This window comes from Salvia splendens, chromosome 14 (assembly GCF_004379255.2).
Source record: "Salvia splendens isolate huo1 chromosome 14, SspV2, whole genome shotgun sequence".
NCBI lineage: Eukaryota > Viridiplantae > Streptophyta > Magnoliopsida > Lamiales > Lamiaceae > Salvia > Salvia splendens.
Genome location: NC_056045.1, coordinates 8,938,589 through 9,010,321, shown reverse-complemented (window position 1 = coordinate 9,010,321; position 71,733 = coordinate 8,938,589). Strand labels below are relative to the sequence as shown.

Below are 71,733 nucleotides of genomic sequence, written 5' to 3'. Positions count from 1 at the left end.
GTAATATTTATTGTGGTTTTTAATGAATTTTAATATTATGGAAATGATTTTGTTTAATTGAATTTTAAATTGAATCGTGCTCGTCCTTGCGGAAGAGCACAATTGTGGGTGTTGTGCTCTTGCCAGAGAGCAGGCAGGAATACTGGCGTCGGGCCCACAACCGTGCTCGCTGGCAAGAGCACGGTTGTGGATGCTCTAAAGGGTGTCGAACCCACAGGGAGGAGATTAATTGTTAAAACTAGTAAATCTAACTAAAAAGCAGTAAAATAGTTTAATTTTGGATTTTTTTGATCAAGAGGCGAGTGAAGGATGGAACGAGAAAGTGAAATGCAAGGAAATCACGATAAAGAGGGAAGAATACTCCTAGCTTGTTTCGGGTCACTTGTTCACATGAATCCTAATGTCTAATTAATTTCCATTATTTATCGGGATCGTGTTGATTTTACGCTCTCACGCAGCTGATCACTGATCGTGGAATTTTACACCTAGGATAAGCTAATCACGTCTCCTAGGCTCTACTCACCAACCTCTTTCTCCTACAGTCGCATAGTAAGCTCGGGATTGGCTTCTAAGAATGTTCAACACGCAAGATCCACCCCGGACTATCCCCTGATCAGTTTTAGCCTAGAGTTCCTTATCTATGTTAGCTACCTCCTCCAAGTTAAGGAGACATTGAAGTTAAGGCCATTACCGGATTAAGTTTGCTAGCAAAACCCAATACGGATTGAAATAAACACATAGACAAGAACCAAAATACAGGAATCAATCAACACACAATCATTGATTCATATTTACAAGCTTCCCTAACTAACTAGGAGTAATCCCTAAAATCTAGCCATTCATAGTGGGCAACATACAAGAAAACAAGTAAATGCTACCATATGGGCAAGATTAGGGAAGAATTAGCCTCAAGCTTCTTCTTCTTCCTCCCAAAAATGAACTTCAAGCCTCTTTCTCTCTCTAAAAATCGCCTCCAGCCGCCAAAAGATGCATAGGAAGTCATGCCCTAGCTATTTAAATAGTTTGAGATGAAAAAACAGTCCCAGTCAATTTTGCCCGGTCGGGCGTTTTTTTGCTCATAAATCGCCCGCCCGGGCATTTTTTCTGTATCGCGACATACGCGTCGGACAATTTTCGCCCGGCCCGCGCGTTTTTTCTCTGCAATGCGTTAGTCTCCGATTGAGGCGTGCGAGGTATCCACACGAAGCTATTTCGAAGGTGAACGCCATGATAGCCTTGTAGAAGCATTTTAAATTAATCTTGAATGGCTGATTACTGAACAGATTCGAACCTTTTTCCTTTCTCCTCTCTCTTAGAGCTTGGTCTTTTATCTTACCATATATCAAAATGAGTCTATTTTTTACTTTAAAAAGTATATTAAGATAATGCAATAAAGGATTGTAATTTGATTCATTAATATAATGCAATAAAGCACTGTAATTTGATTCACATGTGAATCACCTGTTGAACTGGCTGATTAGCATTCATAATCATATTTTTTCTGTGGGTACAAATCGTAATCGTGGATGTAGTCTTTTTTACTTACACCAATTCTCTCTTCAAATGGCCAAGCACGTATAGTCGTATACTATAATTTAAAATCGTAGACAACGTAAGAATATAATAGTATCTGCCTCTTAATTCCACAATTAATTAGTACTACACTTCTACCCTTTTCACTTGCATACATTTTCTGTCTAATCTATTATATTAATTAAAATCTATTTTCATCTCTCGTATCTTTAAAACAAGAGTGAACTGCATAAATAGTACCTGATCTTTTACTTTCGCACATATATGGTACCTGATTTTTATTTTATATCATTTTCAGTACCTATAAATCACATTTTTGGTACCTGATGCAATTTTCACTCCAAAATGCCCTCTAAACAAATATATTTTCCCATTTGTGTCATTGAGGTTATTTTAAACATACACAAAATTAGTACAAAAAATGATATTATAATATCTTCACTCTTTATATTATTATTATTAAATCAAGTAATATTATTATTGTGATGTTATAAATTATTAGTAATTTATTTATTTATTAATATCATTCAAATATTCTTCATTAAAATTATAGTCATAATTATATTTAATTATTATTATATTAATATTATTATTATTACAATACTAACACCTAATATTAATTAATAAATAATTATAGTATAATTATTTAAATTATGAATAATATAATATTATATAATAATAACTATTATTGGTATTATTATTATTATTATTTTATATTAAATTAATAACTAATCAATATAGTCTTAATAAAAATTTAAAATTGTAAATTATATTCATAATGATATAAATAATTAAATATTTTTAGTTAGGTGTTTCAACCCTAAAATGAGTATAAAATAATTTAATTAAATATATTCATTGATTAAATTAGTTTAAATAGTTAATTTAATTAGGTGTTTTGTTCTTGATTTATATTGTGAATACAATTAGATGTATGTATAAAATACTAAAAAGAAAGAAGAAAAAGAAGAGGAAAGAAAAAAGAGGAAACATAAACTAAGGAGAATAAAGAAAGAAGAAAGGAAGCTAAAATACTAAAAAGAAAGAAGAAAATGAAGAAAAAAGAAAGAAGAAGAACTAGTGACGAAAAAAAGAAATCACATGTTTGGTATAATAGAAATTTCCAAAAATATCATTTATAACAAAAAAAATCACATGTTTGGTACTTAGGGTTATTTTTGTCACAGGGTACCAAAAACAATATAAAATAAAGATCATATATCATTTATATGTGAAAGTAAAAGATCAGGTATAATTTAGGTAGTTCACTCTTAAAACAAGTATATAGTACTACTTACCAAATAAAAAATATTTAAATTTTTTCTTATTGAGATTATATATTGCTTTTTATAACAAATATACCCGTACGGCATGGGGATTCCATTTCCGGGTCTTACATTCCTCGCTGCCAATTTGGGTTTTACCCTTTTACTTTTCCATTTTCACCTTATCTTACTCTGTTTCACAATTTTGTCTTGCTTCACTCAAATTTTAAATTTTTAGATTTTTATTTATTCTGAAAGAGGGCAGAGGGGAAACTTTTTAACCGGGTGAAAAACTTTGGGAAATTTTATGTGAATTAACATTTTCCTATACTTGTATAGCTAGATTCCAGTGAAGATCTAACTTGCTTTTTCTCTTTTCCTTAATAAAAGAAATAGTTCAAATTTGATTCCGATCTCTATTTTCTTTCTTTATTGGGTTACTTGTCATATTAATTTTTCCAACATTTCAGATGCTGCAATAATATCACTGTCTTTCAGTTTACCGAAAACTGAAATTTTCAAATTTCAATTTTCAATCATTAGAAAATTACAAAGTAATGATAAATCATGTAATAATTGACAAATAATCATTAAGAGCATCTCCAATGGTTCTGGACAAGTTATAGGCTAGCAACAACTCCTCCTACCACATCATCAGCACTTAAAAACTCCTCCTGCCACATCATAAGGACAAGCAACTGGACAAGCAATAGGCTAGCCACAATAAACAAAATTATAAAAAATAAATAATTACCAATCACACAAAATACAGAATTAAATTTACGACACAGATACGGGAAAATTCAATAATAACATTTAAATTTAAAAAAAGTACATTAATTAAAAAAAATTACATTAATTTTTAAAAAAACCCCTCCATTTCGCGTTGTTGCTCTTATACAGAAATTAAGATAGAGAGAAAACTCGTTAAAACAAGTGGTGCGAATGAAAATGACGTGCAAATCGCGTATATATAGTGTTTCGAAAATTAAATAAAAATAAAAATAAAAAATCGGCTGGCCGATCGCTCGCCGATCGGGAGCCTGCAATGGCGGCCAGCCGATCGGCGAGCGCATCGGCCAAAGCCCAAAAATCGGCGTGCGCTCGCCGATTTGCCGCTCGCCGGCTGCAATGGTTCGGCGAGCGGACCGGCCAACGCCGGGAATCGGCTAGCCGGTCCGCTCGCCGCCATTGTGGATGCTCTAATCTTTTTTTTTAATCTCCACTGAATGTATCTTGTAATTTTATTTCGACTCAATCGCAATGCATAGGAAAACAGTAATACGATTAACTAATTTCTAGAGTGATTATATCTTTCACTACTTACCTCATTTTTAATTCAAACTAATTATGCATACAAATAGTTTCATATTGTGTAGGTATATGTTCTGTATATTTTGGTTAGCGCAAAGATCTAAATTTATTACTATAATTAAAATTGAGATGAAGAATGAGAGAATATGAAGAAAAGGCATAGTATTATATAGAAAGATAAATTTAGCCATATTTACCTCATCTTTCGGATGGTGATTTAATTTTACCTAGAGTTAATTTTGTAAATAAAGTTTGTCTTACACGTTCTGATTTGAGATGTGGTGGATTATTATTTTGTAATCGACAGGATCTTCTGATTCGAATGTTCCTTTTATAACCTTCTCAAATAAGAACTCCAAACAACACCTTTAATTTTACTATAACAGGTTCTACTCAAATCTGGAAATGATAATACTATTAATTTGTGAATTGAGATAGTGAAAGTTTACATGTAGAACATAGAAGTCACATTTTGAGTGAATAACACGATGAATATTAAGTACACTTGACAACACGATGAGGTCACATTTTAAGTCACATTCTAAGAGCAGCCACAACCGTGCTCTTGCCAGCGAGCACGGTTGTGGATCCGACCCCACTTTTTCTGCCTGCTCTCTGGCAAGAGCACAACACCCACAGCTGTGCTCTTCCGCAAGGACGAGCACAATTCAATTTAAAATTCAATTAAACAAAAATATTTCCATAAAATTAAAATTCATTAAAAAACCTCAATAAATATTATAAATTACAAATAAAATAAAAAAAGACATAATTAAAATCCTAAAAATTAAAAATTACATAATTAAAATACTAAAAATACCTAAAAATAAAAATTACATAATTAAACTCCAAAAAATTAAAAATTACATAATTAAAAGCTAAAACTACCCCCGTGGATGACTACTCATCCGGCGACACTACCTCCAATTGTCTTTGGAGGCCCAATATCATGGTCTCGTGCGATCGAAGTTGCGAGGGGGTCATAATGGACCTATCGGCCATATTGAGTTGGACCAAAAGCTGCCACAACGAGTTGGTGGGGGGTGGAGGTGGCGCATATGGAACGGGAGCGGGAACTGGAGCATCGGCGGTTGCAGCCACGGCTCGACGGCGGTTGGCCGCCGCCTTCTTCCTTCCTTGCGGTCGGCGTTGGGAACCGCTCGGGCCGGCGTCGGTGCTACCCAAGTTAGCTCCGGTGAGTTAGCTAGCCACTTCTTCGGAGCCAGCGTCTGATAGGGATACTGACCTTGACCGTTTGGAGGAGCCGCTAGAGGAGGATGTTACGCCTCCCATATACTTCGGGTGCGTCCGCGTCTCCGGCCAAACTTTGAGGTACTAGAACGACTTGTAGTTCATGGATTGGTAGGTTCTCAACGCGGCAGTGATGATGTCGACCTCGCTCCGGCCGGGGGGTCATCGCCTTAGCCGGACATTGTTATGTTGTAGGAGTGGAAGAAAGATTGAGAATGGATATGAGAGAATGAAGATGAGAATGAGAATGAAAATGAGAATGGAAATTAGAGAGTGTAGATGACAATTGTGTAGTGTGAGGTGAATTTTTGGGTGTGAAAGTGGAGTATTTATAGATGAAAATGTATATTTTTGGGGAAAAAAATAAATTTTTTTTAAAATGATGGTAATGGTAAAAAACGGATATATTTTTTTTGGGAAGTGGAATTTTTTTATTATTTTTAATCAGTTTTTTAAAAAATCGATTTTTAATTAAAAACAATAATAATTCAAAGGCAACGGCTATGTCGTTGCCCAATCGCGTGCCGCCACGTCAGCTGCTCACTGGCACGGACGTGCTCGATGCATCGAGCAGCGCCGTGCCAGCGGCGGTGGAGCTCGTCCTTGCCAGCGGCACGGACGGACGGACGTCGTCCGTCCACCGTTGCAGATGCTCTAAGTCACATTTTAAGTCACCCAGCCGTTGCGGTGAGCTCTTGTACCGCACTCCCAACACGATGCCAACATCTTCCTTCGTCTCTTCAACACAAACCGTTATACCGAGAATTGCTATAGAGACCCATCCCTCCAACCCATCGACCATCATGCACTTCACTTGGCCTAGGATGAGCCAAGTGGCGGTGCGCTCCTCAGGGCTAGAGGCTTATCTCTAGCGTACTTTACATATATAAGTTTGGTCAAATTTAGTTGATTCTATAAAAATCAGTTGAATTTTTTTAAAAAAAAACTTAGCTGATTTTTAAAGATGACTAAACCACACAATTTTGTAGCAACTTGACCAAATATTAATTCGTAGTACTACAAATAAATTTAATGCGCTATAATTACTAATCACTTAGGGGCGTTTTGGTAGCTATGTTACGGCTAGATAATAGGACTTATCCGGGTTTAACTGTGTATTTGATAGCTATATTACAAATCTGCATGACTCGGGTTCTGTATCGGGCCCGGACAAAGTCCACCTAAAAGCCTAGGTTTCAAGCAACAATGTAACTACCCATTTGCCTAAGTTACATATCTAGTCTATCTAGTTAATTTTAGGAAAATATAATTTTACCCATCAATTTTATATATAACCATATATAGGGGTGCGTTATAACTTTTCTTAAATTGCTAACTTGCTAACTCATCAACATAGTGTATTAAAAATGTCAACATTATCACATTAAGATATAAAAAATATAATTATCGAGCTCCTAAATTTTATTATAGGAGGTCCTAAATTTTATTTTACACATATTAAAATAAGGTCTTGTTAGGTTGAGATTTTTGGGCTTAATTGAGAACTAAGATGCATTTTCAGCCACTCATTAACAATTTTCGCGCGTTGTCAACTACTGAGACATTGTGTCAACTAGGGGGCATAATTGTCATTTCCGTGCGATATCAACTACGGAGACATTATGTCAACTACGATGTCAACAACAAATGTTATTTATGTCAACTACGATGTTAACAACAAACGTTATTTATGCCAACTATTATGTCACTAGCAACATTTTACAAATAATTAATGTCAACAACAAATATTTTCATGTCATAGACCTATATTATTTATGTCAACAACAAAGTTTTACATATAATTCATGTCAACAACAATGTTTTACATATAATTTATGTCAACAACATTTTTCATAAAATTTATGTTAACGACCTATATAATTCATGTCAACAACAAACGTTATTATGTCAAGAATAAACACTTTCATGTCAACGACCTATATAATTAATGTCAATAACGTTTTACATATAATTAATGTCAACATCAACATTTTACGTATAAATTATGTCAATAACAACATTTTACATATAATTGACATTGTATATATTTAGTTGACATGAATTATATATGTAATTGACATAGATTGTACATATAGTTGACATTACATGTGTGTAGTTGATATAAATTTTATATGTAGTTGACATGGATTATATATATAGTTGACATTGTTTTCGTACTCAACAACAAACATTTTCATGTCAACAACTTATATAATTTATGTCAACGATAATATTTTAGGCAATATCACAAATACCTTATCTACACAACTCACAAATTCCAGCAACACAATCGAATTAAAAACTGCATCCATATATTTCACAAATCAATCGTGATTGTTGGACGTCAAATAAATCGCCTTCTCAAATTCATCTACATATTTCACAAATTAACAACCACTCATTTAATAAAAATGAGTGGTTGATAATGCATCTCAATTCTCAATTAGACTAAAAAATCTCAATTGATCATAACCCTATTGAAATATTGAATGATATATTATAATAATATTTTTTTATTACAAAACAAATTAAATGGGTCATGAGAATTCTAAAAACATCATAAAATATGTAAAAATGATAGTAATGAAAAAAGGAACACAATTAAACATTGAACTGGAATATTGGTTATTTACTATAAAATTACTTTATTTCGTATGCTCCTTATTAGTATAACAAAAATATTTAATTAGTAAAAATTTCAAGCAAACTTCAAGCTAAAAATACAAAATCAATGAAATCATATTTTAAATTAACACGCCAAACTTTTTTTTTAAAATCAAAACGCCCTTGTGGGAGGGGGGTTAGGCAGACCTCCAACCTGTTGGGATTTGGGGCATATTTGCACAACTAACATACTTGAGGGACTGAAATGAAAATTTTAAATTTCTGATATTTTGAATTTCCCACCATAATTTAGAATGATTAAGGGGAGAGAGGGAAATTAGTTGAAAAGTAAGTTTTTCCCAGATCTGTAATCAAGTTAGTTGAGAGAGAAAGGTTTTTCATCTAACAGCTTGCATTTCTTCCACACACTTGAATGAATAAGAATTCCATTGGTCTTCTCATAAGAGCTTTCATTGTTTTCGATATTATTCAAATTTCAATCGGTTGTGTATTCGTTCTTCTTGTTTCGTTCCCGTTTTGATCTTGATCGAGTTCAAGATTAACTGAGGTGAATTACAAATTGGCGTCGTCTGTGGGAAGAAGAAGAAGAAGAAGACGACACAATTGAAGATGTCAACGGCGAAGTTTGATGTTGAGAGATTCAGCGGTGACAATGACTTCGGTCTTTGGAGGTTGAAGATGAGAGCTGTGTTGATGCAGCTAGGAGTCTGGATTATGTGAAATCCAAGACTGATCAGAAGGAAGCTCAGGAGAAAGATCCAGTGAAGCTGCAAGAAATGGAATACAAGGCCTATAGCTCTAGTCTATTATGTTTGAGCGATAGAGTCTTAAGGAAAGTTCAAAAGGAGGAAACTGCCGCAGAAGTTTGGGGGAAATTGGAAAAGATCTACATGGAGAAGTCTATTTCCAATCGGCTCCACCTCAAACAAAGATTATTCAACTTCAAGATTTCTGATTCCAGAATCCTGGCAGACCAGTTGGAGGAATTCAGGAAGTGCATCGATGATCTTTAAAGCGTGGACGACGCCATCAAGGATGAGGACAAGGCTTTGATGCTCTTGAATGCATTACCCCAAAGTTTTGAGCAATTCAAAGATTCTATACTTTTGGGTAGGGATTCGAAGGTGACATTGGAGGAAGTGTATTCAGCTTTAAAGCTGAAGATTTCCCAAAAGTCCTCGGTTAAAGTTGTTGATCAAGCGGCAGAAAGTTTCAACATAAAAGCTGCTGGAAAGAAACACCAAAATTTCAAGAAACCTGGTTATGATAAGTGGAAATCTAAGCCTCAAAACGACTCAGTTCAGAAAGAGACAAGAAGTTGTTTCTGGTGCAAGAAGCCAGGCCATATCAAGAGAAATTGTTTTGCCTGGAAGAGAAAACAAACAGAAGAGGATAAAGAGGAGGTTGCAGCGGCTGTAATAGAGGAAATTGAGGTAGCAAGGGCACTGAACGTTGTAAGAAATGGCCCTATATCAAAGCTGTGGATCATGGACTCAGGTTGCAGCTTCCATATGTCTTCTTGTCTTGAATGGTTTTCTGATTTAAAGGAGTCGAATGGATCAGTCTTGTTGGGGGATGATCATGTATGTGAGGTGAAGGGCATATGGAATATATGCCTCAAATGGATGATGGATGCTTGAGGATGCTTACTGAAGTAAGATACATTCCATCCATCAAAAGAAACCTTGTTTCACTAGGTCTACTTGAAAAGAGAGGTTACAAACTAACTTTGTTTGATGGTGAAATGGTGGTGACCAAGGATGGGGAAGTGATGATGAAGGCGATTAGAAAAAATGTCCTATACTATCTCCAAGCAGAGGCCATCAATGGATCAGTTAACTCCACTTAGCAGTCCATCAATTGGCATGCTAGGCTGGGCCATGTGGGTGAAGCTGGCATCAAGCAGCTTGCCAAGAGAGGTGTTATTGAAGTCTCTGATGATGAGATGAACAAGAATGTTAGATCCTGTGAAGAATGCATCTTGGGAAAGAACAGAAAAGTGCCATATGGAGTAGCGAAACACACATCAACAGAGCCCCTCCAATATGTGCATAGTGACATATGGGGTCCTTCACCTGTCAACAGCATTGGAGGAGGCAGGTATTTTCTATCCTTTGTTGATGATTTCTCGAGGAAATTGTGGATAGTTGTGATGAAAGAAAAGTCAGAAACGTTTAGGAGATTTACAAAATGGTGTGCAGAGGTAGAACTTGAATCTGGAAAGTCTTTAAAATGTCTAAGAACAGACAAAGGGTTGGAGTTTTTATCCTCTGAATTTGATGATTTCTGTAAACTTAAAGGGATCAAAAGGCATAGGACAGTTCCTCACAACCCTCAGCAAAATAGGGTTGCTGAGAGAGCCAATAGAACAGTCCTAGAAAGAGTAAGATGTATGTTGATTTCCTGTGGAATGTCCAAGCCCTTTTGGGCTGAGGCTGCCTCCCCAGCTGCTGTTCTCATCAACAAATGTCCTTCTTCTACCATTAATCATGATACACCTGATAAAAGATGGTATGGGTCTGATGGAGACTACTCTAAACTTAGGCATTTTGGATGTAGAGCCTATGCTCACATAAGGCAAGGAAAGTTAGAGCCAAGTGCTCTAAGATGTGTAATGCTTGGCTATCAAAAGGGGTTAAGGGATACAGGTTGTGGTGTTGTGAAGAAGAAAATAAGAAAGTAATTATAAGCAGGGATGTGGTTTTCAAGGAATCAGAAATGCCCTTTGCAAATAAGGAAGGCTAGAAAGTTCACTTTCAGGTGGAGGCTCAAAGAGAAGCTATGCATGAGAGTCAGAGTGGCTCAGAAGGGAGAACTGATCAAGAACCTACTAATGATCCCAACAACACAAACTCATCCCAGAGAGTGATAGCAAGAGACAAATCCAGAAGGATTATCAAACTCCCATACAGATTCAATGATTTTGATATGATGCATTATGCACTGGCAGTGGCTGAAGAAATGGAGTTCCATGAGCCATCAACCTACAAAGAAGCTCTAAGAAGTCCAGAAAAGGACAGGTGGTTGCTAGCTATGCAAGAAGAAATAGATAGTTTGTATAAGAATCAAACATGGATTCTGGTGTTGAGGCCTAATGATCAGAAAACAGTGGGTTGCAAATGGATTTTCAAGAAGAAAAGTGAGGCTTTCAACAATGATAAGATCAGGTTTAAGGCCAGACTGGTTGCAAAGGGTTATAATCAGAAGAAGGGAGTGAATTACAATGAGATATTCTCCCCCGTTGTCAAGCACAGTTCAATTATGCTTCAACTTGCTATTGTTGCACACAGAGGTTGGGAGTTGCAGCAATTGGATGTGAAAACAGCTTTTCTTCATGGAGAGTTGGAAGAAAAGATTTATATGGAACAACCACCTGGTTTTGTGAAGCCAGGAGATGATGGGAATGTGTGTTTACTCAAGAGAAGCCTCTACGGTCTGAAGCAGAGTTCAAGACAGTGGTATTTGAGATTCAATGAGTTCATTCAGAAGATAGGGTTTGAGAAATCGCTCTATGATCACTGTGTTTTCATCAAAAGGAAGAATGGAATTGTTGTGGTCTATCTACTGTTATATGTAGATGACATGCTAATCTCTGCTGAGCACATGGAACAGGTGGAGAGTGTGAAGGCTGATCTGAGAAATGAGTTTGACATGAAGGATCTAGGAGATGCAAAGAAGATCCTTGGTATGGAGATTATAAGAGATACAGAAAAGAGCATAATATGGCTGACACAGAGAGATTACATGAAGAGTGTCCTTGGGAAGTTTCAAATGAGCTCAAGTAAACCAGTATCTGTTCCATTGAGCCAACAGTTCAAACTCAGTGTAAGCCAGAGTCCTCAAGATGATGATCAAAGGAGAGAAATGGACAAGATTTCTTATGCAAACATGGTGGGAAGCATCATGTACACCATTGTGTGTACAAGACCTGATATTAGTCATGCTGTGAGTGTTGCAAGTAGGTACATGGCAGACCCGGGCTTGGAACATTGGCATGCTTTAAAGTGGATAATGAGATATTTGAATGGTACTCAAAACTATGGGATTGTGTTTGGTGGAGATCAAATGGAGGTGGAGCAGCGCCTGATGGGATTTTGTGACTCTGATTTTGCCACCAATCTTGACACAAGGAAGTCACAGTTTGGATATGTATTTTGTTTGTATGGTTCTACAGTGAGCTGGAAGTCAAGCCTTCAATCAGTAGTGGCACTCTCCACAACCGAAGCTGAGTACATAGCCTTAGCAGAAGCTGTGAAGGAGAGCCTATGGTTGAAGGGAATATGTTCTCACTTTGGGATCAACCAAAATACAGTGACTGTATTGTGTGATTCAAACAGTGCAATTTGCCTGTCAAAACATCAAACTTTCCATGAGAGGAGTAAGCATGTAGATGTCAAGCTACACTTCATAAGAGATGAGGTGGATAAGAGATCTGTGAGGATTGTGAAAGTTGCAACAGAAGAGAATGTTTCTGATATGCTTACCAAGGTATTGCCTACATCAAAGGTGAAACATTGTATGGAGTTGATAAATATGGTTCAGCTCGACTGATGAGAAGAGAATGGAGTGATTCGGCTATTTGGCAAGATATGTCCCAAAGGTGGAGATTTGTTGGGATTTAGGGCATATTTGCACAACTAACATACTTGAGGGACTGAAATGAAAATTGTAAATTTTTGATATTTTGAATTTCCCACCAGAATTTAGAATGATAAAAGGGAGAGAGGGAAATTAGTTGAAAAGTAAGTTTTTCCCAAATCTGTAATCGAGTTAGTTGAGAGAGAAAGGTTTTTCATCTAACAGCTTGATTTTCTTCCACACACTTGAATGAATAAGAATTCCATTGGTCTTCTCATAAGAGCTTTCATTGTTTTCGATATTATTCAAATTTCAATCGGTTGTGTATTCGTTCTTCTTGTTTCGTTCCCGTTTTGATCTTGATCGAGTTCAAGATTAACTGAGGTGAATTACACAACCCGTAAATAAGATTAAAATATAATGTTCCAAAACATGATCATTAGCCCAAAAGTGACTAAGATTCAAAGCAAGAACATGAGAGAACAGACCGGGGGGGTCCTACAAGCCGGGATCCTCAATGATATCAAGAGAAAAATAGGGCCAAATAAACAAAAGGAAGCAGTATAACTGAGATAAATCTAACTATCATGAGAACAAGATTAACCCACATCTCTACGTCGAAAACAGAAGTTAGGATATCCCAACTGGTCCATCCTAACTAGCGCCTTGAGATACCGAGGCGCAGAGATTGGGTCATAATAAGTAAGGGCAGGGGTCTGAGCCCCCCTGCCTGCTAGAAAGTCGGCAGCCCGGTTCCCTTCTCTATAGATATGTGAGAACCGAACATGCCGCTGAGCAGTCATACTCCGGATCAAAGCCATGTGATGTCTAATATCCGCAGAGCCAAGTCGTCCAGATGACAACAAGGTAACCAGAGCTGCCGAGTCAAGCTCAATCCAAATGTGGGTCAAAAGCTCCATCGCCATCCCCAAACCCCGAATTAGAGCCAACAGCTCCGCCTCAAAGCTCGATGATGCGGTAATCGGAGAGCAGAAGGCCCGTAGAAGGCATCCATCTGGGCCTCGAACCAATCCTCCCTCCCCCGCCTCCAGCGTCGATGCAGAGAAGACACCATCGGTGTTCAGCTTCACCCACGGGGCATCAGGGGGATGCCATAAGACCATGAGTGACCGCAGAACCCTCTGTTTGGGGGAGTCAGGCATGAAATCAACCGATGGCGAGCATCCCCTCCAATGTGTCGGGGTGATCCTGCCGGCTAGAACAAGCACGTGCAGGTGATGAGTGACCTGCCAAATAACATGTGGGTGACTGAAGGGACGACCGCCATGTTTGTGAACCCTCTGTCCAAACTTAAATTAATGATAAATGTTAAAATAGTCAAAATAAATCACAATTTAATGTTGTGTTAAATCAATAAGAACATACCAATAATATTTTATATCAAAGCGTATTGTTAAAGCTAAAAAAGTTATTACACTTAAATAAATAAATATAAACTAATACTAAACTTATGTTTTATTCTATATTTTTGTTTTTCCCTATATCCACGCTAGCTTTTCTTTCTCGTGCAGCAGGATAGATTTTTTTTCGCTTCTTCAACTCTTTAGTATACCATTTCTTGGAGGTGTCATTTTGTTCATGAAATAGAAGAAAGTAAAGATTACATAATATCCAATGATATTTTACTCCCTAAACCATGGTTAAAACTTACGTATATAAAAATAAAAAACATCTTGTAAGATTAAACATAGTAATTCTTCGATCTTTCATCATGCTTCTTTTGCGATTTTTGGTCTCTTCAATCTTCTCTGGTGTAGCGTTCATGTTATATCGCCTGAAGAAGATGAACAATAGCAGGTAAAATCGTAGTAGTTCGATCCCTGACAACAGTAGCACGTTTGAGACAGCACCACCACCTGAGAATCACCGCAAACAACACACTTTTTTCACCATGATCATGATAATTTTGATTAGTAGAATTGGTATTTATAGAATATCTATGAGCTTTTGGTATTGTTTTTCGAATGATCCTTTTCGCATTCATCTCTATTGTCTCGCTCAATTCCATTTATTATAAATTTATCTAATAAATGGCTCACAAATTTTTAACCGGCCATTAATTTCTATTGAATTGGAACCGAAAGGTGGGAGGGGATATCCGAATATGAATGCCTAGAATATGGAAAGTATTGATGCTAAGTTAGTTTGATTGGATTAAATTTGCAATTAACAAAAACATGCGTTTTATTGGATTAAATTATGCAATTAATGGAGAAATACGTTTTCGGTTCAGAGCTATTGGCTATATTGATTATTCAAAGATTAGTCAATTGTTTATTTGAACTAGTATTAAACCCGATGCTATGCGTGGTTTAAAATAAATTCATTCTATTAATTTGACATAGTGAATAAATTTAATAAAATAAGAAATAACATCATATATAGGATTAAAATAAAAAAATATACTAATAGTATATTACTCCCTTCGTCCCAAATAAGTTGCGTCACTTCTTTTTTGCACTCGTTTTGAAAAAATCGTAATAAATAGTAAAAGTGGATATATATTAAAGTAAAAGTGAGAATAATATAGAGAAGAGTCTTATCTACATTATTCTCGTTTGTACTTTATTATATATCCACTTTAACTATTTTTTACGATTTTTTCAACAAGTACAAAAAATAAGTGACTCAACTTAGTTGGGACAGAGGGAGTACATCATTATAAATATAAACTTAAAAAGTTTAAAATTAAACCAGCATAGAAATAATTTGTAATTACAACACTTATATAAGTCTCTGGAATAAAGAAAAATATCATTCTTAACAACATACACACTTCAACACCAAACACACTATCAACATGAAATCAATATAAAATTTTAATATAAAACTAAAAAATGTTAGGAGGACATTGATATCACCATAAAAAAATAAAATGATCAATTTAAAAACAAATAAAAAACACATATTCTAAATATTAAAAAAACTTAACATTAGAAAAATAAAACAATAATTAGTAAGCTATGAAAAAACTTATTTGTAAATAGCCTTTAGATTTCGAGTCAATTAAAATTAAATTGGAGAAAATAAATATATCGCTATTATCAACTAGAAATTTATATAGCTACATTATCATATAGATTACTTAGTTCTCAAGACTTTGCTAAACTATCATGAACGGTTGATATTTAAAATGAAATACTCCCCCGTCTTCGGGTGGCACGGAGTTTTATGCAATTTTATTTTGTGTGTTGAGGGGAGAGAGTAAAGTAAGAAAGATGGAATAAAGTAGAGATAAAGGTATTTCCATTTATAGAAATAGATCATTTTGAATGGGACAAACTAAAAAGGAAAGTGGATCATCTTTAATGAGACAGAGGGAGTACATAATAAACTATATCAAAAATAACAAATATGGCTAATCGTTTGATTTTTGATAAGTTACTTTGACACCTTAGTCTGTCATTTACAGAATAAATAATTAGATTCCATGCTGGAGATCGATAAAATACGTTATAATCGGTATGACTAGAATCGCATTGCTTTAACTTGTGGATGTTTCTATTCAATAGGATACATGAAATTTATTGTTAAAATCCTTGCAAGCCAAATAAGTAAACTAATGCATAATTATGTTGAATTTTACCTTTACATATTGTTTCTATACATCATTCTCAACTGTAATCATGTTGCTAGAGTCATTCCAACCAAATCCACTAGTGTTGATCATGTTCATTACGAGATAGTAATTCCTCTTCCACTCTGTCAACTTAGAATGCACATTAGTCGGATTCAAATCAGTTCCAAGAAACCAAACTTTCCAACTGTTTCTCAATAACTTTTAGATGGCCTGATCAGAATGCATTGTCCTGGCATCAAGAATATGCAACTAATATTTTCAGAATTGCAATTAGGGCATCTTCTTCAGTATGCATCCAAATTCTTCTTTCCCTATGCAAGGCAAGAGAGAGCATCGTTGAAAGATCGGAGGGTCTTGGAAAGTTGTTGTTATGTGAGGAATTCATAGCTCGTGCATGCATCAAGACAACTAAGTTGTTACAAAGGTTACAAAATATAACCTGCATATTAAGAAATAGGGTTATGCTAAAATGACAACCCAAATTAAAATAACAACCTATTACCAATAAGGACCCTTAGATTTAGGATCATATTCAACTTCATCCCGCCACGTGGCAGACTTGCTTGCTTTTGTATTGCAAATTGCTTGATTATCTCTTATTTTGTATGGAAGATAGCTTGGAACCATATGCCGAGTGGCTTGCCTATGTATCACAGTTTGTTTGCCTTGGTTGTTATTTTAACCATGGTGTCACTATAGTGCTCTGATTTCGTATCGCAGATTCCTTGGAACCATATGCCCAGTTGCTTGCTTATGTGTCACAGATTGCTTACCTAGACTGTCATTTTAACTATGGTGTTACCATAGCGCACCCCTTAAGAAACATTCTAATATAGGCTGTTTCTAAGTATTTTAACAATTCAATTTCAAGCCAAAAGAGTCAATCCCAGATATTTGAGCTCTTCAACCAACTTCTTGTATAATCTACATACAAGCTAATACACATACAAGAGGAGGGGAGTGCTGCATAGCATAAGCTTTTATGTAAATTTATATAGAAAAATCCAATATCATAATAAGAGGAACCAATATTTAGTTTTATACCGCATTATAATTCTAACTGTCTTTTTAGTTTGCAAAAATTAGAAAAAGAAAAATATCCGTCGGTCCTAACTTTTCTTCTTGAAATGAAAATGCGAGATTTAAAAGATCTTCACTAATAACATAGTTTCCTCTGCCACACAATCTAATTTACTCCACAACACACAACAAAGGCCAACCATCTCAATATCTTCATTAATCAAGGCATCTGAAAACTTACAGTTCCATTTGACAAGAATTAACAAAGTAAATAGTACAAAATATCAAACAAATTATCACATTTTTAGCGGTCAAGCCACATTTGTTAAGAAAGTTGTTTTCTAAAAACACTCCAAGCTTCGTGACGGTTCAACAACGTGAATATGTTCTTCATGTTCACCACCATTAACTAATGTTATTTGATCAAGTTGAACGATGTATTCTTCATCGCCAAACACAGGATCATACTCCATGTTCAATTTGATAAAATTATGCAAGTACATGCTAGCCATGACTATCATGTTTTGGGTCTCAACTTCATAATATGAATTGCTACGTAAAATGGCTCACGTCTTTTTAGTTATCCAAACGCGCGCTCAATATACTTTTCGTAATTTTTAGGTACTCTTCGACCGGCCTCACATTCTCGAATATGGTATCTAAATCCACGATACGAGGCTCGAAATCCTTCACAATTTGTGTAACCACCATCACACAAATAATAAGAATCTATATAAGGTCAACAATGATTGAAAGTACTAGGTAAACGTGTACTATGTATAAGACATATAACTATTTCTAATCTAGCCTACTTACTAGTTGAGACTTTTAAATCATTCTCTCTATTAATTGCATATTTATACACACGCCCATCAACCGCGGCCCTCCCATCCAGTTAATACATACACAAACCTCTCATTTTTTATCGTATACCGACAAAACATTTGTTCCGATACCACCTTTTCTTGAGCGATATTTAGGCTTATCTACTGTCGGACTTGTAATTGGATGTATGTGTCATCTTGCTTATAGTTTTCCTAGAGGAGTTCATACATTAGTATCCCCTCCCATAGGGCTTGGTATTTGGATGTTATACAATGGACCTGGTATTTCTTATGCTCGCTAATTTATCTTTGTAATCAGGCTGTGGCCTGCCTTTTCTCACCAAAAAATGCTGCAAAAACAAGAGTCCAAATACTTTCTCGTATTGGTATGTGACTACTATCAATGACGGATCTGTATTAGCCTCACAAGGGGCAAATGCCCCACCTAAAAAAATATGTACTCCCTCCGCCCCAACTAAGTTGAGTCGTATTACTTTTTAGAATGTCCCAACTAAGTTGAGTAATTTCCTTTTATGACAAAAACAAAACATCCAATCAATCTTACTTTATTCTCTCTTTATCTCTCTTATTTTATTCATTCACTCCTACTTTTCAACACAATTTCTTAATGTGTCCGTGCCCAAAATTTTTGTATCAACTTAGTTGGGACGGAGGGAGTATAATATTTTGATTTAAATTTTTTGAAATATCCCCTATATATGTCTCTTCTCTAATCCTTAAAATATCTTTATATGTATTTTTGCCACCCATCTATATAGAATTCTTGGCTCCACACCTTACACATATTTGAAACATCATGGTCAAGTAAAGAATGTAAACACATGAGGTAAAACACAAACATCATGGTTAGAAGAATCACCACAAGATAGCATAGAGAAATGCAGACAATCAAATAAATCCGTAATATTCTATATGATCAAACTTATATATTGCTCATGTTTTATGGGATGAGATTCTTACTAAGAGTTATGGAATATGCATTTTTATTTCATGTTTCTATTATAGAATTTTAAATATGACATAAACTACATAAGCAATGATAACCCTCTCAGATACAACATTCCACCATTAGCATTCTATGCGTCCAAATAGAAAAGTCAATCACGTGGGACAAAGTTAGAAAATTAGATCAAAATTTTGTTAAATGACAATATCTCGTTTAGCAGATCTTGAAAAATACCAAGGAGGGTGAGAAACCAATTCATCAGTAAAATTAGACGTCACCACGGTTCGGGAACCGGCGGTTCACGGTTCGGAACCGCCGGTTCCGGTTCGAAAAAAAAAGGAACCGGAACCGAACCGACCAAGGATCGGCGGTTCCGGTTCCGGAACCGTGAACCGCCGGTTCACGTGAACCGCGGAACCGCCTAGGTTTGCCCGGTTCCGGGCCGGTTCATCCGGTTCGGCGGTTTTTTTTTTCTTTTTGCATTTTAAATTTGTAATTCAAGTAAAATATGTAGATATATTTGCATAAATAAAATTAGAATAAAGCGATGTTCAAATGCAATTTTATTGATACAAATTACAACTTTAAAATTACAAATTACAACTTTAAAATTACAAATTACAACTTAAAATTTACAAATTACAACTTTAAAATTACAAATTACAACTTTAAAATTACAAATTACAACTTTAAAATTGCAAACTACAAACAACTTTAAAATTACAAATTACAACTTAAAATTTACAAATTTCAACTTAAAATTACAAATTACAACTTATTACTTAACATTACAAATTACAAGTTACAACAATTACAAATCGAAAAATTTAAATACAAGTTACAACAATTACAAATCGAAAAATTTAAATACAAGTTACAACAATTACAAATCGAAAAATTTAAATACAAGTTACAACAATTACAAATTTACAACTTACAAGTGTTGACAAAAAAGACTTAGAAGATCATTAAAAGATATTCCTCATTTGATAAGTATCTTATTGGTGAAAAAGTGGGTATCTTTGGGGCAGATGGTACTGGAACACAAATTTATATATCTGGATGAATGAGGATCAGATTATAGTTTAAAATGGGAAGCTGGGTTCACTGGCGGAAGTTCATTTCATCGTCGGACTCAGATGAATATACCACCCTGATGGCCTGATGAAACGAACTCCCCCCAGTGAACCCAGCTTCCCATTTTAAACTATAATCTGATCCCCATTCATCCAGATTCCATATATAAATTTGTGTTCCAGTACCATCTGCCCCAAAGATACCCACTTTTTTCACCAATAAGATACTTATCAAATGGAGAATAGAGAAATTGAGATTGAGAGAGAAATTCTTATTAACACAGTTACACAAGAATGGGGTGAGTAGAAATGAAGAGGATTGGGGGGTATTTATAGGGGAAAATTGTGATTTTTTCAAAAAAAAAATTTGAAAAACACGGCGGAAACCGCCGGTTTTCGGCGGAAACCGGCGGTTTAGGCGTCCGTTTGAATTTTCAAAATTTGGAAAAAACGGCGGGAACGGCCGGTTTGCCGCCGGAACCGCCGATTTTGCCGGCGGAAACCGGCGGTTTCCGCCCATGGTTTCGGTCAAATCCGGCGGCCGCAGGCCCGGTTTCTGAAAAGGCTAGGAGTAGGCCTGAAATTGTGCCGGGAACCGCCGAACCGCCGGTTACGGTTAGCGAAAAATTGGAACCGGAACCGGCCCGGACGAACCGGCGGTTCCGGTGCCGGTTCGAACCGCCGCCGACGGTTCCGGTTCCGGTTCGGAACCGCCGGTGACGGTTCCGGGCCGTTTTGTCCGGTTCGGTTCGGATTGGGGACCTCTAAGTAAAATGATGCTAAAAATTGGAATTTCGGGTAAATTCATTCCTTTCCAAAAGCATCAGAGTTAACTACCATCAAACTATCTGCTAAACCTTTCTTCCCAATTCGTTTTTCCCCGATTTCCCAATTAAGTTTCAGTAATCATGGACAAATTCCTAGAATATGGAGACCTTAAAATCTACTCCCTCCGTCTCATTCAAAATATCCAAATTTTCTTTTTAGTTTGTCCCATTCAAGGTGACAAGTTTCTATATTTGGAATTAAATCCCTCTTTCCTCTCTCCTTATTAAAATATTCAACTACTGTTTTCTCTCTACGTATTCTACCTAACAACTCCTCCTAAAAACCCGTCTCACTAAAAAATGTAGATATTTTGAGTGTGACGGAGAGAATACAAAACATTTACACAAAATTTTCACATATGAATGGGTAGAATTTAGAAATGGTTAATCACATAAATCAAAATTACTTTAGCACAAATTTGATCGCCTTTTTGTTCCTTACCTCTTGCCAAAATCCCTTCCAAATCTGAAATACACAAATCTTTTGTATATTTGAGGATGACAACCATGATATTTTCAGAAAAAGTAAAGGGTAGATATGGAAAAATGATTGTTTGTACACAACGATAATTTTTTTTTGCATGGGTTTGGTCGTGATGGAGTATCTCATGACTAGACATCACCGATTTAATCTTGTTTTGAGTCATGGATACAATATTGCCTATCAAACATGAGCTAAAAATACATGAATTTAATATGGCCAACTGGGACAAAGTAAACTATTTAACTTAACTTGGTGGATATTGTTGTTGGAAACGTGTAAAATACTGAGACTTCTCACTTAGCCAAGAATTATGGCTTTTCACTTAAGATAACCTCCAAATGGTTTTTGAGGTGCCTTAATACAAAGACCATTTATGTGATCTCCACTAACTTATAAATAGGTGGATTTGAGAGTTGAGAAACACACCAACAAAAACATTATCCCTTCTCTCTTTAGCTCTCTACATCTGAGTGTGCATTTTAGGAACTTCACATTGCTTGGTTCTTGCCTCCAATTCAAGTTCGTCGGTGCCTATAAGTTTCATCTTTGGAACGTTACGCCAATCCGTGAGCACTGACTGGGATGTATCTCGTCTTATGGAGAGTGGGATACCTCGACTCGACTTAAAGAAGACTATAGTTTGATATCTTGTTACTTTTGTGATATTGTTATTGTTACATTTACCTTTCTAGTTTTTGGTTTTTTTGTAATAACAAGAGTTGGCTCGTGTAAAGACTACAGTATTCACAACAATCGTGAGATGTGGAACTAATTTCTATCCATATTTTATAAAGTACTAATGAAGTCTAGTCCCCGTGTATATGAGTTTCTATTAGTTTTCTCTTAATTTGTTTGAGGACAAACAAATACTCCCTTCGTCCGGCTTTAGGAGTCCCGATTGAGTCGGGCACATGTTTTAAGAAAATGTTTGAGTGTGTAATAAATAAATGTTGTAGTGGATATTGAGACCCACTTTTAACACCTTTTAAATTGAATTGTAAGCATTTTTTATTATTTTATCCCAACTGGGACTCCTAAAGCGGGACGCACTAAATTGATCAACTAGGACTCCAAAGCGGTACAGAAGGAGTAGTTAAGTTTGAGGATCATTAGACTCATGTATTTACATGTATTTAAGGTTAGACTTGACTTGTTTTTATTGAAGTTAGAGTATATGCTTTTGTCTAGATTCCTATGAATTGTTTATTTAGGGTTAGACTTGACTTGTTTTTATTGAAGTTAGAGTGTTATTTGTTCAATTACAATACTCTCTTATTCCTTTAATCGTCTCATGTGGTTTGAACTGTTCAATCGAACTATTTAATTAAGCAACACTCAAAATGTTTGTTTCTATAAGATTTATATGTATAGAAATTCAAACTAGAGCAATATAATACTATACAAACCTTACACCGTTAAAAGTTATTTTTTCGATGTCTGGAATTCCTTGAATTGCATCAACAACAGGTGCATCTCGATTTACTAATGAATTTGATGTTGCAAATATTCCGAATTGATTCTTCTCTGAGTATAGGAAGAAATCTTGACATATATCATCCATATTGGTAGCAAGAGAGACGGAACACAATTTGGTAAAAAAAACTCTCAAAATTGTAGGCATCATAAGGAATATAACATTCATCCTCTCTGCACAAATATGACAACCAAGTGGGTCTGTAAACAGCAACATCCACATCAGCATCGCAGAAGGCTACAAAGTAGTTTCCATCGTTGGTGAACTTATGAAAAGATACGTCAAGGTATTCAAGGAGACGTATATCATTACGTGGAACTATGTTCTCATAAAATCGCCTGGCACGGTTGACCCGAGACAATCAATAGTTAGATATCATTGAGAATAATGGATATTAAACAATGACATAGACCACAAAATCCCCTAACTTATATAGCTGGTGAGTTCATACGAATCCTTATAAAAACAAACGATCATGTCTAACAGAGCAGTTTCATTCATCATAAAAGTCATAAAGCAGCCCCTAATGAAATATTGGCCAACGCATCATAATGAAGCAAAACATTCAGGCTATAGTGGAAACCAAGTAGTGTGTGTCACCAAAAACAGGAGCATCATTTGTTCTCTCCAAAACTGACAATCAAAATCATACGTAGGACATTTTTAGGTCATTTATTTAGGACATTTTACCGAAAGATGACCTAAAATGATTTTAACAAGACCTCAAACCCGAATTTTATAATATGACCTAAAACTGCTTAATAAGTGATCTAATGGTCTATAATTAACCAAAAACACGGATGATCGTTATTAAGCAGTTTTAGGTCATATTATAAAATTCGGGTGTGAGGCCATGTTAAAATCATTTTAGGTCGTCCTTTGGTAGAATAACCTAAAAATAAACTAACAATGACCTAAAAATGTCCTACGTATGATTTTGTTCTGCATTTCTGTATTTAAATCTTGTTATTGCATAGATTAAAACCCCATGTACATATAGGGGATTGATCAATTGCTAAATCACTCTCTAGTTGCTAAGTACAACTAATTTAAGGCCATAGGATTCTAGAAATCTAGTAGTCTAAAATTTAACATGTGTAATTTTTATTTTTATTAATTAAATCGAAAAAGATAAAAAAAACTACCAAATTAGGGTTTTGGATGAAAATGTCAATATAGTGCTATGAAAATATCAACACAATGCTTTGAGAATGTCAACACATTGATTATGTCAACACATTGCTTTAAAAGGGACATTCTACATGTATTATATTCACATATTTTATATACTATGTTGACATTTGTTGCTGTACGAAAAAATTAAAAAATTTCAATTTTTTTTTCAAATTTTGACATCGGAACATATGCAAGTGAGATCTCGTTAGAATCGTTATGAAATTATCTTTAATTTTATATATGTTGTGCGAAAAAATAATTTAAATCGATAAAGTTATATGCGTTTTAAAGTTATGTGATATTTTTCAAAAATTAGTTACAACTTATTTGTTGTAAATTGACTTTAATACCATTATTTACGTTTTTTATTGATCGTGTTGACATTTCGGGGCTGATGATCTAGGGGTGTGTTATATTGCTAACGCATTCCTAAATTGAATTATAACACTCCCATATGGGGTGTGTTAGCAATTAAGTATTAAGTTAGCAATATAACACTCTCATATGGGGTGTGTTATATTGCTAACGCATTCCTAAATTTTTAACTACAACTAAATAATAGACATTGAATTATAAAATCAATTCAAAGATCATTCATTCATGAATATCAATACAATACACATAAAATCTCAATTACGACTATTAATGTCAATTGACCAAAAGTTAGTTATAACTAACTTTTAAAAAAATCTACAAATTTTAAATGATTATAACTATCTCAATTTAAATTATTTCTTTACACAACTTATATCAATTTAAAGATAATTTTATAAGGATTGTAACGAGATCTCACTTGCATATGTTCCGATGTCAAAATTTGATTTTTTTTTTGAATTCTCGTATTTTTGAAGTAACAACTCAATGTCAATATAGCTATCATAATATGTCAATATAATACATATACAATGTCAATGCTAAATTGTGTTGACATATTCAATGAATAGTATTAATATGTTTAATACATTATATTGACATTTTGGTCCACAACCCTAATTTTGATAGTTTTCTTATCTTTTCAATTTAAATAATAATAATAATAAAAAAATGAAATTACACATGACAATTTATAAACCACTAGATTTCTACAAATCTTATGGTTTGAAATTAGTTGTAGTTAGCAATTAGAGATTGAGTTAGCAATTGATCACTCCCCCTCCCATATATATATATATAACATAATTATATCAATACAACATGTAAATTTAAATATCAATACAAAGACATAATTTATCAACACAAGAAAGATTGATAAATTTATTTCTTTGTGTTGATATATTTAACATACAAAATTGATATTTAGTTATTAGTTATTATTGTAAAAAGTTAGTATTTGATCACACACCTATATATATATGGTCATGTTAGGTTGGGATTTTTTAGCTTAATTGAGAATTGAGATGCATTATCAGCCACTCATTCACAACATTTTCGAAATGTCAACTGCAAGTAGATTGTGTCAACTATGGGGTATTATCGTCATTTCATTTCTAAAATGGCGAAATATCAAATGTCAACAACTAAAAAATAACACTTATAATTCACATATCAATAGCTAAAATATCAAATGTCAACAACTCGTATTAAAATGTCAACAACTAAAAAATAACACTTATAATTCACATATATCAAATGTCAACAACTCGTATTAAAATGTCAACAACTTGTATAAAGGGTCAACAACTCAAAAACAATTCTTGCAATTAAAAACTAACAACTATTTTATCTTTTTTATTCGACACAAGTTATGGCATCATGATCATACAACACATGTCAATAGCATGCATATCAAATGTCAACAATTTATATCAAAATGTCAATAGCTTGTATATCAAATGTCTGCTTGTCGACAACTTTATATAGTGTCAACAACTCAAAAACAATTCTTGTAATTAAAAAATAACAACTATTTTATCTTAATTTTTTATTTGACACAAGTTCTGACGTCATGATCATACAACACATAAAATGTCATCACAAATTAGTCCTCTTCATCTCCAACATTTCCCCCAAATTATTTAACCTAATTTTTCAATTCCATCAACCCAAAGTAACGAAATTCCTAATCAAACAATGCCACGATCTTCATGTTTCTTCATCAATTCCTCCAATTCTCCTTTCGATCTCAAAACAATGCCACGATCTGGCTGGCTAATCGGTTTCATCAAAGTTTTCCAGTAATCACACACGCAAAAACTCAAGTTTTCCAGTAATCACACACGCAAAAAACTCAATTTGCACATACATTTACATATTCCGATAGATATAGAGATAAATGAGGTGTAAGAAGCATCCGGCCGATCAAAGTTGCTGTGTCGGCATCTGCGCCTCCTATCTCCGGGAACGCCTCGTCGCCGTCATCTCAGCTCAATCGTAGGCGCAGGCGGCCCTCAAACATGCGCTACATGATAGCTGCAAGTTCAATTCACAGCTGTCGCAGCCTCCGTTGTTTCACCACTTCGTTTCACCCTACGTTTCGAGGCAGAAATCACACACCGACGCATCCGCGACATGTCGCCCCCACGGCGGGCATCTGCTCTTCTTCAGCACTCCCCAATTGATGCCTCTCCGCTCAATTGCGGTCAAGATTGAGAAGAATTCAATGAGTAGGTTTTCTTCTCTGTTTTGGGGGATTTTCAGATCGAAACCTAATTTTTCTCCCCAACAATGCGTCCAGATGAAGGCAATCAACATTTACCATTCTGATTTACCATTCTGCCCTTTCATAATTAACTAGTATTTACACCCGAGCCTATGCACGGGACATAAAAGTTTCACGTAATGAATTCAAAATATAATAAATATATAGAAAATAAGAATTCAAAAAAGCAATGTGAAGATTTAAAAAAATAGAAATGTACTTATCTTGTCTTACTCTAAATGAATAAATTACTATTCCCTAATGAATGAAATAATTATGCAATTCTAATTTATAATCTAAGTGGAGTAAAAACAATAAAATTAATGACAAAAAGAAGATGTGTGACTAATGATCAAAGAATATGAGTTAATTAGAATAAGATATAAAATAAAGAAAATATGTGTGAGTAAAGATGTTTATTGACAGTGTTATGCACGTCATTAATCCAAATAAAAGGTAAATTAATATATAAATTTAATAGCTTAATTTTGAAAAAAATTGAAAAACATATATGGAATATTAAACATACCCACATTAAATATATGAATAATATAAATCAAAAAAATTTAAAACTTCTTTGAGAAGTCAAGTTAGAAAATTCGTATTGCCCAATAATTACATTTTAGTTGACTATTTATTTCTTCTGTTTAATTTCAGAACATAGCATAACTTGATATATATGACCAAAGATTAAATGAATTTTTAATACTGGAAAGAAATAAATTTCTTACCTCCCGCCACATATACATTTAAAAAGTAAATTATCACTTAAAATAACGATAATATTTTATGCATCTTGTTTGTTTTGAATAATGTGACAATTTACACTACTCTTTATGTTAAGAAGTACAAACTTTGTAAGTTAGATTTAATTTTAAATATATATAATTTCATCTTATTACGTAGTTTAATCTATAAACTTAGTAGTATTTTTCAATTAATTAGAGGCAAATTAATATATAAGAATTAAAAACTTTAATTGAGTAAATATAGGATGAAAATTGTAAATATTACATATTTGTTCGTTTAGCTCGTGAATTAATTTGGAAAAAAGTATTGCAATAAAGGATTAAATCTCAATTTTAACTTAAATACTGGAAGACAAACTAAACTCTCTGGCACAATTCCAATTTTAACCCAAATATAAGGCTAATTAATATATAAATTTATTAACTTAATTATAAAAAAAATTAATAGTAGTGCACTATTTAATGTGTTTTAGCGTTTTATTGGACCATTATTTGTCTAATTATTTTTGCCTTCAAAAAATATTTTTAGATAAAAGACACTTCATCTTTTTATTTTCCCTCCAAAAAGGGTATCAAAGTCTTTTCATCAAACTTGCACTTTAGATTAGGATAGATTTTGTTAAGTTCATGTTCTTTTTTCTTCGGTATTTATAGAGGGGAGAAATTTGGTATTGGAGTATTGGGAAGCTCTGCATTGTGTATTGAAGTGTTTGAGAAGTTTTGCATTGATTCTCGTCCATATGCAGCAGCTTTTTGATACTCCATTTTTATGACTTTTGCTTTTTTTACAGAATTAATTAATTAATTTAATCAATAAATGGCTTCCCTCCAAAAAGGGCAAAAGTGTCATTTCACCCAACTGGCAATTTAGATTAGTATAGATTAATCTAAAAATATTTTTCATATGGCAAATTCTGGACCACTCATTTAATAAAAATGAATGGCTGATAATGCATCTCAATTCTCAATTAGGCTAAAAATCTCAATTGATCACAACCTTATATATATATATATAAGGATGTATTCATATCCTTTATCTATCTTTTGTTCTATTGTTCTTTTCAATCTCGTCCATTGAATTTGAAGATCTAACAGCCCCAAATAATGCCATCTGAATTTAAATTAAAGCCATTAAAAATTTGAAAAGGCTAAATTTGGTATATGCAAATGTGTTTGTTATGGTAACTCCCATGATTTTCTCTTCCAAAATCTCAGTGGTTATTCTCAATTGAGATCACGTTCAATCTGTCTTCTCTCCCAAAAATGTATGCGTCTATACTCCATTGATATCATTACGACTGAAGTTCACCGCTGCTTTTGTTTATTGAAGAAAACCGTTTGTTTATTTGTTGCTTACATCGCCGATTTATTGGAGCGCGTCGTCGTTGCTTTTGATTTACTGAACAATGGATGAAGGTACATATTTTTTCCGTTGCAACAATTTGTACTCCTACTTGTTCACAGAAATTCAGATTAGTTGGATTAGTCGATAGTATGTGATGTTGTGTTTTGTAAACCGAAGTCACGAGTAATATATTATTCCTCTAGTTTCACTGCTCGACACATCGTTCTCGTTGACGCCAATTGGTTAGCAATCATCGCGGCTAGGGTTTACTATGTACAAATTAAAAACATCGTCCAAGTCCACGAGTTTAAGTCATTTATCTAGGGTTTAGGGAGCATAGCGGCAAGGTACTTTGTCTTAATTGATAAAAGTAATGTACATATTCTAATATGTAATGGTTGTTTTAATTTATATAATGCATGATTTTTGATCTATAATGTATATTTTAACTGACCGGTGTAATTTAAGTGAGACCGTGTTTGATTGTTGGTCGCACGTTTCTTGTTTTACCAAAGGGTTTAGCTATCCCGGAGGCTAGGGTGTAGTATGTAATAAGTTTTAAAACCGGCGTCTAAGTAAACGGGTTTCAGTTATTCAACGAGGGTTTACAAAACATATCGCTAGTTAGTAGTTCTTAATTGATACACGTAATGTACATATTCTAGTATTTAATGGTTGTTTTAAGTTATGTACTGCATGATTTGTGATCTATAATGTATATTTTCACTGACCTGTTTAATGTAAGTGTGGCCGTGTTTGAATGTTCGTCGCACGTTTGTTATTTTACCAAAGGGTTTAGCAATCCGTCAGGCTAGGGTGTATTATGTTCTAAGTCTTAAAAACGTTGTCGAAGTACACGAGCTGCAGTAATTCATCTGGGGTTGCACAATCATAGCGGCTAGGTAGTATTTTGTAACTGATACACATAATGTACATAGTATATAGTATAATGGTTAGTTTAGGTTCTGTAATGCATCATTTGTGAGCTGTAATGTACATTTATCCTGACCAGTTTAATTTAAGCTGTGTCGTGTTTGCATGTTAGGGTTATGTGATGCATGATTTCTGATCTATAATGTATATTTTCACTAACATGTTTAATTTAAGTGTGGCCGTGTTTGATTGTTCGTCGCATGTTTCTTGTTTTACCAAAGGGTTTAGCAATCCCTGAGGCTAGGGTGTAGTATGGTCTAAGTCTTAAAAACGTTGTCGAAGTACACGAGCTGCAGTCATTCATGTAGGGTTGCACAATCATAGCGACTTGGCAGTATTTTATAACTGATACACATAATGTACATATTATATAGTATAATGGTTAGTTTAGGTTTTGTAATGCATCATTTGTGATCTGTAATGTACATTTATCATGACCAGTTTAATTTAAGTTGTGTTGTGTTTGCCTGTTGTGCTATGTTTGCCAGTTTAACAAGAAACATGTACGTTTCTTGTTTTCCCTAAGGGTTTAGCAATCCTAGGGGCTAGGGTGTAGTATGTACTCATTTAATAAAATCATCACCTATATACCACGAGTATCAGTTATTAAACGAGTGTTTTGATATAAGCGCGGCTATGGACTAGTTTTGACTGATTGACATAATGTACATATTATACGAAATAATGGTTGTCTTAGGTTCAGTAATGGTCGAAACATGACCTGTAATGTACATGTTTGCTGAGCCCTTTTTATTGTCGTCGGTCAGAAATTCCAATCCCTAAATTTCGCTTACACTTTTTACGATGTATATGCTCGCGTTGTTGGTTTTGATACGCGCAAACAAGGGATGAGGAAGGTGGACGATGTCACAACCTGGTATTACGTTGTATGCAATAGGGAAGGCAAGAAGAAGTCGGACGAAGATGACCAATTGAATGCACGGTCTGGTTTCTCTATCAAGCGCAGACGGTTATCCAAGCGTTGTGGTTGTAAAGCGAGTATATCGTTCAAGTTTTTCTCCGAAGGAGGATTACCAGGTTATATTATCCAGTAGTTCAACGAGGCTCATAACCATCATATGGTTGAGTCAGAGCATCATCAATTTTTGTCAATCAATCGAAAGTTAGATGATGTACATCACAAATTCATTCTTGACAGTTCCAAGGCTAATATAGGGCCCACACTTACATTTAAAGTGTGAAGGAAATTCTTGGTGGGTTTGACCTTGTTGGTTGCACTGTCGGGGATATCAGGAATGCTTCTCGAGACATCAAAGCATACACACATGGATTTGATGTGCAAATGGTGTTGGATGATATTGCTAAGAAGAAGGAAATGTCCGAGGCGTTCACATATCACTACAAAGTTAATGCTTCTAACCAGTTGGTTGCTCTATTTTGGTGTGACAATCTAATGAAGAGGAATTACCACATGTTTGGTGATATTGTAGCCTTTGACTCCACGTACAACACAAACAGGTATAACTTCAATTATGTCTATTGTACATTACAAGGCATACAGTTGTACATTACGCGGTGCATTATTACGCATATATGATGCATTACTACTCAACTGACGTTGCATTATTCGATTTTGACGTTGCTGACGATACATTGCTATGTGATACGCAGGTACTGTATGATCTTCACTCCTTTCACTGGTAAGGATAATCATGGAAGACCTGTAACCTTCGCTGCCGGATTGGTGTGCAGCGAGAAAATAGGGGCATTTGCTCGGTTGTTCAGACATTTCGTCGAATGCATGGGTTTAGCGCCCAAGATGATCGTGACAGATCAAGATTTGGGCATGAGATCAGCTATTGAAGAGGTTCTAGTTGGCACTCGCCACTGTTGGTGTATGTGGCATATAATGCATAAGTTGGCCACCAAGGTACCGAACAAGTTGCTGAGGGACGACGATTTCAAGAAGGAATTCAATGCTTGCGTGTGGTCGGACCTGTTTGAACCTGACGAATTTGAAGAGGAGTGGAATAGATTGGTGGAACATCATGGGCTGGAGGACGTTGACTGGTTCACCACATTGTACGAGTATAGGCAATTCTGGATACCGGCATACTTTAGAGATTTTCCTTTGGGATCGATGATTAGGACTACGTCCATATCCGAATCGGAGAATAGCTTCTACAAAAAATTTCTGAAGCCCCGAGCTAACATTGCTGAATTCTACTTGAATTTCAACAACGCCCTTGAATTCCAGCGGAACAGTAGAACAACGTTGAACTACCACGATGCTACTGCCCTGCCTAGACTGGCCACTACTCTGCCATTCGAGAAACATGCTTTCACGCTGTACACCGACAGTATGTTCAAGAAAATCCAAGAAGAAATTATTAAGGGTAATGACAGATGCCGCGTGCTTGGATTTTCATCTGCAGAAATGGTTGACACCTACAAGCTTGGGGACAGCAAGCTCAATTCATACGTTCTCTGTCATGATAAGAATGATGGCTCATACTTGTGCGAATGCATGCTATTTGGTAGGCAGGGCTATTTGTGCAGCCATATCTTTTTTTTTTTGTTCCGGAACAATGAAGTGAAAAAAATCCCAGATAAATACTGCGAAAGCAGATGAATGAAGACTCCCTTAGCCAAGGCAGTACATGGGGAGTTTCAGGATGCCCTGCCAGGTCCATCATTGACGATAGGCAAACAGTGTCTAAGCAGGCGATTTCGATGTTCTATGGGTTTCTTAGACGATTTGAGACCGACATTGAAGTGCTACGTGAATTCGTAGGTGGCGCCGAAGAACTTGGCAATTCTCTTCAAGTTGGTACTCCGTCAACGTCCGCCTCTGAAAAGAGGCGGATGATTGAAGAGTTTTATGGTATGGTAAGGCCTGAAGTAGTTGAGGTCCATCCTTCGGATGTCGTGAAGACCAAGGCCCACGCTAGCAGCCCAGCGAGCCGTCTGATTTCGAAGAGAGAGAAGACTATAAAGGATGCTACTAGGCCTCTTAGACGGTGTAAGGCGTGCGATGAGATGGGCCATCACGACTCTAGAAATTATCCAATGCTTAAAGAGATGACGTTGGAGAAAGAGAAGCGGAAGGGCAAGAGGCCAACTTGACTTAGTTTTGATACATACAACATCATTATTTTTTTGTCGGATTAGTCTCTGTGATTCAATTGGATGACCTATTATTTTTAGTATTCCCAGTTTCAACATGTACTAAATATTATTGTTGCATTAGTACTCTGTTTTTGTTCATTATTCGATTATAGCACTTCGCTTATTCTATATAGTTGTTCCATCGCAGTTCATTATTAGCCACATTATGTACATTATACTTTGCATTACGATATTGATTATGTACGTTGCTGACCTTGAAGTTTCACGTAAATATTAAAACGCACTTACCGCAGTGTACATAAAATGTTTGCATTATTAATCTGTTTTCGTGCATTACATGTAATGAAGTTTTACATTATCGGATATTAGCAATGCACTTACTGTATATAGTTTTTCCATGCCCGTTCATTATTAGCCACATTATGTACATGTTGCATTACGACATTGATTATGTTCATTGTTGGCCGTTATGTTTTACATTAATAAGCACACAAACTTAATGTAATATACATTATTAATATACTACTGCTACGCACACTACTATCATGCTTCGTTTATTTATGTCCATTACCGACAATATATTGGACATTATTAGATTAATCAAGTTAACTCTGTCTACATTACTTTATACATATTTTACATTACTATTGTGTAACGTTTCATTATTCTTAAAAATAGAACAATTAGATGCGCCGACTCACTGTAATCAGACAGTAATACCCAAAAAATGTTTTTGTTTGCAAAACGCACATAACAAGTTGTTCACAAGACACCAAGCCACAAGTTGGCTGTGTCCACTTTCCAACATGACTTATAAAAAAACCCGATAGTTTTAATACTCACTCCAGCTAATAATTGTCCCATCCACATCCCTAACCTCACTCACCTCAGTCCAAACGCGCACTCACTCCAGCCCATAATGTTCAACCTACTGTTCGAAGTTGAACTTGGCTGGTCTCTCTCTCCAATACCTCGTGGCTTGAGACTGGTTGATGCCACCCCTGAAGTTGTGTGCACAAGTTAGGAGTGTCTTTGCATACTTGATTCTGAACATCTCTAAGCTCTTTGTACCTTTTGCGTTCAATTCGCACTCCCAATCCTTCTCCTTCTCCCCGGAGTACGTCTCTATATGGCGCATGACGTACACCCCCGTCTCCATTGTTACAAAGTTGTTCCTCCAGGGCCTTGTCACCACATGGGTACTACATTTTCGTACCTGCCCTGCCATTTTGGGTACTTTGCACTTGGTAAGTGCATCTTCCATGAATTATTTCTACATCAAATATGAAAAGTGTATAAGAACTCTTTACAATGTACATGTTGTTTAATATAATTCTACTGAACTGAGTAAACATACTACATACCAGGAGAGAGAGTGTCTTGCCATATTTGGTGCTGAAGGATCCGTGAGGTTCAGCCAAACTGTGGTCTATGATATTCTTTTTGCCATCTGCCAGATCGAAACACACCACATATTGATGGCTATCACCCCAAATTGGGAAGAAGAACTGCACAACGAAGGGTACATTACATTAACTTATAATGTGTACAATAGTATTGAATCTCAGAAACATTAGTATAATATCCCTCACCATATCGTATTTCTCCCATTGGTAGCATCCCGCGCCAAGCGCTTCCTCGAACATTATTGTCCAAAAACAATCGAACTGCCTTCGTTCATCCCATTTTGCAAGAGTGTCTACAATGGTGTGTTGCTGCAATTTTGTCGGGCAAAGCATTTCAGGTTTTGGTACCTATAACATCAATTTGAAAATCAGAGTGTAACATTGGTCACTCACACGTGGCCTTGTGGAGAAAAAGAGCCTGGAAACTGTCTCCGGTGTCTTCAGCTTCTCCATGTTAATAAGGTAAGAGCTCCATGTATCTATGATGGCGGGGCTCACAGCCTTGAAAGGTGCTAACGTCTGGAACTCGCCCTGCACGGTTTGCTTGAAGCTGTCTTGATAGACCACAGAATCGCTGCATAGCATGAAACATTTAAACAAAAATACTCCATGTGCCAACAAAAAACAAAGGAAAAATTAACCAGACTAACTTATATTTCTCGGCTGTGCTAAGGACCTAGTAATACAGCTCCTTGTCGACATTGTTTGCCTTGGCTGTTAGTCTAACAACCCGCTCGTTGAAAGGAGACCTTGCAGCCAGACTGGCTTTCTTCACTCGGGCTGTTGCCAGGTTTGCGGCCTGCTGCAATAAAGGAAGATATTATTAACACAACTAAGCATCATCAGTACATGGTAAAACTTTAATGTTTGCAGGAATTTAGCAATCCCATACCACATTTCCAGCCTCCTCCAGCTGGATCTCCTTCTCTTTCCCTTTGCCTTGCTCAGCCACAATAGGTTAGGGCACCTCTTTACCACTCACCCCCTTTCCAGCTCCACCAATCACAATGCCATTCTCCTTAGCCGGTGGAGCTTTTAGTTTGCACAAAACACAAGCCACATTATGCATGCGACCACAAAAATAGTGTACAGTTACAACAATACAGTGTACAAATGCAGTCCTTTAATGACTAATACATAACAAATAATGCACACTACTAGTTAGATAATTTACAGATTTTATAAAATAATGCACATATGTATCTTGCATTCATCATCTAACCCACATCACACAACAATTTGTCAAATAATGCCTAATTATTTATAATGTATACTACCGGAGTAATAATGAATATATTCAGTCACATAATGAAATATGCTACTTCGGAGTTGTGGATTTCACCATTTAACCCATCCAAATAAGGCTTCACATTATTCCTAATACCTTATAAATAATGTAAACAAATAGCTACATAATGTACACATTCAATAAAATAATCCACTTAGGTAAATTGCATTCACCATTTCACCAACATCACTCAGGAGGTAGATATATAATGTCAAATTCTTTCAAATTCTTCACAAATAATGTATACAAGTAAACAAATAATGTACACTTTCACTTAAATAATGCACACATAAATGTACAGTTAAATACATATACTGCAGATAAGAAGCCACATTTGCCATGCCAGGCGGTTTCCCCAGCCCACCTGGCGGGCCTAACGATCACTGCTTTTTCTCTTGGATTCAAGTTATATGGAAGAGATAACTGAACCAGATGGATCAGTTAGCAAATGTCGTTGCCACTTGATCAAGTTGATCTCGCTATCGCACGCCACCAATGTAATTTATAAACTCCCAATTTTGCACGACTTTAACAGTAAAGCGGCAAGTTCGGGGTCGATCCCACAGAGATGCTAGTGTATCAAGTGTGTGAGTAGTGAACAGGGGGTTGGCTGCTGCCACGCTTTAACTTGGGAGTTTTTAACTACTTATTTTTACTCTAGACAGAATTTAAGTCACTAACTTGATCAAGGAAATTTTAACTACTAGGTCAAGTGAATTTCAGACTAGAATGAAAATTAACTACATGAAACAGTAAACACCATGATGAAAACGATAACAGCTTTGATTAAAACTAAAACTCAGAACAATACATCGTGAAATTTAAACTAAGCTAACACTTCGGAAATATGAAAGCAAGTAAAACCGGGGAGATCCTCGGCGGGAAACTTAAGAATACGCCGACAGATATCAAGTATTCTGCAGCGCTCCTTCGATCGCCCTTTCTAACTAAGCATTACTTTATCTAAGCTATCTAGAGAACTGAACTAGACTAGAGAGCTAAATTAAACTAAACTAAAGACGGAAAGTAAAGGATCGGATCTTCTTTGCGTGGTGGCACATCCTCTATTTATTCGCTTGGCATGACTTCCAGCTGGATAACGATCTTGGCAGGGAATATTCGCTCATGCTGAGAGTGAGCGACTCATTGATGTCTAGGTGCTTTCCTTCTAGAATGACGACACTTTTCTGTAACAGATTCGTGACTCAGCTCTGTCCTTGCGTCTCATATATTAGCACGTGTCCCCTTCTTGAACGTTGTTCTTGATAACAGAATGTTGCGCACCATCCGGCTCATAGCCTCATGTGTCCTTCTTCTGGAAGTCAGCGGTCCCTCCTTGATGGTTGATTACTCCCCTGCTTTCTGGCCTTTTTCACCTATTGTACTTGCTTGATCAGTCTGGCTTTGTTGCCTTGGTCAAGTGGCATTTCTGCACATTAAACACTTGTTTTGCGCGATAAAACCGATCAAGTAGCGTACATTTTACCCCCAAACCGATGCATGAAATGAGCCTTATCAAACTGCTCACACTTAAAACATACTTGTCCCCAAGTATAAAGAAAAAAGAAAAGAAAAAGATAAGGCAAATTTGCATGGTTTACTCATTAAAAGAAAACGAAAAAAAGAAAACAAGACTCGAAATAAAAACACATATTCACATAGATGCATTAGATCAAATAAATTTCCAACAATCATACCCGAGGTCGAGGTCAATCCATTTGCCAGCAGCTTATGTTTCTTCCTTTTAGCTTTTACTTGATCAAGGTGTCAGTTCGTCAAGATTGCTCAATTTAAAAACCACTGTTGGATTCACTCAGTCACTCATTTTTCACCAGAGATGTTAGGACTGTTCACTCGGTATTGCCACAAATTTAATACCTCAAATCGGATTGCACAAGATAGTTCCTTAAGGTCCTTGTTTCAGGTGTAATGAGGCTTAAGGGTAGTGCTGTATCAAGGTAGGGTCCTAGAGGTTCTAAGTTTAAAAATATAAACTGTAAAAAGAAAAAAACACATGAGTCAAGAAACCAAAGATTTGAACTATGTATTTCGCCACTAGATATCTTACTTGGTCAAGTGGCGACTTCTAGCCTTGAACTTTTGGCTTATTTTTCTAACTTCCGATTTAACGGGTCAGGTTACAACTTTTTCTGCCCTCTTTTTCTCAAACATTTCTAGATAACAACATTTTTTTGACTTGATATCTGACTTGATCAACCTGATTGACTAACTCGCTCAACCCAGCTACCCTTTTATTTTTACTTTCTGTCGTACTACCCCTTTCTTTGAAATGACTCATCTCTCTGACCCCTTTTCCTCACGTATTTATAAAAAAGTATATGGATGTGGGTCTCGGTTATCAAAGAAAGGGTAAAAGTGTATGGGCTCAACTTGGTTAACTAAGGGGTGCCTTGCTTGAAGAGACAGGTTCGTGGAGTGAAAGAAGAAAAGACTCAAATTGGTTTAGTCCTAATGCCTTTAGTCCTTACTACTTGTGCAATTTTCATCTAGATATAAAAAATTCAGCCTCTCGTAAAAATTTTTCCTTTGTAACAATAGTAGAAAGTATTCTACTTTGGCTTATAACTCACATATAGAGAGACTTCACAGTAAGTTTTTTTTTTTAAAAAAATGAGCATTTCCATCATACTTGCGTCGTTCAAACTGATCAAGTTTTTGCAATCAAGTTTCTACATGTAAACATACTGATTCATTTCTCTAACTCTTCCCAAAGTAATCAAATCTTCCAATTATCCGATTTCATGCAAATTGCCTATTTATTACTAACTGATATTTTGTGTTTTCAAAATTTCTGAAATGTATGACTTTTATTTTCTGGAACTAACCCTCCCCCCTCCCACTGTATATGAACTCGTCCTCGAGGGACTGAATGCAGTGGAAAAAGGGTTAGGCAACGGCACAACAGAAACCAAGGAAAACTTCTCACACTTAGACCAGACACTGGGCTAAGTGTGAGGCAGTGCCAACAATCAAATATGCCTATCAAAACAGAAAAACAACAAACAAAACACATAGGCAAAATATAGCAAAACGAGCATGCATAACTTCTCACACTTAAACCCAACACAGGTCTAAGTGTGAGGTGGAGCAGAAAATCAGTTATACATACCAAAAACAAATAAAAATAAAATTGTTTTGAAACTTGAAATGAGTAGAGATCGGGGGGGTTGTACTTAAAAGCTTCCTTGGAGGTTGACCGGGAGATGCTGAGGATGGCCGGGAGGATGATGGGCGCCGAGACGGATGAGAGCTTGTAGAGGGAGGTGGCGGTTGGCGATATTGCGGCTGTTGGGATCCTCTACGGTTGAGCTCCCTGCGACTGTTCAGATATTTGTGACTTTTCACGTACAGGCGCGTCCTTTCAGAGTGCCAGCTGGCTTAGCTTCTCTGATACGCTTCCTTCCTTTCTCCAAGACGTTCTGTCCAATGCAGCAGTTGGCGCTTCCTGACACCTTTCAGTGGCTGCGCACGTCCTTTCATCACCTGCCCTGATCAACGAAAGTACTGTACTACCTATTAAATTCAAATTGTACTGATCAAGTGGACAATTAATTCCAGATGACACTCAAATAGTTCCACTTGATGAGCTTCCGTCCTTACTTCTGACTTTTAATTTCTAAGAATTAAAAACTAACACACGAAAAACTATTTACAATAACTACCAAGGATTTGACCGAGTTCCCCTGGGATGTCACTTGATCAGTTTAATGGATTAAGAATTTGTTGCTTGATCAAGCAGACTACCCACGAGTATCCAATCACTCCTTTTACCTGCTCACTGGGTTGGATTAAGCAGGATCAGTGGAATTTCTTCCACTGTGCCTGCTTCGGTCTTGTCTCTGTAGGGCCAACCCAATGACTATTTACCACGAAGGAAGACTAATTGGGGGGGGTCTCCTGGGAGTATGTTTGCCTCCTGTGTGTGCACTACCTTCATGGTACGAGGGTCCGCCCACTTTGAATTCCGCCGCCTGGGTATCAGTTTGAGTTGACACTGGAAGAGTAGCTATTTCTGCCCCACTATGAGCTCTTCCTTTCTCAAAGTGGGGTCGAGTCTGCGTTGTCGATTACGGTGGGGTGTCACTTCTTCTTCTAACCTGGCGGGATTCATGCACAGGTCTGGGTTAATCTCTGTTGTTTTCCACTTGACCACCTCTTGACCCAGTCTCAGTTATTCCTTCAATTGTCCTCCCTGTCCTTGCGGATTTGGTTGACTGGTTTTTGGTACGTCTGGTTGGACAGGCTCTTGAGGGTAACTGGCGATGTAGGTATAGACAATAGTTGCCTTGTAGGCGAGGGATTTTCCTTCAGCATTCCTCTCAATGGGTCAGCCTGGTCAGGTGGTTTCTCGACCCTTGCCGGTTGAGTGATCTCAGCTGGTCGTGGCGGCTTATAGAAATCCATAATTGCCCTTTCAATGGCTTGATCATCCATTTCCCCAGTCATCGTTGCATCGAACCATTCAACTGCTTCCTTCTTAAGTTGTTCATCTTCAATGGAATCAGTGGGCGGTCTTTTGAAGAGCTCATTTCCTAGATACCCTTGCTCCCAAGGCGTAATAGTATCCACCGATTGTTTGCTCTCATTGTCCTGTGGCTTTCTCACAGCTCTATCAATGCCGAATGTAAACTATTCTCCATTAAAAACCAGATTCATCGTCCCATGGCGGACGTCTATGACTGTGCTGACTGTAGATAGGAAAGGCCTTCCCAAAAGGACTCCGGTAGACTCCTCCGCTCCTGGCTCTGTCATCTTCATGACGAAGAAATCGGCGGGGTACTTGAATTTGTTGACCTTGACGATTTCATCTTCCAGAATTCCCTCTAGGTGAATGCAAGACCCGTCTGCTAGCTGTATCATCATACCGGTTTTGACGAGCTTAGTTTCTCCCAGCTTTTCATATATAGAATACGGCATGATATTGATGGAAGCCCCTAGGTCGCACATTGCGTGCTCTATTCGAATGTTTCTGATGGAAATTGGGAGTGTGAACACCCCGGGGTCAGTCTTCTTCGGTGGAAGATCACTTGGTTGGATCACCACGGCTACACTTTCTGCTTCGACCATCCTCCCTTTCTCAGTGACTTGTTGAAGGGCACTAGACTCTCCTTCTTTTGCGACTTGATCAAAGGCGATGGACTCAGGGCTTTCTTCATGATTGGGCACGTTTGTGGGTGATGGAGAACTCGCAGATGGGTTTTGATAAACTTCTTCTGATTTTAAAGATACTGCATTGACATTCTCTCACCCAGGTGGTGGTTGTACCGTAGCTGGAATTTTTCCTTCATTTCCCCTCAGCTCGCCTAGTGACATGGCGACCTGAGATAGCTGCATTGTAAGCATATCTAGTGCAACCCTCTGTTCTCTCTGGGCCTCTTTATATTTCTCGCATTGCATCGTGGGGCTGATGTGGGATCATTACATCTCCTGGACCTTCATTTTGCTGTTTGTTATACCTCTGAGTAAAACGACCTCCTCCATGGCCTTGTTGATAGTAGCCGGAAGGTCCAAACTGTTCTCGCTGGTTCCGGGAAAAATGATTCTGTTGGTTTCCTTGGAAATACTGGTTTCCTCTTTCGTACAGTGGGACATAATTTATCACTTGATTATTTGGCTGTTTTCCCTGGCTGCTTGACTGAGGGCCTTGGTGTTGGTACCCCCAATTTCCGTCCTGTTGTTGGCTTGACCAGTTGGGCTGTCCTCCACTGGACCAGTTTCCTTGGGGTCCATTTGACCAACTTGCCTGACTTCCCTGCATTCTGTTTCCTCCAGTATTTGGTCTATCCTAGATCCGAGAAGGCCATTTGGGCTGCCCTTCAGTAGGTTGCATCTGCTGTGTCGAGGGCTGTGGTGGCTGGTTTTGATTCTTGTCAGTCCATCGAAAGTTTGGGTGATCTCTCCTTGGGGCTTCTTTTTGCTTTCCCTGGATCCGGTTGCCATTTGCGTTCCAGTGGCCAACGACATTTACTTGGGGCAGCGGCTCTACTTCTGGGGGGAATTCACAATAGTAGTAATGATGCTCTTCTGGCGGAGGCGGTGGCGACGCATACTGCGTCTCTTTCGGTGCAGCTGGTGGAGGCGGCCTAGCTTTCTCCACTGCCTCAAGCAGCTTCTTCTCCATCTGCTCAAATCGACCCTCCAGCTTTTCGTCATTGCGTGCCTCGACTGCGTGCACCACACCCCTTCTGAACTGGCCACGGGACGTCTCGTACGAGCGTTTGGCCTCGATAAGCCTTTCCAAGATGTTTTTGGCCTGGCTGAATGGGGTCTTTGAGAAATCCCCTTGGGCTACGAGGTTTAGATCATTCTTGCTATCGGCTGTCAGTCCACCATAGAAGATCGAATAGATCTCCCGCTCCCCCCAGCTTGTGGTTGGGGCCTGCTTGAAGCAGCCATTGGAATCTATCCCAATACTAACTGAGGGGCTCATCGTACTCCTATCTGGCTTCTGTAATCTCCCGCTTGAGGGCACTCGTTTTTACGTTTGTCACGACCGCCCATACAAAGGGGTACCACAACCGCGGCGATCGTGACCGACATGCATGGATAACAGTTTAAAAGAAGACTTAATTGACTTAAGAAAGGAAAACAACCTAGTTTTTGAGAAGACTTAAGGTAAAATGCTTTTAAAAGAGCAACGGGAAAAATTGGACTTATGAAATAAAACAATTAATAACTAAGGTAAAACAAACATTTAACTTAAATCTCGGAGAACACCATTTTCAAAAGACAACGTAAATACTTGTTTGATACCTAACACCACCATACATGTTCAAACACAAAATATAAAGAGAAGATTAAAGTCTTGAGACATAGTTCAAATTATAGCAGCGGAAAAACAATAAGGTTAAAGGAGAGTCAAGGATAGCGCCTATATATGAGGACACAACGCATCCTAGGTACTTAAGCCAACTCAACATCCACCGCAACATCCCGCTCAACCTGCACATAAGAAAAATAATATGCAGGGCTGAGTACTTGTTGTACTCAATGGGCTCATGCCGAAAATATTTTAATAAGTTATGTCATCCATACCAGTGATCTCGAGTTTTATATAGTAAGAAATATCACGAGAAACACAAAAATTCAAGTCTGGCCAGACAAATTTATCTCCCCATTTTCCACATCAATCCATCAATCACAATCACAGTGCGACGAAAGTGTGGCCACACTATTCGCCCAGCTTTGCTTCGCTCTCCACCGACAACCGTCATGTGTGATGCTGTAGCAGTTGCACAGGCTGAAGTCTGCACTTCAGTTGGGACTTCAAGTCCGGCAACACCAGCATCAGTATAGATGATATCATGGATATCATCACCTAATGGATCGGGCATGGCCATGTCTCCTTGATGCTCTTCATCTCCTGGCTGATCAACAACAGGGGCAACATTTGCTCTGTCATCAACTTGGGGAACTAGGCCTCCGCCACCGCTAACCCCTGCCTCTTCTGTTTGCTGTATAGCAAATGGGTGAGGACAATCGAATCCGTCCAAAACAAAGGACGCCCTAGCAAAGCTAGTGTTGATGGTCTTCTTCTTGTCATATGCGGCCATCATCTTCTCCATCTCGTCAATCCAATCCTGACTGTATTCCTCTTCGTCGTCCCTTGCCTGTGTAAGTGTGGTCACAATCTCCTTATCTTCCACCACATCACTCTCTTCCATTCCCAACAATTTTTACCAATCTGACTCCCCACTCGGAAGCAGTCATCGTCCAGCAGCTCCACAGGTATAATCTTGAAATCATCGACCCACGTCGAAATTGCGTGGGCCATCAGCGAGCTTGAAGGGAATGAACTTGTCCCTTACACACTTCGCTCTATGCCTACTTGTAGATGTTGTTTTTCCTCCAGTCACCGATGCGAGCCTTCTTCTCTCCTCTTCCTCCAGAAACCTCTCATTCTCTAGCCGGGCCTCTAACCTCCCTATTCCGAACTGGTCGCGCTCAGCGTCCTCCCGTTGCCTAAGGGTCTCTCTGCTGTCCAACCCTTTATTGTCGGCCAGGCACGGATGACTCGCCTCCGGATGTGAACCACGCGGTCCACATAAGCACACTGATAATGGGCTCGTCCTCCCGTTGTCTAATGGGCTCATGCCGAAAACATTTTAATAAGTTATGTCATCCATACCAGTGATCTCGAGTTTTATATAGTAAGAAATATCACGAGAAACACAAAAATTCAAGTCTGGCCAAACAAATTTATCTCCCCATTTTCCACATCAATCCATCAATCACAATCACAGTGCGACGAAAGTGTGGCCACACTATTCGCCCACGAGACCGGTCGACTAGCAAGGGCGGCTCACGATCCCACCAGTGTACACAACCTGATAGGGTTTGCGGCCCTACTCAGACCCGAATTCGTTTCACAACACAGCCACATAGCCTAACAGAGTAAACTCATACGAACTAGGCATCAGGCACACAATCTCATAATAAAAACAACATGGCATGACATAACAGTTAAACCACCCTTATAACGCCACATAGCATTTTCGGAAAAGTAAAGAGGTTTGAAAAGAAAGCCCACCTCGTTCGCCTAGCAATTCACAACTCAACTTATAGCAACTCTCGATCCTCGAGTTCACGAAAATACAACACCCTTGTCAACGACAACACAAGTTAGCCTTCCACAACAACATTTTACTATGCATGTCCTATCGCTTCTCTCTCATCGTTTTTCTCAAATTCCCCAACCAAACATACGTCACAAAGGTGGAAAGACACACCGTAATATATTTCAACTTATCTCACGTGATCACATCATTAAACACGTTCCTTGGACATACATGCATCATATAATACTTTTAAACTTGAAAATAAGAGTTATTTTAACAAGGCAGAAAACTGGCAGAACTGTGCGACCGTTTTGTAAAAATCATTATAAATTCACCCGACCTCATATGAAGCTAAATTTTGGTCACAACACAGAAGACACATTCAAGTTCATCCATACAAATTTTCACACTGAAATCACGTCATTAGTCAGCCATATCAAATACTAAACTCTCTGGTCGGAACATAAAATTTCTGACAGCACTGCGCAGCTCATTTGAAAAATTCACCATATATTTATCCAATGTCCAAAAAGGCTGAGAATTTAACACGACTCAGAAGACACTTCAAATTTGCATATAGTTCAAGAATCACATCAATCGGAAGTCATTTGGTCAGTCAAACAGAAAACGAAATATTCTTGGCCAGAACACGAGTTTCTGGCAGATTTGCGTAGTCAACTTCAAAAATTTATTAAAAATTCATTTTTCGATAAAAAGGGCTGAAATTCACACGAGACACAGGAAACACCTCGAAGTTTACTTAGTAAAAATTTCATAACAAAATTCGTTCGTTTGGTGGGTCAATTACAGATCATAAGTTACTGGTCGTGCACCACAGATTTCAGGTTCATAGTTCGAAAATAGGGTTTTCATCTTCCATCAAACAAACACCAATTTTTCATGCTTGAAAACACATAATCATGCTTTAAGGTTTCTCATACACATATTTGCACATAAACTCACATCATTCACCAAATATTCCAATCCAACTTCACATGATTTCAATCAAAAACACATAACCATCCAAGTTCTTACGACAACACACTTTCCCCCGATAAATCTTGCGATCTATTAATCCTACACCCTCTACATGCATGTAGGACTCAAGAACATGGTTCAAATGAAAAGGATGAGGAAAAGTGAGCAAATATACCTTCTTGGACAAAAATAAATCGGTAGAAGCAAAGAACGATGCGATCCGTCGGAGACTCTTGAAAATCACTTCAATGGGTGCAAGAATAAAGCCTGAATGGGAGGTTTTTGGGGAGGAAGAGTGGGAGAGGAGGAGAAAACGTGTGAGAGTGAGGGAGGATGGAGGGAGGCGTGTAGGATGACAATGGGGGCTAGGGTTAAGGTTTTTAATATTTATAGTCTAGGTTAAAATCCCACACTTGAATGAATTAATTAAATTGTGGGAGATATAAAAAAAAATTCCCACAATTGAAATAAAAGTAGGCGTGTGGAATGGGGGTGAATTTCGAAATTTTTTCCAAATAAATTAGCAAGGAATTGACTTGGTATTTTCTTGGAGAGAAAAATACTCAAAATTTGGTAAAAGATATTGAGTATTTCATAAACAAGGAAATAAAATAATTTGAAGAATCTACAAGTAGCAAAATAAAAGGGAGGGGCGTGTATTTTGAATAGGGGAGAAGAGGATTATTTAAATCCTCAATTAAATGGGGATATGATTTAAATTTGGAAATTCTGTTATAGGAAAAGACTCCCATAAAAAAAGGTAACATATAAATAAATTTTCACAAGGAAAATAGAAGCATATGGGGCGTGTGGGATGGAGACAAAATAGAAAGAAAATATTCACATCCCCAATTAATTAGACATAGGTATTTATTTGGTATTTATTTGAATAAAAAGGGATTCCACAACAATAGGAAACAAATACAATTTTTCCAAATAGGGAAGGGGCGAAAATTTGGCTTTAATTGCCACAAGGAAATATTTCTAATATCAATTCAATTAGAGTGAGGAAGTAAAATGTGGCATGATTTAATTGGATTTGAAATAAAAGAAGGGAATCAATAAGGCATCAATTAAATTAAAGAAAAATAATTCATCCTCCTATTAAATAGGGGATTTTTCGAAACTCCCAAAAAAAATAGCTAGAGTTCGAATTTCATGTAGCATAAATTAGGGATAATTTGGTTTGGATTTAATTTGGATAAATATCCCAAAACAATTAATTAAATCCAAGGAGAGAATATTAATTCCAATAATTTTGAAGAGGCCGAAAATATCCCATTAAATTGGCTAGAATAAAATGCATGATCTCACTTAATTAATTTCCTCACATTGGAACATATAACAATTAGACAATACTTCATTCCACATCACTCATAACAATTATTTCATATAATCAACTTAATCACATAGAAACAATTAATTTCATAAAAGGAAATTTATTCGACACCCATATGAAAATAAAGTCACAAAAATTTTGGGATGTTACAACGTTGGAAAGAAGCGATCAAGGAATATCATTCGGAACTCGGCCCATGTTTTGATGGACCCTTCTGGCAGTCTCGATAGCCATACTCCAGCATCACCCTTCAAGACGAAGGGGATGGCCTTCAGCCTATAGTCCTCAGACTTAGATCCAGCCGATATCACAGTATCGGCAAAACTCTTCCAGGAAGGTGTACGGACATTCTTTTGAAAGGCCGTAAAAATGGGACAAAAAGGCTAGTACTCCTGACTTGATCGCTATAGTCCGCATCCCAGGAGGAACGGCAATGGCGTGTGTGGGCTCCTTCTCGTCATGAGCGTGCAAAGAGCCAATTCCTGAGTTGTCGGCGACGAGGGACATCTCTGCTTCTGCTTGTTCAAGTGGTGGTGGTTTAGGTTGCGCGTTCTGCTCTCTTTCTTCTTCGCTGGTCAGTTGATCAGCGGCTACTGCTGCTGCTAGCGCGGCTCTGTAACGAGTGGTAACGACGCCGGCTTCCTAGACTCTCCAATGCGCATTAGTTTCTCTGTATAAAAAGGGATGATTCCAGTATCCACCGCGTTGGTACCTTCTTATCAACAGAAGAAAAAAATATATGTGAAAAGAAGGAAACAAAATTATATACACCTATGCGCTACACACAAACATAAAATAACACCATGCTTCCCCGGCAACGGCGCCATTTTGGCGGGCCTAACGATCACGGCTTTTTCTCTTGGATTCAACTTATATGGAAGAGATAACTGAACCGGATGGATCAGTTAGCAAATGTCATTGCCACTGGATCAAGTTGATCTCACTATCGCACGCCACCAATGTAATTTATAAACTCCTAATTTTTCACTACTTTAACAGTAAAGCGGCAAGTTCGGGGTCGATCCCACAGAGAAGCTAGTGTATCAAGTGTGTGAGTAGTGAACAGGGGGTTGCTGCTGCCACACTTTAACTTGGGAGTTTTTAACTACTAATTTTTACTCTAGACAGAATTTAAGTCACTGACTTGATTAAGGAAATTTTAACTACTGGGTCAAGTGAATTTCAGACTTGAATGAAAATTAACTATGTGAAACAGTAAACACCATGATGAAAACGAAAACAGCTTTGATTAAAACTAAAACTCATAACAGTACAACGTGAAATTTAAACTAAGCTAACACTTCGGAAATACGAAAGCAAGTAAAACCGGGTAGATCCTCTGCGGGAAACTTAAGAATACGCTGACAGATATCAAGTATTCTGCAACGCTCCTTCGATCGCCCTTTCTAACTAAGCATTACTTTATCTAAGCTATCTAGAGAACTGAACTAGACTAGAGAGCTAAACTAAACTAAACTAAACTAAAGACGGAAAGTAAAGGATCAGATCTGCTTTGCGTGGTGCCACATCCTCTATTTATAGGCTTGGCATGACTTCCAGCTGGATAACGATCTTGGCAGGGAATATTCGCTCATGCTGAGAGAGAGCGTCTCATTGATTGCTACGTGCTTTCCGTCTAGAATGAGGACGCTTTTCTGTAACTGATTTGTGACTCAGCTCTGTCTTTGGGTCTCATATATCAGCACGTGTCCCCTTCTAGATCGTTGTCCTTGATAACAGAATGTTGCGCACAATCCAGCTAATAGCCTCATGTGTCCTTCTTCTGGAAGCCAGAGGTACCCTCCTTGATGCTTGATTACTCCCCTGCTTTCTGGCCTTTTTCGCCTATTATAATAGCTTGATCAGTCTAGCCTTGTTGCCTTGGTCAAGTGGCATTTCTGCACATTTAACACTTATTTTGCGCGATAAAACTGATCAAGTAGCGTACATTTTACCCCCAAACCGATGCATGAAATGAGCCTTATCACCACCCTTAGCAGCCCCCTCCTTAATGGGCTGTGTTGCTTTCTCAACCTGACCCTATATAGTCAAGTCAGTCACACATGTGATGTAATTATAACAGTAGGTGCAATAATGAAACAAAAACAGTTTATAATGCAAGGAATATTTAGTATGTGCGCACCTTGCTCTCTCCTCTGCCCCTGCTGCCTCTTTTGTGGCTTTCACGGTCCTGGTTTTTCTGATTGCCCCCTTACCACCTCCAGCTTTCCTAATCCCACTAGCACCATCACCAGCTTGAACTACTGACTCAGTCTCCTGAAGAATATAACTAACAATTAACACAAATTCATAATGTACAAAAGTGTGACTGTCAAAGTGTTTAGGGATTTAACTGATACCCAGCTTTGCTTCGCTCTCCACCGACAACCGTCATGTGTGATGCTGTAGCAGTTGCACAGGCTGAAGTCTGCACTTCAGTTGGGACTTCAAGTCCGGCAACACCAGCATCAGTATAGATGATATCATGGATATCATCACCTAATGGATCAGGCATGGCCATGTCTCCTTGATTCTCTTCATCTCCTGGCTGATCAACAACAGGGGCAACATTTGCTCTGTCATCAACTTGGGGAACTAGGCCTCCGCCACCGCTAATCCCTGCCTCTTCTGTTTGCTGTGTAGCAAATGGGTGAGGACAATCGAATCCGTCCAAAACAAAGGACGCCCTAGCAAAGCTAGTGTTGATGGTCTTCTTCTTGTCATATGCGGCCATCATCTTCTCCATCTCGTCAATCCAATCCTGACTGTATTCCTCTTCGTCGTCCCTTGCCGGTGTAAGTGTGGTCACAATCTTCTTATCTTCCACCACATTACTCTTTTCCATTCCCAACAATTTTTACCAATCGGACTCCCCACTCGAAAGCAGTCATCGTCCAGCAGGTATACTCTTGAAATCATCGACCCACGTCGAAATTGCGTGGGCCATCAGTGAGCTTGAAGGGAATGAACTTGTCCCTTACACACTTCGCTCTATGCCTGCTTGTAGATGTTGTTTCTCCTCCAGTCACCGATGCGAGCCTTCTTCTCTCCTCTTCCTCCAGAAACCTCTCCTTCTCTAGCCGGGCCTCTAACCTCCCGGTTCCGAACTGGTCGCGCTCAGCGTCCTCCCGTTGCCTAAGGGTCTCTGCTGTCCAACCCTTTATTGTCGGCCAGGCACGGATGACTCGCCTCCGGATGTGAACCACGCGGTCCACATAAGTACACTGATAATATTAACCCAGAAATGTAACCGGTCAGTAATGTAAACTAATATAAACACAATGCATGATTTATACTGGTATAATGCAAGATATTAACCACAATAATGTAAATGGCACAATAACCGAACAGATTCTATAATTGGCATATCTACCTAACTTCAACAGTAAAGGGTCAATAATGTAACCAGCTATATGTATAATGAATTTTTAATTTTCGGACTCATGATTTCATTTTGTATAATCTAAGCAATGTATGCAAATAATCATGTACTTTAGTTTTTTATTCACTTACCACCAGGAAATATATTGGCTCGGTGAACCACACACTTTGGCCGTTTGCCCAGCTGGGGTAAGTGGCCTCAAGCACGGAGAGGACGTAACCGTACCAATTCATGTTCCTTATGTCATCAACATCGTCGATGAAATGAAGAATCTTTGGCTTGCAGTTGCCGTCAGCGGGAGTCTCAATTACAGCATTCTCGAGGAGGAACATAAAGAGCTTCTTGAACTCTTCCCCACCGTCCATGTCCGCCATCATGAGCTGCGCTATGTCCTTTGGGGTCATCTTAAAACGACCCTTCTGACACCTATCAGCAACCATGTCATTGAAGGCGAAGTTGCCCGGTTTGTCGACCGGCCTTGAGATGGGTGTCGGCCCTCTTGGAAACCCCAACGTCAAATGGACGTCTTCCTCATCGAGGGTCAGGCTCTCACCCCCCGCCATCTGTATCTGGCATCGTGCTAGATTGAGGGCGTTCAGCACCCAGTAGGCCAGGTAACACGGGATCTCCTTGATGTCAAAATGCAAAATAGATGCGAAGCCGATTTCTTTTACTGCCTCCTTCTGCCTTGGGGTAAGCTATTTGAGGCAGTTGAGAAACTCCGACGGGGTTCCTCGACAATACAGATGGTCAACTTTTCTCCCTCGTTGTTTCTTCTGATCACCCTCTTGGGGAGCTGTACTTGGCCCAGCCTCGGCTAGTCTTTCCCTCAATCTCTGGGCCAGTGCCACGGGTATGATGTCATCTACTGCTTTGTCTATGTCCAATCGCAGCTGCTTATCTGCTGTGGAATCGTCAACATACAACATCAGACCTTTAGTATTACAAACAGAATAATGCATAATATGTGCTATATAATGCATACTACCGGTTAAAGAATACACAGATTCATTACAATAATGCACAAATGAATAATACTAACGCAGATTTTTGAACTCTGGTTACTACCCTTTCAACCATGTACACATGAAGTCTTATAATTCATAATACTAGGTAAATAATATATACTACTACAGACAAAATGTACAGAGTCAATCGAATAATACACATATTTATTTTGCTGTAACCATTGCACCCACAACAATCAGTAAGGAGCCCAACAATGCATAATAAATGACAACTAATGTACGGTACCAAATAAATAATGTACAGTTTCAAACAAATAATGTACAAGCAAACTTTTGAGTTGTGGTGAGCAGCAATTCACCCATGTACACAATAAATCTCATAATGCCTACTCCATTGCAAATAATGACAACTACTTGATACATAATGCACAGCCTCAATCAAATAATGCACATATTTATATTCCATTCACCAATTTTCCCACACCAGCCAGTAAGCAGACAAATAATGCCAAATACTTGACAAATAACGCATCCCAGAATATAAATAATGTAAATTTTTAATCAACTAATGCGCACATTGATACTTCACTGAGCTAATCTCCCATGTATACAAGCACTTAAAAAGGTAAAACCACACGACAGATAATGTGTACGCCCTGATTTAATCATGTATCAAAGCAATCGACTAATGCACAAACCAGTTTTACAATTACCCATCCAGCCATTTACCAGATCTGTCGATGAATGCGCAATGGATGCCTAATTGATGTAGAACTACTGAAGTAATTATACACTCAATCAAATTTATTGGTTACCTGCAGCCTGTGTTGGTTGAGATCGCGACGGATGACCTCTTTTTGTCATTTTAAATCTGTCATAAAAACAACAAATCAAAACGCCGAATCCACCATTTTAAACCAGAAAAATTTTACAGTTTTCGGTGTAAGAGAAAACCCTAACCAAAACGACAACCAATTTATTATTTCGAAAAGTCGCAACCAAGTCGATGTTAAATTCATTGATTTTTGTGTTTAAAATAATGAAATCGACTACTAGTCGGGGTCTACCGTCGTCTACCGGGTGCACTTAATCAACAAGAACACTTTTTTCAGCCATACCTTGTTGTCGCGGTGAACAATTTAAATGCCAACTACCAGAGTGCGAGTGGGACGGTGAAAACGACGACAACGGTGGTGGCGGCTAGGGTTTGAAGATTTGTGGAAGATGGGGAGACGGAATGCAGAAGAGTGGAGAGGAAGTTTGACGTTTGGAATGAGAGAGAATGAGTAGATGGAAGGGCGTATCGATACCCCGCTTAAATTTCGCACCTTCCGTTTCTGGCGGTTTCAATTTTGGTATTTTTACTAGTTTCCCCTTATAATGCACAGAATCCTCCCGATAATGCAACACGGGATCAAAAAACATGAGTTCATCCGGTCCCTTGATTCATCAAATCTAACGATCCAGATTAAGAAGAAACATAAATCTAAGGGATGAATAGGTTATTAAGGCTCCCCTTGTGTGTGTGTGTGTGTGGTCCTCTTATATTGCTTCATAATCCAAAATCAAGACCAAATCTCCACCCTTAGATTTTAAAATGAGTGGATGAGATTAAATCTTACGAATTTCAATAAATAGTAGACAAAATATAATCAAAATGGTAAGATCGTCATTCTGTTATCATATCATAAATTTCATGTTTTTTAATATCAACAAAGTGTATTACAAATATCAATCCAATGACATGAGTATTTTAACACAAGTACACGAAAATATCAACACAGTTTTATTGAGATTTTACATGTATTATATTGAGATTTTACATGTATTATATTGAGATTTTACATGCATTATATTGAGATTTTTTATTTATTTGTTGATAAAAAATCTTTTTATCAACATATACGAAAACTGAAATAAAAATCATAAAATTTCATCATCTGAACGTCGTCAGAACATATGCAATTGAGATCTCGTTAGAATACTTATAAAATTACGTTTAATTTGATATATACTTTTTGCGAAAAAATAATCTAAATCTAGAGAGTTAAAATTTTAGGATAATTTTAATAAGAGAGAATTGACATTAATACCCTTTAATTTTATATAATAATTATTTAAATTTAAAATATAATCCACTTGGCATTATATCAACCACTAAATCTCCTAATCTAATAGTTAAAAATTGGTCTTAATTTTAGATTGCTAATTAGCTAGGGTGACACCACTCTTAAAGTGAGAACGTGACAACAAGTAACAAGCAATTTGCAATACATATTCGAGCAATATGTGATATATAGGCAAGCAATTCGGCATATGGTTCCAAACAATATGAGATAAGAAATCAGACCACTATGGTGATACCATAGTTAATATGACAATCTAGGCAAGCAATCTGTGATACATAGGCAAACATTTTACGATACATAAGCAAGCAACTCGGCATATGGTTTCAAGCAATCTGCTATATGAAATCAAAGATAATCAATCAATCTATGATACATAGGCAAACAAGTTTGCCACATGGAAGACTAAGGTTGAATCTGCTCCTAAATCTAACGGTTGTCCTTGGTGGTACAATGTCATCTTAAATGGTGTTGTCATTTTAACACAAAACTATACTAATATGCTAACTAATTTTAAAGTGCTAATGTACATCTAATCACGTGCTGCCACGTGGCACGAAAAATGCAATATTGTAAACACAAAAATGCAATATACATTTATAGAAATGATAGATGAAATTTAGCAGATTGCATTTTAGTTAATAAGCAAGCAACTTGGTATAGCAGTCTAAGATTTAATCTGATCCTAAATCTAAGGTTCCTCATTGGTAGTGTATTGTCATTTAAATATGGTTGTCATTTTAATACAATCCTAGATATATATAGAGAGACGGGGAGAGGTGCGTTATGGTGATACTAGTCTTAAAATGGCAACTTGACAACAACGTAACATGCAATTTGCAATATATAGTTCCAAGCAATCTGTGATACGAAATCAGAGTACTATGGTGACACCATAATTAAAATGACAATCTAGACAAACAATTTGATATACATAGACAAGCAATTCGGTATATGGTTTTAAGCAATTTGTAATACGAAATTAGAGATAATCAATCAATCTGCGATGCATAAGCAAGCAACTCTACCACGTGGTAGACTAAGATTGAATCTTCTCCTAAATCTAAGGTCCTCATTAGTGGTTAATACAATCATATATATATATATATATATATATATATATATATATATATATATATATATATATATATATATATAAACCTTCTTACCACCCCTAGTATAAAACATAGGACTAATATAATCCCTTGGATCTATTAATCTAATGGCTTTGATCAAATGTCAGTCGGTACATTATGAGCCGCCCTAAATTCGCGAAGAAAAACAGTTTTCTCCTCCATTTGTTGCCGTCAAGATGAAGTGAAATTCACAGTAGGCCGTAGTCTCTGTATATCTCATCGGTTTATGTTTTTTTTTTGTGACGACGAGTAAACAATCGTCCAGTCTTTTATGCAGACAACGAAAGCAAGTAATTTTCACTCTAGTCACTCTCTCGATTTCTCGATTTTCAATCTGCCGCTTGTTCCGTGAATCGTGATTTCGCTACTCACGATTGGGCTTCTGGTAATTAGTGTTTTTCTGCAATTTTCATTTTGATTTCGTAGATTTTTGGCGTTTTTTGTTCTTTTGTTCAACATTGATTCGAATATTTTTCATCTTCACTTCATTATGATGTTGTACATTAATTTTGGGTTGTATACATTATTCACACAAATTTGTACATTATTTCACTCTGATGTTACATCATTTGTTTTTTTTTTGTTATAAAATGCCATGATATATTAGACGGTATCTACATATTTTGCATACACAAATTATATACATTAGTGTGTAAAACAATGCTACATTACACATGCATACTTGTATATGACTTAAAAACATCATTTAGATAGTTTAGTACACAATTAAGCCTGATTTTATGCATCATGTTCTGTTACATCATTTAGTTACATATGTACATCATGTTCCAATACATTATTTAGCCATAGATGTACATTATTTGATATTGCATTGTATGTGTTTCTGAATAGGTTCAACGGGTGCAAGAATCGATTACGAGGACGACTTGGACAACGACATGCCCATTGCATTAGCGCAACGACTGACATTAAAGATGTTCAAAGATGTGCTACATTATTATTGTGTTGTAGTATGTCATGTACGAAAATTGTATTTTAATGTATATATCAACCTACTGAGTAATGTAGATTAAAATTTGTTTGATGATGGGAAAAAGTTATATCCATTCCCCAAAGGTTAAATAGTCCATGGGGCTAGGGTGTAGTACCAACCAGTAGCACAACGTTCACTAAGGGCTAGGAGTTGGAGCCATTCTCATAGGGTTCAATTCTCATAGGGTTCAATTATTTATTGTTTGGTGTAGTAGTAACTGTACATTAATGTGTAGGGTTCATACATTACAAGACGAAATTGAACTACTTCTAACATACATTATTATAACGTTTTCGTACATTATTATACTGTTTACGTACATAAAAAAAACAAACAATAAAAACAGAAATTATAGACCAGCGTTGGTAATATGCCCTAGCCCAATGGATTACTAAACCCAATGGGAAATGATTTATCTCCCTACCCTTGGTGAATGTTTCTTTAGTGGGTCAGTACTACAACCTAGCCAATGGATTGCTAAACCCCAATGGTATGGATTCAACGTGCTGCAAGACATTAACCTACTTCTTACGTACATTATTATACCGTTTTCGTACACTATTAAACCGATTACGTACATCAAAAACAACAATAAAAATAGAAATTATAAGCAAGCATTGGTAATATGCCCTAGCCCAATGGATTACTGAACCCTAGAGGAAATGATTTATCTCCCTACCCTTGGTGAATGTATCGTTAGTGAGTCGGTACTACAACCTAGCCCAATGGATTGCTAAACCTAAATGGTATGGATTCTATTAAACTACTTCTTACGTACATTATTATTTCGTTTACATACATAAAAAACAAACAATAAAAACAAAACATTATGGATTCTACGTGCTGCAAGACATTATTATGCTTTAGCCTAATGTATTACTAAACCCAATGGGAAAGGATTTATCTCCCTATCCTTAGTGAAGGTTTCTTTAGTGAGTCAGTACTACAACCTAACCCAATGGATTGCTAAATCTCAATGGTATGGATTCAACGTGCTGCAAGACTTTAACTTATTTCTTATGTACATTATTATACTGTTTTCATACATTATTAAACCGATTACGTACATCAAAAACAACAATAAAAACAGAAATTATAAGCAAGCGTTGGTAATATGCCCTAGCCCAATGGATAACTAAATCCAATGGGAAAAGATTTATCTCTCTACCATTGGTGAATGTTTCTTTAGTGAGTCGGTACTACAATCTAGCCCAATGGATTGCTAAACCCATATGGTATGGATTCAACGTGCTGCAAAATATTGAACTACTTCTTACGTACATTATTATATCATTTTCGTACATAAAAAACAAACAATAAAAACAGAAATTATAGACAAGCGTTGGTAATATGCTTTAGCCCAATGGATTACTAAACCTAATGGGAAATGATTTATCTCTCTACCCTTAGTGAAGGTTTCTTTAGTGAGTCAGTACTACAACCTAGCCTAATAGATTGCTAAACCCCAATGGTATGGATTCAACGTGCTGCAAGACATTAACCTACTTCTTACGTACATTATTATACCGTTTTCGTACGTTATTAAACCGATTACGTACATCAAAAACAACAATAAAAACAGAAATTATAAGCAAGCGTTGGTAATATGCCCTAGCCCAATGGATAACTAAATCCAATGGGAAAAGATTTATCTCTCTACCCTTGGTGAAGGTTTCTTTAGTGAGTCGGTACTACAACCTAGCCCAATGGATTGCTAAACCTACATGGTATAGATCAGTTAGCAAATGTCGTTGCCACTTGATCAAGTTGATCTCGCTATCGCACGCCACCAATGTAATTTATAAACTCCCAATTTTGCACGACTTTAACAGTAAAGCGGCAAGTTCGGGGTCGATCCCACAGAGAAGCTAGTGTATCAAGTGTGTGAGTAGTGAACAGAGGGTTAGCTGCTGCCACGCTTTAACTTGGAGTTTTTAACTACTTATTTTTACTCTAGACAGAATTTAAGTCACTAACTTGATCAAGGAAATTTTAACTACTGGGTCAAGTGAATTTCAGACTGGAATGAAAATTAACTACGTGAAACAGTAAACACCATGATGAAAACGATAACAGCTTTGATTAAAATTAAAACTCAAAACAGTACAACGTGAAATTTAAACTAAGCTAACACTTCGGAAATACGAAAGCAAGTAAAACCGGATAGATCCTCTGCGGGAAACTTAAGAATACGCCGATAGATATCAAGTATTTTGCAACGCTCCTTCGATCGCCCTTTCTAACTAAGCATTACTTTATCTAAGCTATCTAGAGAACTGAACTAGACTAGAGAGCTAAACTAAACTAAACTAAAGACGGAAAATAAAGGATCAGATCTGCTTTGCGTGGTGGCACATCCTCTATTTATAAGCTTGGCATGACTTCCAACTGGATAACGATCTTGGCAGGGAATATTCGCTCATGCTGAGAGTGAGCGACTTATTGATGTCTAGGTGCTTTCCTTCTAGAATGACGACACTTTTCTGTAACAGATTCGTGACTCAGCTCTGTCCTTGCGTCTCATATATCAGCACGTGTCCCCTTCTTGAACGTTGTCCTTGATAACAGAATGCTGCGCACCATCCATCTCATAGCCTCATGTGTCCTTCTTCTGGAAGCCAGCGGTCCCCTCCTTGATGGTTGATTACTCCCCTTGATCAACTCCCATGCTTTCTGGCCTTTTTCACCTATTGTACTTGCTTGATCAGTCTGGCTTTGTTGCCTTGGTCAAGTGGCATTTCTGCACATTTAACACTTGTTTTGCGCGATAAAACCGATCAAGTAGCGTACATTTTACCCCCAAACCGATGCATGAAATGAGCCTTATCAAACTGCTCACACTTAAAACATATTTGTCCCCAAGTATAAAGAAAAAAGAAAAGAAAAAGATAAGGCAAATTGGCATGGTTTACTCATTAAAAGAAAACGAAAAAAAGAAAACAAGACTCGAAATAAAAACACATATTCACATAGATGCATTAGATCGAATAAATTTCCAACAATCATACCCGAGGTCGAGGTCAATCCATTTGCCAGCAGCTTATGTTTCTTCCTTTTAGCTTTTACTTGATCAAGGTGTCAGTTCGTCAAGATTGCTCAATTTAAAAACCACTGTTGGATTCACTCAGTCGCTCATTTTTCACCAGAGATGTTAGGATTGTTCACTCGGTATTGCCACAAATTTAATACCTCAAATCGGATTGCACAAGATAGTTCCTTAAGGTCCTTGTTTCGGGTGTAATGAGACTTAAGGGTAGTGCTGTATCAAGGTAGGGTCCTAGAGGTTCTAAGTTTAAAAATATAAACTGTAAAAAGAAAAAAAACACGTGAGTCAAGAAACCAAAGATTTGAACTATTTATTTCGCCACTAGATATCTTACTTGGTCAAGTGGCGACTTCTAGCCTTGAACTTTTGGCTTATTTTTCTAACTTCCGATTTAACGGGTCAGGTTACAACTTTTTCTGCCCTCTTTTTCTCAAACATTTCTAGATAACAACATTTTTTTGACTTGATATCTGACTTGATCAACCTGATTGACTAACTCGCTCAACCCAGCTACCCTTTTATTTTTACTTTCTGTCGTACTACCCCTTTCTTTGAAATGACTCATCTCTCTGACCCCTTTTCCTCACGTATTTATAAAAAAGTATATGGATGTGGGTCTCGGTTATCAAAGAAAGGGTAAAAGTGTATGGGCTCAACTTGGTTAACTAAGGGGTGCCTTGCTTGAAGAGACAGGTTCGTGGAGCGAAAGAAGAAAAGACTCAAATTGGTTTAGTCCTAATGCCTTTAGTCCTTACTACTTGTGCAATTTTCATCTAGATATCAAAAATTCAGCCTCTCGTAAAAATTTTTCCTTTGTAACAATAGTAGAAAGTATTCTACTTTGGCTTATAACTCACATATAGAGAGACTTCACAGTAAGTTTTTTTTTTTTTTTAAAATGAGCATTTCCATCATACTTGCGTCGTTCAAACTGATCAAGTTTTTGCAATCAAGTTTCTACATGTAAACATACTGATTCATTTCTCTAACTCTTCCCAAAGTAATCAAATCTTCCACTTATCCGATTTCATGCATATTGCCTATTTATTACTAACTAATATTTTGTGTTTTCAAAATTTCTGACATGTATGACTTTTATTTTCTGGAACTAACCCTCCCCCCTCCCACTGCATATGAACTCGTCCACGAGGGACTGGATGCAGTGGAAAAAGGGTTAGGCAACGGCACAACAGAAACCAAGGAAAACTTCTCACACTTAGACCAGACACTGGGCTAAGTGTGAGGCAGTGCCAACAATCAAACATGCCTATCAAAACAAAAAAACAACAAACAAAACACATAGGCAAAATATAGCAAAATGAGCATGCATAACTTCTCACACTTAGACCCAACACAGGTCTAAGTGTGAGGTGGAGCAGAAAATCAGCTATACATACCAAAAACAAATAAAAATAAAATTGTTTTGAAACTTGAAATGAGTAGAGATCGGGGGGGTTGTACTTAAAAGCTTCCTTGGAGGTTGACCGAGAGATGCTGAGGGTGGCAGGGAGGATGATGGGCGCCGAGACGGAGGAGAGCTTGTAGAGGGAGGTGGCGGTTGGCGATATTGCGGCTGTTGGGATCCTCTACGGTTGAGCTCCATGTGACTTTTCACGTACAGGCGTGTCCTTTCAGAGTGCCAGCTGGCTTAGCTTCTCTGATACGATTCCTTCCTTTCTCCAGAACGTTCTGTCCAATGCAGCAGTTGGCGCTTCCTGACACCTTTCTGTGGCTGCGCACGACCTTTCATCACCTGCCCTGATCAACGAAAGTACTGTACTACCTATTAAATTCGAATTGCACTGATCAAGTGGACAATTAATTCCAGATGAAACTCAAATAGTTCCACTTGATGAGCTTTCGTCCTTACTTCCGACTTTTAATTTCTAAGAATTAAAAACTAACACACGAAAAACTATTTACACTAACTACCAAGGATTTGACCGAGTTCCCCTGGGATGTCACTTGATCAGTTTAATGGATTAAGAATTTGTTGCTTGATCAAGCAGACTACCCACGAGTATCCAATCACTCCTTTTACCTGCTTACTAGGTTGGATTAAGCAGGATCAGTGGAATTTCTTCCACTGTGCCTGCTTCGGTCTTGTCTCTGTAGGGCTCAACCCAATGATTATTTACCACCAAGGAAGACTAATTGGGGGGTCTCCTGGGAGTATGTTTGCCTCCTGTGTGTGCACTACCTTCATGGTACGAGGGTCCGCCCACTTTGAATTCCGCCGCCTGGGTATCAGTTTGAGTTGACACTGGAAGAGTAGCTCTTTCTGCCCCACTATGAGCTCTTCCTTTCTCAAAGTGGGGTCGAGTCTGCGTTGTCGATTACGGTGGGGTGTCACTTTTTCTTCTAACCTGGCGGGATTCATGCACAGGTCTGGGTTAATCTCTGTTGTTTTCCACTTGACCACCTCTTGACCCAGTCTCAGTTCTTCCTTCAATTGTCCTCCATGTCCTTGCGGATTTGGTTTGACTGGTTTTTGGTACGTCTGGTTGGACAGGCTCTTGAGGGTAACTGGCGATGTAGGTAAAGACAATAGTTGCCTTGTAGGCGAGGGATTTTCCTTCAGCATTCCTCTCAATGGGTCAGCCTGGTCAGGTGGTTTCTCGACCCTTGCCGGTTGAGTGATCTCAGCTGGTCGTGGCGGCTTATAGAAATCCATAATTGCCCTTTCAATGGCTTGATCATCCATTTCCCCAGTCATCGTTGCATCGAACCATTCAGCTGCTTCATTCTTAAGTTGTTCATCTTCAATGGAATCAGTGGGCGGTCTTTTGAAGAGCTCCTTTCCTAGATACCATTGCTCCCAAGGCGTAATGGTATCCACCGATTGTATGCTCTCATTGTCCTGTGGCTTTCTCACAGCTCTATCATTGTCGAATGTAAACTGTTCTCCATTAAAAACCAGGTTCATCGTCCCATGGCGGACGTCTATGACTGTGCTGACTGTAGATAGGAAAGGCCTTCCCAAAAGGACTCTGGTAGACTCCTCCGCTCCTGGCTCTGTCATCTTCATGACGAAGAAATCGGCGGGGTACTTGAATTTGTTGACCTTGACGATTTCATCTTCCAGAATTCCCTCTAGGTGAATGCAAGACCCGTCTGCTAGCTGTATCATCATACCGGTTTTGACGAGCTTAGTTTCTCCCAGCTTTTCATATATAGAATACGGCATGATATTGATGGAAGCCCCTAGGTCGCACATTGAGTGCTCCATTCGAACGTTTCTGATGGAAATTGGGAGTGTGAACACCCCGGGGTCAGTCTTCTTCGGTGGAAGATCACTTGGTTGGATCACCACGGCTACACTTTCTGCTTCGACCATCCTCCCTTTCTCAGTGACTTGTTGAAGGGCACTAGACTCTCCTTCTTTTGCGACTTGATCAAAGGCGATGGACTCAGGGCCTTCTTCATGATTGGGCCCGTTTGTGGGTGATGGAGAACTCGCATATGGGTTTTGATAAACTTCTTCTGATTTTAAAGATACTGCATTGACATTCTCTCACCCAGGTGGTGGCTGTACCGTAGCCGGAATTTTTCCTTCATTTCCCCTCATCTCGCCCAGTGACATGGCGACCTGAGATAGCTGCTTTGTAAGCATATCTAGTGCAACCCTCTGTTCTCTTTGGGCCTCTTATATTTCTCGCATTGCATCGTGGGGCTGATGTGGGATCATTACATCTCCTGGACCTTCATTTTGCTGTTTGTTATACCTCTGAGTAAAACGACCTCCTCCATGGCCTTGTTGATAGTAGCCGGAAGGTCCAAACTGTTCTCGCTGGTTCCGGGAAAAATGATTCTGTTGGTTCCCTTGGAAATACTGGTTTCCTCTTTCGTACAGTGGGACATAATTTACCACTTGATTATTTGGCTATTTTCCCTGGCTGCTTGACTGAGGGCCTTGGTGTTGGTACCCCCAATTTACGTCCTGTTGTTGGCTTGACCAGTTGGGCTGCCCTCCACTGGACCAGTTTCCTTGGGGTCCATTTGACCAACTTTCCTGACTTCCCTGCATTCTGTTCCCTCCAGTGTTTGGTCTATCCTGGATCCGAGCAGGCCATTTGGGATGCCCTTCAGTAGGTTGCATCTGCTATGTCGAGGGCTGTGGTGGCTGGCTTTGATTCTTGTCAGTACATCGAAAGTTTGGGTGATCTCTCCATGGGGCTTCTCTTTGCTTTCCTTGGATCCGGTTGCCATTTGCGTTCCAGTGGCCAACGACATTTACTTGGGGCTGCGGCTCTACTTCAGGGGGAATTCACAATAGTAGTAATGATGCTCTTCTGGCGGAGGCGGTGGCGACGCATACTGCGTCTCTTTCGGTGCAGCTGGTGGAGGCGGCCTAGCTTTCTCCACTGCCTCAAGCAGCTTCTTCTCCATCTGCTCAAATCGAGCCTCCAGCTTTTCGTCATTGCGTGCCTCGACTGCGTGCACCACACCCCTTCTGAACTGGCCACGGGACGTCTCGTACGAGCGTTTGGCCTCGATAAGCCTTTCCAAGATGTTTTTGGCCTGGCTGAATGGGGTCTTTGAGAAATCTCCTTGGGCTACGAGGTTTAGATCATTCTTGCTATCGGCTGTCAGTCCACCATAGAAGATCGAATAGATCTCCCGCTCCCCCCAGCTTGTGGTTGGGGCCTGCTTGAAGCAGCCCTTGGAATCTATCCCAATACTGACTGAGGGGCTCATCGTACTCCTATCTGGCTTCTGTAATCTCCCGCTTGAGGGCACTCGTTTTTACGTTTGTCACGACCGCCCATACAAAGGGGTACCACAACCGCGGCGATCGTGACCGACATGCATGGATAACAGTTTAAAAGAAGACTTAATTAACTTAAGAAAGGAAAACAACCTAGTTTTAAGAAGTTTAAGGTTATAAAAATTTTTGAGAAGACTTAAGGTAAAATGCTTTTAAAAGAGCAACGGGAAAAATTGGACTTATGAAATAAAACAATTAATAACTAAGGTAAAACAAACATTTAACTTAAATCTCGGAGAACACCATTTTCAAAAGACAACGTAAATACTTGTTTGATACCTAACACCACCATACATGTTCAAACACAAAATATAAAGAGAAGATTAAAGTCTTGAGACATAGTTCAAATTATTGCAGCGGAAAAACAATAAGGTTAAAGGAGAGTCAATGATAGCGCCTATGTATGAGGACACAACGCATCCTAGGTACTTAAGCCAGCTCAACATCCACCGCAACATCCCGCTCAACCTGCACATAAGAAAAATAATATGCAGGGCTGAGTACTTGTTGTACTCAATGGGCTCATGCCGAAAACATTTTAATAAGTTATGTCATCCATACCAGTGATAGTAAGAAATATCACGAGAAACACAAAAATTCAAGTCTGGCCATACAAATTTATCTCCCCATTTTCCACATCAATCCATCAATCACAATCACAGTGCGACGAAAGTGTGGCCACACTATTCTCCCAGGAGACCGGCCGACTAGCAAGGACGGCTCACGATCCCACCAGTGTACACAGCCTGATTGGGATTGCTGCCCTACTCAGACCCAAATTCGTTTCACAACACAGCCACATAGCCTAACGGAGTAAACTCATACGAACTAGGCATCAGGCACACAATCTCATAATAAAAACAACATGGCATGACATAACAGTTAAACCACCCTTATAACGCCACAGAACATTTTCGGAAAAGTAAAGAGGTTTGAAAAGAAAGCCCACCTCGTTCGCATAGCAATTCACAACTCAACTTATAGCAACTCTCGATCCTCGAGTTCACGAAAACACAACACCCTTGTCAACGACAATAAAAGTTAGCCTTCCACAACAACATTTTACTATGCATGTCCTATCGCTTCTCTCTCATCGTTTTTCTCAAATTCCCCAACCCAACATACGTCACTAAGGTGGAAAGACACACCGTAATATATTTCAACTTATCTCACGTGATCACATCATTAAACACGTTCCTTGGACATACATGCATCATATAATACTTTTAAACTTGAAAATAAGAGTTATTTTAACAAGGCAGAAAACTGGCAGAACTGTGCGACCGTTTTGTAAAAATCACTATAAATTCACCCGACCTCATATGAAGCTAAATTTTGGTCACAACACAGAAGACACATTCAAGTTCATCCATACAAATTTTCACACTGAAATCACGTCATTTAGTCAGCCATATCAAATACTAAACTCTCTGGTTGGAACATAAAATTTCTGACAGCACTGCGCAGCTCATTTGAAAAATTCACCATAAATTTATCCAATGCCCAAAAAGGCTGAAAATTTAACACGACTCAGAATACTTCAAATTTTCATATAGTTCAAGAATCACATCAATCGGAGGTCATTTGGTTAGTCAAACAGAAAACGAAATATTCTTGGCGAGAACACGAGTTTCTGGCAGATTTGCGCAGTCAACTTCAAAAATTTATTAAAAATTCATTTTTCGATAAAAAGGGCTGAAATTCACACGAGACACAGGAAACACCTCGAAGTTTACTCAGTAAAAATTTCATATCAAAATTCGTTCGTTTGGTGGGTCAATTACAGATCATAAGTTACTGGTCGTGCACCACAGATTTCAGGTTCATAGTTCGAAAATAGGGTATTCATCTTCCATCAAACAAACACCAATTTTTCATGCTTGAAAACACATAATCATGCTTTAAGGTTTCTCATACACATATTTGCACATAAACTCACATCATTCACCAAATATTCCAATCCAACTTCACATGATTTCAATCAAAAACACATAACCATCCAAGTTCTTACGACAACCCACTTTCCCCCCGATAAATCTTGCGATCTATTAATCCTACACCATGTAGGACTCAAGAACATGGTTCAAACGAAAAGGATGAGGAAAAGTGAGCAAATATACCTTCTTGGACAAAAATAAATCGGTAGAAGCAAAGAACGATGCGATCCGTCGGAGACTCTTGAAAATCACTTCAATGGGTGCAAGAATAAAGCTTGAATGAGAGGTTTTTGGGGAGGAAGAGTGGGAGATGAGGAGAAAACGTGTGAGAGTGAGGGAGGATGGAGGGAGGCGTGTAGGATGACAATGGGGGCTAGGGTTAAGGTTTTTAATATTTATAGTCTAGGTTAAAATCTCACATTTAAATGAATTAATTAAATTGTGGGAGATATAAAAAAAATTCCCACAATTGAAATAAAAGTAGGCGTGTGGAATGGGGTGAATTTTGAAAATTTTTCCAAATAAATTAGCAAGGAATTGACTTGGTATTTTCTTGGAGAGAAAAATACTCAAAATTTGGTAAAAGATATTGGGTATTTCTTAAACAAGGAAATAAAATAATTTGAAGAATCTACAAGTAGCAAAATAAAAGGGAGGGGGCGTGTATTTTGAATAGGGGAGAAGGGGATTATTTAAATCCTCAATTAAATGGGGATATGATTTAAATTTGGAAATTCTGTTATAGGAAAAGACTCCCATAAAATAGGTAACAAATAAATAAATTTCCACAAGGAAAATAGAAGCATATGGGGCGTGTGGGATGGAGACAAAATAGAAAGAAAATATTCACATCCCCAATTAATTAGACATAGGTATTTATTTGGTATTTATTTGAAAAAAAAAGGATTCCACAATAATAGGAAACAAATACAATTTCTCCACAAATAGGGAAGGGGCGAAAATTTGTCTTTAATTGCCACAAGGAAATATTTCAAATATCAATTCAATTAGAGTGAGGAAGTAAAATGTGGCATGATTTAATTGGATTTGAAATAAAAGAAGAGAATCAATAAGACATCAATTAAATCAAAGAAAAATAATTCATCCTCCTATTAAATAGGGGATTTTTCGAAACTCCCAAAAAAAATAGCTAGAGTTCGAATTTCATGTAGCATAAATTAGGGATAATTTGGTTTGGATTTAATTTGAATAAATATCCCAAAACAATTAATTAAATCCAAGAAGAGAATATTAATTCCAATAATTTTGAAGAGGCCGAAAATATCCCATTAAATTGTCTAGAATAAAATGCATGATCTCACTTAATTAATTTCCTCACATTGGAACATATAACAATTAGACAATACTTCATTCCACATCACTCATAACAATTATTTCATATAATCAACTTAATCACATAGAAACAATTAATTTCATAAAAGGAAATTTTATTCGACACCCATATGAAAATAAAGTCACAAAAATTTTGGGATGCTACAACGTTGGAGAGAAGTGATCAAGGAATATCATTCGGAACTCGGCCCATGTTTTGACGGACCCTTCTGGCAGTCTCGATAGCCATACTCCAGCATCACCCTTCAAGACGAAGGGGATGGCCTTCAGCCTATAGTCCTCAGACTTAGATCCAGCCAATATCACAGTATCGGCAAAACTCTTCCAGGAAGGTGTACGGACATTCTTTTGAAAGGCCGTAAAAATGGGACAAAGCGGCTAGTACTCCTGACTTGATCGCTAGAGTCCGCATCCTAGGAGGAACGGCGATGGCGTGTGTGGGCTCCTTCTCGTCATGAGCGTGCAAAGAGCCAATTCCTGAGTTGTCGGCGACGAGGGACATCTCTGCTCTGCTTGTTCAAGTGGTGGTGGTTTAGGTTGCGCGTTCTGCTCTCCTTCTTCTTCGCTGGTCAGTTGATCAGCGGCTACTGCTGCTGCTAGCGCGGCTCTGTAACAAGTGGTAACGACACCGGCTTCCTAGACTCTCCAACGCGCGTTAGTTTCTCTGTATAAAAAGGGATGATTCCATTGTCCACCGCGTTGGTACCTTCTTATCAACAGAAGAAAAAAAAATAAATGAGAAAAGAAGGAAACAAAATTATATACACCTATGCGCTACACACAAACATAAAATAACACTATGCTTCCCCGGCAACGGCGCCATTTTGGCGGGCCTAACGATCACGGCTTTTTCTCTTGGATTCAAGTTATATGGAAGAGATAACTGAACCAGATGGATCAGTTAGCTAATATCATTGCCACTTGATCAAGTTGATCTCGCTATCGCACGCCACCAATGTAATTTATAAACTCCCAATTTTTCACTACTTTAACAGTAAAGCGGCAAGTTCGGGGTCGATCCCACAGAGAAGCTAGTGTATCAAGTGTGTGAGTAGTGAACAGGGGGTTGCTGCTGCCACGCTTTAACTTGGGAGTTTTTAACTACTAATTTTTACTCTACACAGAATTTAAGTCACTAACTTGATTAAGGAAATTTTAACTACTGGGTCAAGTGAATTTCAGACTTGAATAAAAATTAACTACGTGAAACAGTAAACACCATGATGAAAACGAAAACAGCTTTGATTAAAATTAAAACTCATAACAGTACAACGTGAAATTTAAACTAAGCTAACACTTCGGAAATACGAAAGCAAGTAAAACCGGGTAGATCCTCTGTGGGAAACTTAAGAATACGCCGATAGATATCAAGTATTTTGCAACGCTCCTTCGATCGCCCTTTCTAACTAAGCATTACTTTATCTAAGCTATCTAGAGAACTGAACTAGACTAGAGAGCTAAACTAAACTAAACTAAAGACGGAAAATAAAGGATCAGATCTGCTTTGCATGGTGGCACATCCTCTATTTATAAGCTTGGCATGACTTCCAGCTGGATAACGATCTTGGCAGGGAATATTCGCTCATGCTGAGAGTGAGCGACTCATTGATTGCTATGTGCTTTCCTTCTAGAATGACGACGCTTTTCTGTAACTGATTTGTGACTCAGCTCTGTCTTTGCGTCTCATATATCAGCACGTGTCCTCTTCTAGATCGTTGTCCTTGATAACAGAATGTTGCATACAATCCAGCTCATAGCCTCATGTGTCCTTCTTCTGGAAGCCAGAGGTCCCCTCCTTAATGCTTGATTACTTCCCTGCTTTCTGGCCTTTTTCGCGTATTGTAATTGCTTGATCAGTCTGGCCTTATTGCCTTGGTCAAGTGGCATTTCAGCACATTTAGCACTTATTTTGCGCGATAAAACTGATCAAGTAGCGTACATTTTACCCCCAAACCGATGCATGAAATGAGCCTTATCACCACCCTTAGCAGCCCCCTCCTTAATGGGCTGTGTTGCTTTCTCAGCCTGACCCTATATAGACAAGTCAGTCACACATGTGATGTAATTATAACAGTAGTTGCAATAATGAAACAAAAACAATTTATAATGCAAGGAATATTTAGTATGTGCACACCTTGTCTCTCTCCTCTGCCCCTGCTGTCTCTTTTGTGGCTTTCACGGTCCTGGTTTTTCTGATTGCCCCCTTACCACCTCCAGCTTTCCTAATCCCACTAGCACCATCACCAGCTTAAACTACTGACTCAGTCTCCTGAAGAATATAACCAACAATTAACACAAATCCATAATGTACAAAAGTGTGACTGCCAAAGTGTTTAGGGCTTTAACTGATACCCCAGCTTTGCTTCGCTCTCCACCGACAACCGTCATGTGTGATGTTGTAGCAGTTGCACAGGCTGAAGTCTGCACTTCAGTTGGGACTTCAACTCCGGCAACACCAGCATCAGTATAGATGATATCATGGATATCATCACCTAATGGATCAGGCATGGCCATGTCTCCTTGATGCTCTTCATCTCCTGGCTGATCAACAACAGGGGCAACATTTGCTCTGTCATCAACTTGGGGAACTAGGCCTCCACCACCGCTAACCCCTGCCTCTTCTGTTTGCTGTGTAGAAAATGGGTGAGGACAATCGAATCCGTCCAAAACAAAGGACGCCCTAGCAAAGCTAGTGTTGATGGTCTTCTTCTTGTCATATGCGGCCATCATCTTCTCCATCTCGTCAATCCAATCCTGACTGTATTCCTCTTCGTCGTCCCTTGCCTGTGTAAGTGTGGTCACAATCTCCTTATCTTCCACCGCATCACTCTCTTCCATTCCCAACAATTTTTACCAATCTGACTCCCCACTCGGAAGCAGTCATCGTCCAGCAGCTCCACAGGTATACTCTTGAAATCATCGACCCACATCGAAATTGCGTGGGCCATCAGCGAGCTTGAAGCGATACCCACTTCGCTCTATGCCTGCTTGTAGATGTTGTTTCTCCTCCAGTCACCGATGCGAGCCTTCTTCTCTCCTTTTCCTCCAGAAACCTCTCCTTCTCTAGCCGGGCCTCTAACCTCCAGGTTCCGAACTGGTCGCGCTCAGCGTCCTCCCGTTGCCTAAGGGTCTCTGTTGTCCAACCCTTTATTGTCGGCCAGGCACGGATGACTCGCCTCCGGATGTGAACCACGCGGTCCACATAAGCACGCTGATAATATTAAACCAGAAATGTAACCGGTCAGTAACGTAAACTAATATAAACACAATGCATGATTTATAGTGGTATAATGCAAGATATTAACCACAATAATGTAAATGGCACAATAACCGAACATATTCTTTAATTGGCATATCTACCTAACTTCAACAGTAAACGGTCAATAATGTAACCAGCTATATGTATAATGAATTTTTAATTTTTGGACTCATGATTTCATTTTGTATAATCTAAGAAATGCATGCAAATAATCATGTACTTTAGTTTTTTATTCACTTACCACCAGGAAATGTATTGGCTCGGTGAACGACACACTTTGGCCGTTTGCCCAGCTGGGGTAAGTGGCCTCAAGCACGGAGAGGACGTAACCGTACCAATTAATGTTCCTTATGTCATCAACATCGTCGATGAAAGAAGAATCTTTGGCTTGCAGTTGCCGTCGGCGTTCAGCACCCAGTAGGCCAGGTAACACGGGATCTCCTTGATGTCAAAATGCAAAATAGATGCGAAGCCGATTTCTTTTACTGCCTCCTTCTGCCTTGGGGTAAGCTATTTGAGGCAGTTGAGAAACTTCGATGGGGTTCCTCGACAATATAGATGGTCAACTTTTCTCCCTCGTTGTTTCTTCTGATCACCCTCTTCTGGAGCTGTACTTGGCCCAGCCTCGGCTAGTCTTTCCCTCAATCTCTGGGCCAGTGCCACGGGTATGATGTCATCTACAACTTTGTCTATGTCCAATCGCAGCTGCTTATCTGCTGTGGAATCGTCAACATACAACATCAGACCTTTAGTATAACAAACAGAATAATGCATAATATGTGCTATATAATGCATACTACTGGTTAAAAAATGCACAGATTCATTACAATAATGCACAAATGAATAATACTAACGCAAATTTTTGAACTCTGGTTACTACCCTTTCAACCATGTACACATGAAGTCTTATAATGCATAATACTAGGTAAATAATATATACTACTACAGACAAAATGTACAGAGTCAATCGAATAATGCACATATTTATTTTGCTGTAACCATTGCACCCACAACAATCAGTAAGGATCCCAACAATGCATAATAAATGACAACTAATGTACGGTACCAAATAAATAATGTACAGTTTCAAACAATTAATGTACAAGCAAACTTTTGAGTTGTGGTGAGCAGCAATTCACCCATGTACACAATAAATCTCATAATGCCTACTCCATTGCAAATAATGACAACTACTTGATACATAATGCACAACCTCAATCAAATAATGCACATATTTATATTCCATTCACCAATTTTCCCACGCCAGCCAATAAACAGACAAATAATGCCAAATACTTGACAAATAACGCATCCCAGAATATAAATAATGTAAATTTTTAATCAACTAATGCGCACATTGATACTTCGCTGAGCTAATCTCCCATGTATACAAGCACTTAAAAAGGTAAAACCACACGACAGATAATGTGTACGCCCTGATTTAATCATGTATCAAAGCAATCGACTAATGCACAAACCAGTTTTACAATCACCCATCCAGCCTTTTACTAGATCTGTCGATGAATGCGCAATGGATGCCTAATTGATGTTGAACTACTGAAGTAATTATACACTCAATCAAATTGATTGGTTACCTGCAGCCTGTGTTGGTTGAGATCGCGACGGACGACCTCTTTTTGTCATTTTAAATCTGTCATAAAAACAACAAATCAAAACGCGGAATCCACCATTTTAAACCAGAAAATTTTACAGTTTCGGTGTAAGAGAAAACCCTAACCAAAACGACAACCAAATTTTTATTTCGAAAAGTCGCAACCAAGTCGATGTTAAATTCATTGATTTTTGTGTTTAAAATAATGAAATCGACTACTAGTCGGGGTCTACCGTCGTCTGCCGGGTGCACTTAATCAACAAGAACACTTTTTTCAGCCATACCTTGTTGTCGCGGTGAACAATTTAAATGCGAGCTACCAGAGTGCGAGTGGGACGGTGAAAACGACGACAACAGTGGTGGCGGCTAGGGTTTGAAGATTTGTGGAAGATGGGGAGATGGAATGCAGAAGAGTGGAGAGGAAGTTTGACGTTTGGAATGAGAGAGAATGAGTAGATGGAAGGGCGTATCAATACCCCGCTTAAATTTCGCACCTTCCATTTCTGGCGGTTTCAATTTTGGTATTTTTACTAGTTTACCCTTATAATGCACAGAATCCTCCCTATAAGCAACACGGGATCAAAAAACATGAGTTCATCCGGTCCCTTGATTCATCAAATCTAACGATCCAGATTAAGAAGAAACATAAATCTAAGGGATGAATATGTTATTAAGGCTCCCCTTGTGTGTGTGTGTGTGTGTGGTCCTCTTATATTGCTTCATAATCCAAAATCAAGACCAAATCTCCACCCTTAGATTTTAAAATGAGTGGATGAGATTAAATCTTACGAA

At 38.0% G+C, this 71,733-nt stretch overlaps 2 protein-coding genes and 3 long non-coding RNA genes across 5 annotated transcripts; 1 reads left to right on the top strand and 4 right to left on the bottom strand.

Annotated features, from left to right (window-relative positions):
- The first annotated feature begins 30,983 nt into the window (after positions 1-30,983).
- LOC121764142 (protein FAR-RED IMPAIRED RESPONSE 1-like) lies at positions 30,984-32,767 on the top strand. The gene is made up of 3 exons (XM_042160206.1): positions 30,984-31,159; positions 31,313-32,123; positions 32,270-32,767. Exons 1-3 carry the CDS (start codon positions 30,984-30,986, stop codon positions 32,765-32,767), a joined length of 1,485 nt encoding a protein of 494 aa, XP_042016140.1.
- A 1,189-nt stretch (positions 32,768-33,956) lies between these two features.
- On the bottom strand, positions 33,957-34,477 carry LOC121765336. Its single transcript, XR_006042823.1, has 3 exons — positions 34,363-34,477; positions 34,135-34,278; positions 33,957-34,043 (listed from the first exon to the last, which is right to left on the bottom strand). It is a non-coding gene; the product is annotated as an uncharacterized LOC121765336 (long non-coding RNA).
- A 178-nt stretch (positions 34,478-34,655) lies between these two features.
- Positions 34,656-35,192, bottom strand: LOC121765308. The gene is made up of 3 exons (XR_006042813.1): positions 35,069-35,192; positions 34,827-34,978; positions 34,656-34,750 (listed from the first exon to the last, which is right to left on the bottom strand). It is a non-coding gene; the product is annotated as an uncharacterized LOC121765308 (long non-coding RNA).
- A 4,472-nt stretch (positions 35,193-39,664) lies between these two features.
- Positions 39,665-41,077, bottom strand: LOC121764141. Its single transcript, XM_042160205.1, has 3 exons — positions 40,942-41,077; positions 40,191-40,713; positions 39,665-40,094 (listed from the first exon to the last, which is right to left on the bottom strand). Exons 1-3 carry the CDS (start codon positions 41,075-41,077, stop codon positions 39,665-39,667), a joined length of 1,089 nt encoding a protein of 362 aa, XP_042016139.1.
- Positions 41,078-63,025: 21,948 nt separating this feature from the next.
- Positions 63,026-65,067, bottom strand: LOC121764947. Its single transcript, XR_006042666.1, has 3 exons — positions 64,901-65,067; positions 63,730-63,801; positions 63,026-63,248 (listed from the first exon to the last, which is right to left on the bottom strand). It is a non-coding gene; the product is annotated as an uncharacterized LOC121764947 (long non-coding RNA).
- Positions 65,068-71,733: the final 6,666 nt, after the last annotated feature.

Bases quoted from the DNA above. Each gene is read 5' to 3' on its own strand.
- LOC121764142 (XM_042160206.1), top strand. From the start codon at position 30,984: ATGGTGTTGGATGATATTGCTAAGAAGAAGGAAATGTCCGAGGCGTTC. The intron at 31,160-31,312 runs GTATAACTTCAA...TGTGATACGCAG, and splicing joins TCCACGTACAACACAAACAG to GTACTGTATGATCTTCACTC. The intron at 32,124-32,269 runs GTTCTCTGTCAT...CTGCGAAAGCAG, and splicing joins ACAGCAAGCTCAATTCATAC to ATGAATGAAGACTCCCTTAG.
- LOC121764141 (XM_042160205.1), bottom strand. From the start codon at position 41,077: ATGTCCCACTGTACGAAAGAGGAAACCAGTATTTCCAAGGAAACCAAC. The intron at 40,714-40,941 runs GTATAACAAACA...ATGTCAATGCAG, and splicing joins GGAGGTCGTTTTACTCAGAG to TATCTTTAAAATCAGAAGAA. The intron at 40,095-40,190 runs GCCTTTCCTATC...CGGCATTGATAG, and splicing joins ACCGGAGTCCTTTTGGGAAG to AGCTGTGAGAAAGCCACAGG.